Raw genomic sequence first — 53,643 nt, forward strand, 5'->3', positions numbered from 1 at the left:
TCTCACCCTCAAGATATCAGAGCTTATAGAGCCTTTGCCGAAATAGTTGCAAAGCGAATAAAATATAGAAATAAATATCCTCTCAGTGCTGCACGGTTTTCTAGTATATGTAAGCATAAGCAGAGTGTTTCGAAGTGCTTGAAAAGTAAATCAAAGTATTTGCCAAGCAGCTGCAGCTCACACCCCCCTTCCGGAAGCACCTCCGGGCTAAGTACTTTCAAATTGAGTTAATAGGCAGGTGCAATAGCCATATCTGTGAGCGGAATATTTCAGCTCTTTGGTCAGCTCATTTTATTCCTTTTAATATTAAGGTTTTCTGATTTGCTGTTGTTGTAGTTGTAGTTAGTGGGACTTTGTTAAGCTCAGCTCAGGCCAGCTGACCACATGCAACTTTGTTGATATCATTGTTGGCCAGTGTCCCTTTGCTTTTATTATACTTTTTGGCTGTATACTGTATACTATTTCAATTCTATTAAGTTCTCGCCCCTTTTCGCCTTTGTGTGTGGGCGCTGTTGCCTGTTTCCGTCTGGTATCTAAGCGTGGACACTTGACTGGTCCCTTGCTGCTTGGCCCATAATGGAATTATTTGTATTAAATTGTGGCAACCAATAAATGAAATTGGAGCAGATCATCATTATCACGACATGAGTTTGCACCAGCACCAGCAGCAGCAACCACAACAGCAGCCACAACAGCAGCAGCAGCAGCAACTCTAACACAATTGAAAACTTGCGAAATGATGATGCTTTTATTCGGCTAGAAAGCTCTTCAAATTAAATTAAAAGTTAAGGTTTCTTCCTTTTCATTTCTCTTTGATTTGCGCCTTTAATGTAGCTATTTTCGAGTTCCTTGAAATTCGTCCTCTCCCTCGCAGCTCGCATCTCTCGAATGTCTTTGATGTTGCTGCTGTTGTTGTTCGGTTAAGCGCGCTTATCTGGACCGCAAACATTTTTTATTCTATTCTAAGGCATTTTGCTGGGAATTGAAAACAAGCTCGAGTCTGGCGGCTATTTCTAATTTAATGCTATTGCCTGGTGATGAATATGTATTTAAGTGCAGGTGCTCTGCAATTTGTCAGCAGCTCTCTATACGCGCCATCGCGGCAATCTCGAAGCAGCTCTGTTGACACTTGACACCTGACGCACGGCACGAAATCATTTTTAAGCAGCCACCGCAGCAGCTGAAAGCAAAAATATCATTGAGGACTTTGTCGTCGCTTTGCACACACTGCAGACCCCTCGACAGAGATTGATGGACGGGCGTCGTGCAATCGGAAAGTGCATTATAAACAAGATATATTCCTCGAGCTGTGCCATTCAGTCGAAACAGTGTACAAAATCCTGAATACATACCCGAAATCAGCTTGCTACACTTTATGGAGTCTTCACTTAGCTCTTTGTTTGTCCTTTTACTATTTAAAGTATGCTCGGTTTATTCATTGTATTTTATTTATGAGTGCGGAGTCGAGCAAATCAGACAAGCAAGCGTATTCTTTTTCTTTTTCTTTTTGAATTATTTTATTCAATTCAATTTTATTTTTTCCCACAAAAGCAATTAAGTTTAGGCCAAAAACAACTTTTGCAGAAAGCATTTTATTCTTTAAAATAAGTCTTATGTACGACTACAAAACAAGCTTAGCATACTTTTGTGGGCTGTTCACTTGGCTGTCTCTTCTCTCGCCTCTTTTGCGTCCAGAGATTTTCAAATATATATATACATTTTTTGTTGTTTTTTAAATTTTCACTTTATTTATTTGCAATTTCTTCCAGGTAAAACATCTTAGCCTTCGCCAATGCAAACTCATTACCGTAAACAGTCATTTTATTTCAAATAATCATCAAAGTACTGTGATTCATATAGACGTTACAGACCACTTCAGTCTATGCCTGTCTATGCTTTGCAAATTCCTCATTTTGCCCTCAGGTTTATTCTCCACTAAAAAAAACCTCCGTCTGGCCGATGGAAAATATATGTGTTTGTAGGTAACTTGCACAGATATTTAATGTCTTTCCCACCCGCTTCTTGCTGGAAGTGTTGCCTTTTGTGTGGTTAATTCATTGCGTAATTGGACATCGGAATCCTCGAGATTTAAGCCTCTTTAAAAACCCTCTTAAATCATCTTGAATCAAATTGAGAGGCTGTCTGATTCGGTTGGACATGTTTATTAAACGGATAACAAGCGCAAAGACTAACCTAATTTTAAGAACCAATCATGCGTGTATGAACTCCCCGATGCATAATACAATACATAATATTTGGGAGAAAAAATAAAAAGCAAGACAGTCAACCTTGCCCAGAAATCAACGCAAAAAAAAAACAAACGGTCGTTTGATGTATAAACGACCACAATAAAGCATGTTAGTAGATTAAATCCAATCACCCATTAAATTTCGAGTACACCAATCGAGAGGTGGACCGGGTGGCCACAGAAACCGCAAAAGTAAACTCTTTGAGTAGGGTCGGAAAGTATAGAGGGCAGGGCCGTATTGCTGTATTGATATGCCCTAATCAAATAAATTGTCATACACACTTGTCAGGCCGTCGACAGGAGATGGAGTGGATTTGAATAAATAGAAAAATCATATTAATATGCCTGAATTGCACTCTGATCGCCTCCCAGCCGAGGCCACAGACAACAAACATCATTACTTATTAAATGGGCCCAAACGCTCTTGTTGTGCATACAGTTAACAAGCCAACGCAAGAAAGAGGTAAACAAAGACCTACATTCAGTTGCTTCCATGCTGAGTATTGGGCTGAGAGGGCTTTAAACTTACTTCGCAATGGCTGGCCATTTGGAATATTGATTTTTTGCATAGTTCTTTATTCTCCATTCAGTTCTTGCTCTCTGCTCACTCCACCACGATTTCAGATTGTGAGTTTGCTTTGGCCTGTTTGACAGCGTCATTTAAAATACTTGGGTTTTTATTGAGGCATACTCTACCCTAACACAGCCCACAAGCCCAGTGAACACTAAAGTCGACTGCCTCGATTTCCCTTGTATTCAATGTGCAATGGGCTTCAGTGGATATGGCATAGGCCAGCCTTTGCTTCATCCTCAAATGTCTATATACTCTTTGACTAGGAGACATTCAAGCTGATGTAATACTTCAGTATATGCTGGGGTTTTCCAAATAAGCCGTCTGGGAGGATGCAGCTACGCGTCGTAATCATATTGATAAGCGTAAAATTAATTAGTTTTCAGCACTTCAGTTGATTGAGAAGAGAAATTAAATGTGAAGGTGTGCTACACACACGCGCCGAGTGCTAAACCTAAATCAGCAAAACGCATAAGTATGCAGATTGTAAAACACAAAATGACTTCAACCGGTCACAGATACGGAAATTGAACAGCACAAAGGCACAGCAAAGGAAGCAATTTTCCCTTTGACTGCATTTTCACAAAATGGCTAGAGATATAAACAAGTCAGCTAAGGTGGGGAAATAGACAGAGACAGAGAGAGCCAGAGAGAGCGAGAAAGCGAAGCGTAGGACTTCTACAGACAGCATTATGGCCGTCATTTGAAACAAGAAAGAGTGCTCAAGTCACGAATGCCCGATTTAAATATACCCTGTATTCTAAATAGGCCAAGAAATAGGAGTTTCGTTACATTAGTTGTCCTCGAAGAAGTTAGGGATGATTTGAAGAAAGATAATGCCTTATGAGCACTAGAACTCTCCAAATGCTAGACTGACATTGGATAGGCTTGGATCGCCTTGTCTGGCTTAGGCCAAGACTGCCTTGGATCGTCCCTGCCTTCCAGCCTCCTTAAAACGAAAGCCTTATGACGACTTCAGTTACACACCCACATTTACAAATGGCCATTCCGAAATGTACGATGAAAACTGATGCCAATCAAATATTGCTTACCCAGGTGGCCCTGAAGAGATCTGCTTAGGTATGTTCGAATGACGGGCGTTACCTAGTTTCCTAGAGTTTAAGCTAATGCATAGAAATGATTTGACGATGCTGGGGCATAGGAAGAAAAGTGAAAAAGTCTGTCGCGAAATATTTAAAATGCAATTCTAAAGAGATTTGTTTTATGGCCATTGCTCCTCGACTAAAAGGAAAATGACTGCTGCTGCTGCAGAAGAAGAAGAAGATAAAAGAGAAATGAGCATCCATCGTCCCACTCGCAATTGTTTCGTTGGCACCAGCATTTGTAGATCTCTTTATATCCGTTTCCGGCATACGGTCGAGTGCACCCGACAGAAACTACGGTGCGGAAAACTTAACTCGCATTTGATGTTTGCCAAGCAGCTGTTAATGCTGCATGATTTATATCGAGTCTGCCAACTGCAGAGCCCAGCGGTCAGCTGCCAGGCTAGGCGGCTCATTATATGGCACTTCATTTACGTAACCGACTGTATATATATGCGGATTTATGTAGATGGCTGTGTGAGCGTACTCCTAACCTTATGGGTGTGGCTCCATCAACCGTTTATGACGCTTCGGATGGTCATTTATATATATATAAAGTGTGTCAAACACCAAAAGTCATGGCTGTCGTTAGTAGCCATCTCTTTCTACTCCTTGAAGTGGTGCATTTATTTCCGATCCTGTTATTTTTAAATTTATTTCTGGAGGCATTTGCATCGCGGTATATTTCATATGCGACTTGATAGATGCGTTCGATGTCCTTATGGCCCTATTCCTGCTTCGTTTAGGCTATCATCTTGTGGCTTTCACTGCGAAATGATTTGTGTGGCCGCACTCGGTAATTTTTTGCGCAAAGTCTGACACACTGGAGCCCATAAATCAATACTCAAATACTTGTTTAACTCGTAAAATAGCCGCACACACGCGCTAGCTCACACACACTTGCACATTCAAATGTACAAAGCAAATGTGCACCGAGCAAAGTTTTCAGACGCAACTGTTGACCAAACCTATACAAATTTATTGCTAACCAAAAATATAGACAAATACCCACTGAGGTCGTTTTTACCAACAATTAAAGTTACTCTATTTATGGAGTCATTAGTATGAATAATCTTCTAGGTCACATTTAATATAAGGGCCCATACATTGCATTGAGTCGCTCTATGTGACACTTGATATTTCCAAGCTAAGTTATTCAAGGTCGTGGAATAAGAAGCGACACAACTAGAAAGTGCAATTTTATATTGAAAGTATTTACGACATTAAACCTTAATGAACTTAAGTATCCTACGATATAAATCACTTAAAATCGGATAATCTCAGCAAAGCGCGGCAAGTGAGACCCGAAAAGGAACAGCTGATAGAGCGAAACACTTTACGAAATTGTTTTTCGAGTAAAATAATTGGAACATAAATTCGCTTGACCTCATTCTAGTTTTATGCAGGCAGAGACGCCCCATGGAGCAGCCCTTCATTACCTGAAAAGATTTGCGGCAGTTGCACTAAATCTGTTAAAGCAGAATAAAAACTGTGTCAACAGCAAGCAGAGCACCCCGAGTGAAACATCTCTCAATTTGTAAGTGGAGTAGCAGGGATCAAGAACACTGAGGAGGAAGACATTGCCCCATTGCACGAAACAGTAAAATAAAATACTAAAACACTTGGGGCATTTATAGCCATAGCTATGGCTGTTGCTATTCCACTTTTATGCCAGTTGACTGGCAGCTTTTATGTCATGTTTTCGTTGTTCCATTTCAATGCAAACATTAAACTATGTTTAACACCCTGGGCCAGTCTCCAGCGATGTTCCATGCGGCCACGATGCATATGGGAGAGCGACGACAACAGCCACAGTTAAATTTGAACTAACCATTCATTCGTCTTCCCGCGCCCACATGGCCACGCCCACAGCCACATATAGCAAACAATTAGAAAATATCACACACAAAGGCGACAGGACCCGCAGCCACAGCTATTATTGCTGTCGTCTGCCAGGACGCGCTCTTCGCCGCGGGACTTAAAAATGCTCAAAAGCATTTATCACACACTGTGCTGTGGCATGCTCACTTTTTGTGCTCGTTCTCAAAGCGAAGAGACTGTTTTGGTTTTGTGCACTGTCTCTGCTCACTCTGCTTTGCTCTGAGAGAAAAACTAATATCCTAATTAATTAATTAATTTGATTGCCAAATTAGAATGGGAAATCTATATATTTGCCTGTAGGTGAGTTATATGAGCCATGAGCAGGTATTACGCAGCCTGTAATGCCAAATTTGTATTGTAAAGATATATTCCACAATGCTTAAAGTGAAAATAAAATAATATATTTTCAGAATTTGCGTTTGGCTGGTCAGCTTAAATAAATAAATATAACTGAATTATAAAATGTATTTATATAAAATCACATCAAATATGGGCGAGCGATAAAAGCCAAACCGAACATTGAGTGATTCTATTAAGTGGAGCTCTAGCAGAATAAACATTATAATGTAGAATATATATAGCCCATACATTTATCTATATAGTATATATAGAGCTCGATTCATAATTCAAGTTATTGACGACTTAAAAAATGTATTGTCCATATTGTATTGGTACTTGAAAGGCTACATAAATATTGGAAAGAGCTTTGAATTCGGAGCAGACAATAGAACTCAATTATGCATAAAAATAATGTTCAATAATTAAAACTTGCCACATTCATTTAAATGCACTTAAATTATAAATAAAATAAGATTTCCAAAAATTTCTCGTGAAACAAAATACCCTGCAAAGTAGGAAAAATACTATATCGTTTACGGATTTACAGACCAGTTTTGTTTTGCTTTTTGACAGTATTATTGAGGGTAAGACAATGTGTTAAAGTTCCTTGGCAGGATGAACACTAAAGAAAGAAATAATCCAGCCAGAAACAGAAATATATATAACAGTCTTGAGTTATTGAGCACTTATTGAGCTGATTCTTCAATAGACAAAACACTTCAGTTAGGCATTTTTTCGATTGGCAACCTGATTTTTGTCTCAGTGCATGCGAAATTGTTGCTGCAAGCGGGAATACAAATTATGTGTACTGGCAAAATATCACGTACATATAACTCTGTGCTCACACGCACACATAGACACAGACACACACGCACTCTGTGCTCACACGCACACATAGACACAGACACACACGCACACCCCTCGCTACAGTGAATGCAACAATTTTCCTGTCGCCCATGGCACTCATAGTTTCGAAACATACTTTAAATGACATTCGTTTACTATGATCAGGTGTAGAAAAAAGTTTTCACAACATTCGATTGAAAGAGCTTTAAGTTGAATTTTGTAAATGTGTAATTTATATATTTAATGAATTTAGAATCGAATCAGTTCATACTCTGAGCAACCTCAATAGTCAATAAATGTGAATGGGGTATAGCTCAAAAAAACATTCTTAAGATTTCTGCCAGGCAGAGGGAAGAGGAGGAGAGGAATGATGCCTGCGACGCAACGTTTAGTTATTATGTTTAGCTGTAAGCCGAACTGAATGAAATATCACATCCTGGAAAGAAATAAAAATCAGCGTCAGTAAAAATACACATAAGAAATAAGCAGGAAGCAGCCAGAGATGAAACAGGAAGTAAAACACACACACCTACACTCACACCCAAACACACACACAGAAACCGAGACGAAATGCTCGCAGCGTCAAAAGACAATGACGATGCAGGTTCCCAAAGCTGGCGACAAGGTGTGGGTGGGGGGATGTGCTGCCAGCATCTGTACACAGGAGCTGAGCAAATAAAAAACCAACAAAAAATATATATATGTATGTATAAATATATGTATATACGTACGTATTATATACATAACGATGCTGGCTGGCCGGCATCAAACGTGACGAAAAATGTAAAAATAAAATATAATGGCTATGCAGTAGTCCCTGCGCCACGCCGTGTCCTGGACTTGAGCGATAATTTTTTATTTGTATGCCTATCCGTAAGCTAAAAGTTAGCGGGGCCAAAATGCCCAAAAACAAAGCGAGCCAGTGCTGACAGTTATTCTTTTTCACGATAGATTTAGCTTTTTCCCTTTTCTCTCATATTTATTTTATATTATTTTATAATATTATTATTATTTTTATTATTGCTATTATTATTATTAGTTTAGTTTTCGTTTTTCTTATAATGATTCTTATTTCCTCCTTTTTTCAGAAAATCTGGTTTGATCTGATATATATTGGGGCTTTATGTTGTCTCCATGTCGGTCTCGATGGGTGAGAGGCAGCACTAGTAGGTCAACTCCAAATGGTAATGGCTAAGGGATAAGGCGTGAGGGATACGGCATGCGGGGTTAGAAGTGAGAACAACACATACACTTGGCCAAAAAAAAAAAAAAAAAAAAAAAAAAAAAAAAAGGAAAAAGGAAAAAAAAAAACACTTTGTAGCCACGGTCGCCGCCGTCAAGCTGCGCGTTATCCTTTGTGTAATTTTTGGTTTAATGAGGCAGCATTGGCAGCAAGAACTTGCCTCTTTCTGCTGCTCCGGCACCTCCTGTTCCTTTGGCCTGCTCCGCCTCCTACGCTGCCTTCTGAGCGGGCTATACACCTCCTTTGTAATAGCTAGCTTGTTTTTAACGATGCCGCACAGTAGGCAGCCATATTTTTTTCACTCATACATTTTTATGGCCGGAGCATTAAGTTAAAATTTGTGTTAAATATTTTATTGTTTTTATGGTCACATGAACACCTTAATTTTTATGTCTGTGTGCAGCGACATAGGTCCTGCAAATTATGAATATTATTTAATGCTGCGACTGTCTAGTCTTAGACTTGGCTTACAAAACTGTTGGAGAATTCCTCACATTCACGCTGTGTATGTGTGGGGGTGTGTGCGTATGTGTGCCGACCTTTTTAGGATCGAACACCAGGGGCTGATGGGATACACAATTGCTCCCCCACCTGTCCGCTTGCCAATGCGCCGTTCGATGACAGCTTTAACTTTTATTTGTCTGCAAAAATCGGAGATGAGTCGGAGGGATTGGAATAGAGTGGGTGTTTGGTTTCCTATTAACTACTCATTGCCATTGCCAGTTGTAAGCTTCGTTGCCGTGTCCAATTAAAAGGACAAGTAGAAGCGTTGTGGACGGTCCCACCCGACTGCACCATACTCGTGAACGGTCTAGAGAGTAAATGAACAGACAAAATCAATTATTGTATCTATGTCTATCTGTGGACCATGTTAGTAGAGATCTAACTGTGAAATTTATCCTTTCTGCAGGCTGGGGCTTACGCAAATCCAATACACTCTACTGCAGTTGGCGAGCGAGCATAACAAGGTAATTACTAACTATGCCAACAGCTCTCGAGTATTGGAGCATGGAAGACGAAATCACTTTAATTTTCATTTAAGTGATTCCACAGACAAATCAGCTTCATGCAAGTGGAATTTATGAGTGTTACTTGGCATTGATGCATGCTGCCGTATCTCGAGTCGATTTGATTAGTCTCTGAATAGCTCATAAATAGCTAACGAAGAGCCAATGAAGTACGGGGCAATTAATCTGTGGATATTGACCAGGACCAGGCACAGGCACAGGCACAGGTACACAAGGCAGGCGGGCACTTGGGGCAAAAGTAAATTATTTTTAGCATGCATAGGTTTATGGCACGTAACGTCGCCGAAATTTGCAGATTTATTGCAGCTAAAATCAACGCTAATATAATGCATAAATCAGGCTGCTCAGGCCAACCTACGGTATATATTCGCCTGAATCTAGCATAAATAAGTTCGTCTCGGGTCTACCTCTGGTGAGCGGGCCAAGTCTCAGGCTACATGTGAGCCAAATGAAATTCAGCGAAAACGAATCATTTTGGCCAACGGCTGATGGCGGATGCCTGATGGCAGATGGTTGGGGTTGGGGTTCGGGTTGGATGGCTGGCTAGGTTACCCTAAATTGCTCGACGGCTATATTAGGTGCACGTTCTTTTAGTAGAGCGTGGCAAACAGACAGCCAGAGAGAGAAAGCGAGAGAGAGAGAGAGTGGAAGAGAGACCGTTAGAGAGCGCAGACGTCAAGTCTCTCGCCTTCCAGCGGTCCTGCGAAGTTCTCTCACTGAACTGCAAGGGAAATAACTGACAGCGAAATAAAACTGGGTTTTTCGCAGCTCTAGCAGCTGGCCAGCGAGTTAGCGCCTCGCAGGCCAGGCTAATTGAAATATTACATCGTAGGTCAGTTTGAGGCAGCCACCGTGAGAACTCGATGACAAGTTACAATCTCGCTGAGGCCAATGCTTGCAAATGGCACAACCTTCAGAACACTTCTAATGCCGTGTGAAGACGCAGGATGCCATTCGGACAGCAGGTAGCAGACGCGCCAGCCGGCCAAGTGCCTTCTCAGAGGCAAACGAAGCTGGGCTCAGCAAACCTGTCCGGCACTAATTAAAAAACCATTTACCAAACGCGAGCATTGCCAATGGAGGAGATGTGCTGAACGGTGTAATAGTGAGACATTGTAGAGGTGGCTGGCAAACAAGTTGAGTGTTTACAGTACTTCGTCTTGGTCGTTGCGGTTGTTGTTCTTGTTGTTGTTGGTTTGATCGAGTTTGGTGTTTTCACACATTTCCAGATCAGTGGCCAACTGTCGACTTTTGTGCGGGCCTACGCAGCGCCTCGAAGTTGAAAACAAAACTTCAATTGGTGGCGGTGAGTGGGAAACGAGTTGGCTGGTGCAGAACGAAACATAAAACTGGTTTTTGGGTCAAAGCAAAGGGCTAGCAGTCCGCTACTGAGGCCAAGCAACGGCGAACTGGCAAACTTGAGATAATTATTCAATGGAGCCGAGATCTCGAGACCTGAGTCGCACTCGCAGTCGACAGCTGTCGCAGCAGAAGGGCTATGCTAAAGGGTTATCGAGTGGCTGACACACATACGCACGCATACATGCGCACGTGCACACACACCCAACGACTCGACCCGACTGGACAGGTTAGCCAACGAGCGTAGCAAAGGTGAGCTCGCGCGCTCGCCTGCCGAACTAAGCGTCGGCATCGCAGTGCGGGTATAAGAGTCAGCCAGCCAGAGCCAGAGCCAGAGCCAATGCGAGTGCGAGTGCGAGTGCGAGTCGTCTGCTAGGCATTTTCGCGCAGGTTCCCGCTCTCTCTCTCTCTCACTCACTCTCGCGCACTGGCTCGCTCTCTCGGTTCGTGCTCTCAGCAGAGGTTGCTCTCCGGAAGTTGTGGTGGCTGCAATCATCGGGCAGCGCTACTGCTTTATTCCTGACGCTGAGCTCGGCGCAGATTTAGTACTCAATTGTTGTGCTGCTACGGCGTACGTGAACGCGGACTGTGAAACACAACGTTCAGTTCTCAGTGAAGTTGTAAGTGCTGTTTGTGTCTGGTTTCTGTGCCTGTGACTGTGTTAGTGCCAGTGTCAGTGTGTGTATGTGTGTGTGTGGGGTGTATGCCAGTGTATGTGCCTGTGCCTGTGCCTGCTGCCTCGCTTGTGTGCGCACATCTGTGTATGTATATGTGAGTGTGTAAAGATGAAAATTAGATGGAAAATTAACAACAAAAAATAATAATATTAAACAAAATAAATTGTACAAGCGAGCAAATAGGCCAAACACCCCAAATCATTCTAAGGGGTGGTGCGACAATTATGTGCGGACTGTGCTGAAGAAATAATATTGTGTATGGAGCCACATCAATATTGAAAACACGAAATACTCGTAAGCGTGGAGGAAAAGCAGGGAGTGATTCTCAGTTTTGTAACAGCCACGAAGTTCATGATTTTCACGCTCACTGCCAGAGGACCACACCCGCGCGGATGCACAGGTTACAAAAAGAAAAACCAGCGGCTGTCGTGCTAGAGAAAATCACCAGAGTCAGAGTCGGAGCAAGAGACAGAGTCAGAGTCAGAGTCAGAGCGGAGGTGCAAGAAAAATTCCAGTTTTCGATTGCAACCCAAAGGATCACGCGGAGAGCAGAAGAGCGAGAGAAAGAGTAGGTCGGCGTCGTCAATAGCTCGCTCGAACGCTGGCTGGAACGCAGCTGTGTGCTAAGTTCTGGCTGCGATGGGCGCGATGAGGCGGGGGAAATGGCAAATGCAGGGTAGTTGTCGTGCAGGATGTTTGCTAAAGTTGCGCAAGTGAATATTTCCCGCTATTTTAAGCGGACGCTATGCGCTAACAAGACCATTTCAAGTCAATGTCAGCTGTTTAGGAATTCATCGTAGAGAATTTGTTTTATGCTTTGCCATGGATAGTTGTTTATTATTACTCTTACTAGGCGAGCAAAGCGCATAATAGCTCATTTGGAAGAAGCAAAGCGCTAGACCGAGCTTAAGGTTTTACAACTAACACTAAACTCAGCTACCAAAAATATTGCCCAAATACTTGGTTGGTTTTATGGTCTGTTACGAAAATGCTGTTGGGAGCAGAGTTCTTGTGCCTGGAAAGCTGGTGCTCAGCCAAGCTGTGCAGTCGGCAGAGCGAATTTCCAATAGAGCGAGAGAGAGAGAGAGAGAGAGAGACAGAGAGAGAGAGAGAGAGAGAGGCGCGTCGCAGAGCCAAACTGAAGCCGAAACAGAAATATGGAGCTGGCTGTTCGACGTGCCAGGCATTGCCTTTAAATTGGCAACTGAGTGCTGGCATCTTACAGCTGTGCCTCGCTTCTGGCTACGGGCTTCTGGCTAGTGGCTCTGCAACTTTTTGGGAAAAAAGGTTAGGCGAAAAACTAAAGTAAAACAAAGCAGCAGGCGAACGGCGAACGGCAGGCAGGTGGACAAATTGTAAAAGTTGCGGAAGCAGTTCGTGAAGGCTCCAACAATACATTACACTGTGTGATAATTATATAATGCGTTTCAGGACTAATTCTCGGACAGCGTGTCCTGATGCCAAATGAGTCACGTGCTTGGCAAACCAAATTCTATACTGTATATGTATGTTAGTGTATGTGAGTGTGTGTCTGTGTGTATGTGAATCTAGTGCTAGCAAAAAGGGCGTGAAAAAAGTCGAAAAGTGGCCATCCAATCGGGATTTTACAGCAAACAACTTCCTTTGACCATATGCGATTACAACATCAAAATCGAACATAATTTTTTTATTTTTACGCTGTATTGATTTAAGTTGTTGTGCATAAAAGTCGACGTCCCGCTAGTGTATTGGTGGGATGTGAATGTTTATGCTTGGCCCTCGCGTTTATTTTACGTCTTATGTATTCTTTTTTGTTCTCAACCCTTGAAATGTTGCCCGTAGCCCAGCTCCACGTAAAAGTCAACGGAAACGTTTCCGTCGGCAGCAGCAGCAGCCACAGCAGCGCAGCCATTGCTGAGGTCCTTCATCAAAATGCGCACACATACAAAAGTAAATGTATATGAAAAGAAAGTGTCATAAATCAAGCGATTATCCTGTAAACAAAGTGTAAAACGCGCTCCCCAGCAAACAACAAAAACAACAAAAACGAAAACAACAACAACAGCAATAACAACAACAACCTTTAATAAAAACAGAACCAGAAACCCAACAAGGAGTTTTTCTTAATAAAACCCGATTTGTATTACGTTAAAAGCCAACGTGGATAACAACAACAACAACAACAACAACAACAACAAAACAACGACAACCACAGCCACAACAACAACAACAAAAACTGCTTTTTATTACTTGAGCATTTAATTTTGCTGAGTTGCTGTTGGACATTTCATCTGAAGCCCAACAAGGTTTTGGGTACAGCCACTTTGTTTGGCATTTTTGAAGAGTCCCAGCGAAAAACAAGGCACTAGATTGGATTGGGCTTAAACACATTATATAATGCTTGCGACAGTGAGGTGAGTAAATAGCCGTCTCTTCCTATAATAGTTCATAGTAAACATAAATAGAAGTGGTTTCCCTTGGGAATATCCGACTATGCTCTGAGTTCGTCTGTTATTTGGTGGATAAGCTCAAGTAACTCTAGTTTGATATCGATTATAGTCGATATAGAAAGTGGTGTCGATTATTTAACAAAACTTCAATAAAACTTCGATTGCCTTAGGAGCTTAGTCGAATGTTGATTCTATTCAAGCATACATCTAATTTATAGGGTCAGCCTGGGATAGAAATATACCCACTCGCTAAGAAGCTTCCTCTTACAGTGCCTGAAGTGTTTGTGCACACACGAATCTAATTGAATCACACCTCCTCTCTATGGAAATTGAAGGCTGTTATCGGCGCACAGAATAGGCGAAAATGTAATTACAATTTATGCATTTTTCAATTACAATTGCAAAGTGTATGTAAATGTCACAATTCAATTACAAAGCTGGCCACGGCAGAAAAAGACAGACAATGCACAACAGGGCATAAAAACAGAGCCACAAAACAATCGGAAAATGTGTGTAAAACTATTTCTGGCCTGGGTTGAGTAGTTCAAGTTTGATTGCTTCTATAGTTTAGGTCTGGGCCGGGCTGGGCTTTTGCTTGCGACTTTCCATTCTTTCCCACTCTCTTCTTCTCGCTCTGTCTCTGTCTCTGGCTCTCTGACTGTCGATGGCAAGAAGCCGACGGGTAATGTAATTGAAGATTGTAAAGCCCACAAGCATGTATATCTATCTGAGCTGTATCAGTTCTGAGCTTGTAGCTGCTGGCAGCTGCAATTGATAGGCAAGGAGGAAATTGCAATTTCCATAAACAGAATTGCGTTTTGCTTGACTTAACCCCAATGCCAAACATTTGTTTAGACTTTCGCTCTGTCTTAATTTAACATTGATTACACACACAAACACAAACACAAATACAAACACAAATAAACACAGGCATTTGTTATTATTGGCCATTCTTTGAAGCTGTCTTCTCCGAGTGTCTCCGAGTGCCTGGACGTCTCGCAAACCGAGGCTAATGGCAATGGTTACAAATTGTGAATAATGATAAATGGCTGCGTTTATCTTCATTTCAACACTGTCTGCGCGTTGACCAAGACACAGCAGATTACTTTTGATCCGATGTGGCCAGAATTGTTTCATACATTTTTACGAATTGCTTAATTGATCAATCGCCTTAATCTTCACATCTCTCGCTATAAATGAAAAGCAATTGTAAGAGCCGATACAAGGGACTCGCAGACGTATGACGTTGCTAAACAATAATTTCTCAGGCGGGAAGCCAAACTCGCACAGACGGAAAAATGTGTAAACAAAATAGATTCCAAACAAAAAGTGGCTATAGAGCGACAGCGAAATGAAAATATCATCAAAAAACAAAAAAACGAGAGCCTCTGAAAATAACTCGCGGGCTGAGAGACATAAGAGGAGAACCAGTGAGTGACCAGCTAGCCAGAGGCAGAGGCAGAGGCAGGGGCAGGGACAGAAGTAGAGGCAGCGACTGGTCAGTCGTTCCGCAGTTCATTGGAATTTCTGTTTGAATATGATACCAAATGGGAGCGAAATGGAGGAAGTTGGCAGTGGGGCATGGAGATGGAGCAGAACTGAGCAGCACAGAGCGAGAACTGAGCAACTGGAGAGCACTTGGAGCATAATAGACTAAGAGTTAGGCGTGCTGCTATGCGATTATGTGAATAGAAGACCAAATCCGAAATGCTGTATACAATACGAAAAACGTATAACGAAAAATGAAAAATCGAAAAGTTGAGAAACTGAGAAACTGAAAAAGTCGTTGCTTCAGGTAATAATGAGGCACATTTATGTATTGCCTAAATTTTCTCTCGATGTTCGATGAAGCTCACTCAGTTTGAATGCTGGAGATGTTTGTTTGCACACACATTCCCACACATTCTCACACACTAGTGCAGCTTAAAAGCAGTTATATGGCTCTGGATGGCGCCCAAAAACTGGCGCGCATAATGATGCGAATGCTGAGCACAAAACATAAGCCCCGAGAAGCTCTACAGCATAGCGATACTCACCACGGCAGCGATCGGGTAGGCTCGACTTGAAGAAGTCATACTGGAAGGGGATCGGCCGTACTCGTATAAGAGCGCCGCCTGGTATAAGAGATAACTTGTTTTCCCAGCTTCAGCTCGAGTGCGACAGATACACAGAATTTCCTGTACTACTAACATGGCAACTGCCTCAACTCTATGACGTCAGGGAAGACTGAAAATGCAGAATGCGATTTTCGCATCAAGCCCCAAGCTCCAAGTTTCGAGCTGCAGCAAGTCGCATCAGTCTGCGGCAGCCATAGATCTGCGCACTTTCCACACAGAGGTGAGGTGAGGGCATACAATGTGGGTGTTATTGAATTTCCCGGGTTCATATTCACACACACCCACACACACAGACACACCTTCCTCTAACTGTTGGACATTGTTTTTTTTTTCAGTCCATTGGCAGTGAAGCATAAAAATTGACCTAGTTCGACTGTTTTTACAGCATGACAAAAGTCCGCTGTGGCAGTAACTGGGTCCTAGCAGGACTAGGGCAAAAATAAAAGTCCTTATGCTATTTTTGGATAAAAATGCTATGCAATGCGGGAACTTGAAAAGATATCAAAAAAATTCTGAATTACATTTAACTATTTGCTTTAACCTTATAGAGTGAAATGCCAAAGTAGAGATAAACCAAGTAAGTGGGCTCCACTGGGAAATGTTGTGCTGAAGAGTATATGCATAGATATATGTATGTACTTCAAGGGTCGCCACTTACATTTTAATAAAACTTTATACCGTGGTTTTCCATATCTCCGGGCAGATAAAAATTAGAAATTGTTTGCATTATGTTGGCCTTCTCCAGAGTGTCTGCACTGCTCACCTTCGTGGCACTGCAAAGAAAGAACTGTATATATACACATACATACATACATATATATATACATAAAGAGAGAAATACTTGCAGGTCGGCACTTCAATTTCATAACTTTGTATACTTTTTTGCAGCTATGTAGCTATGTGGGCTCCTTTTGTTTTGCTACTGCAAAGGTTTGGAGCCGAAATGGGATAAAAAGCTTTTGCAGTCCTTTTTGTGTGTGTGGAAACCACAAACTGGAAGTAGAATGCAGTAGAATACTTTGTGCCACAACAATTAAAAATAAAACAATTAGACGGGGAAGAGAAAAACAAGAGTGAGCAAGGAAATTAAAGAAAACAAATGTTCACATTAAAGAAGGCAGCACTTCGTGGCCATTAAATATATACCCTTTTAGCCACAATGGCATTCCAATTTCGCAAAACTCACCATAATTTGCACTCGATATTCCCTGCATTAGACCCTTCGAGCTGCCCCCCCTTTGGGCGTCTCGTGGCGAGTGCCGAAAGCTATTTTAGGTCCAGCCCTTCGAACCGGACTGCGGAGGCTTGCGCTCGGCCAGCTCTGCTTGGGAGCTGCTGCTGTAAAGTGTGCTCGGGGTTCATTATTTCGTAGTACCTATTAAAGTAATTTGCCACATTTGTCGCCGGTCATTAGGCGCTATTAAAGCGCAATCAGAACGATTTCTCCAGCCTGTGGGCCAATACTTGAGAATCAATTTGGACACCGAAAAAGTTGTCACAACTTCTTCCAGCACGAACCCTTTTTATTAGTTCTGGCTATCGGCAGGACGCGGCAGCATAAGGCTCCGCTTTAAAGGGACACAATGCCGAAGTAACTTGCCGATATATATATTTACGTGTCTGTGGATGGAGCTGTACAGAATTGAGATGAAAATCAATATTTTACGAGTCTATTTTTAGACTTTCGTAATATTTCCAGGGAAATTATAGATTTACACTTTAGTACACTGAAGTTCACAATTTTTATTAGTATTTTAAATTTTATGTTCTGTAAACTAATTCGATGCGAAACAAAATTGTTTTTGTATAGAATTTAATCTGCATTCCAGCCCCGGGCTTCCACTTTAAGGCATGGAAATTCATTTTTGCATAATGGGAAAAGTTTTACACTTCAGTCATGATTTGCTTTTCTTCTGCTCGCAGCATTTCATTTAATGCAGCGGCCAAAAGACGTGCCTGTCAAAAGGGACGCCGACGGGGCCAATGGGCAGGACGACGACATCGCTTCGAGTCGAGTCGAGTCGAGTGCCAAAACTTTTTGCCTGTGTCTCGTTCCGGAATTCTCTGCACTTCAGTGGAGAGCTTAACTATCAGCGTTCTCTTAACTACCAAAACAGCGCAGCTGATTGTCGTACATGTTTGCTGAGGAAGGTGTGCGGATGGTCGTTAAGCCTCTGAGTGTGCGTATTTATATTATTACTGCTCGAAGCGGAAAATGGGTAATTAGGGTATACGGAGTTTTAGACACTCGTTGCGAAGAGGCTGTAGAAGGGGCTACGTAATAATAGATGATTTTTCTGTCCATCTGTTGACAGAATATGGATGCTACTTTAGCGTATATTCCCTTCTCTATTTAGACTGGAATTTAGATGACTTTATAAAGACCAATATGGAGATGATTAAGATGATGATGTCAAAGCAATATAAGCTGAATAAGATAATAATGAATAAATGAACGCTGCTGATAAGTTTATATGATATATAGGAATATATATATTTATATATATATATATATATATATATATATATATATATATATATATATATTATTGAGTTCCTGCTGGGCGGGCTTTGTGGGTCAGCCTTTTAGTATCCTCGGCATTAAAATCATAAAGTTTTGAGAAATTGACTTTATGCTTGTAAGGAGAACTCGCAATGGCAAAGGTTGACTTCGTTGACGTCGACGTCGGCAGCGATGTCCCTTTGCCATTGCTTTTATATAATTCTTGCTCGTCCGCTTGCTTGTCGCTCATCTTTGCAGCGCAAATAATAACAAAAGTTTCATTATTAATTTTTCTTAATCGAAATGCCGCAATTAAGAGTGAAACATAAAACTTTTCTCTTCGCCTTCGAGGGCGATTGTTCGTCCTTTTGCTTTGCGTCTTCTGTTTCGTATCCTTTATCCTGCCTGCTCCTCGTCCGATTTCTGAAATAATTTTGCACTTTTTTATAATCTGGGGAAAATGGCTAAGTATAAAATAATTATTAACGAAACTTTGTCCAGCTCGCGAAATCCTATAAAAACTAATTGCTGCAAAGAAAAAACTGTAAATCTTATAAGTGAAAATCATGTGAAATAAGAAATTGAGAAATGCTTTGTGCACTGTCATTGATGATGCGTTCGGTCATCGGCGGCAGGCAGAGTTACATAATGACAGTAAAGAAACGATATACTAACGAAATTAAACAATTCATTATGGAATCTCTGGTCGCACATCGCAGCGATACCGACAAACGGACAAAGAGGCAATTCTCCTCAATGGAAACCTGCTTCGTAATAGCCTTTGAATGGTTGCGATAAAAGTGAAAACTAAATGAGAACACAAATTTATTGTAAATAATATAAATGAGCAGCAACTAAGCTATTGGACTTGATGAGGATACACATATTCCCATTGTGCGAGTGTCTAAAACTTTTGCCTTCAGACAGACAGACAGACGGACAGACCGACAGACAGGCAGACTGACAGAGCTCCTTCACAAAGCCCATACAATTTCCTGCGCCGCCCAACTAGGACTATTTATGCACACGCCAATAGGCAGGCGAGGCTAGCCAGGGCAATGAGTTCCACTGGCTCTGACTGTGACTCTGACTCTGTCTCCATTTCGACCAAATTAAATTTCAAAGCCAGTCATTAGACCATTACGGCCTGCTCCTGCTCCATTGTGCCTACGCTCGCTCCGCACAGGAACCCGCAAAACATCCTGTTGATGTCAGCAAATTTTATTTATTTGTGGTTCGTGTTGTATTACAACATTTTAGAGCAATTAAAATTGTACAATGGCCTATGTTCGTCCCATTCTCGTGCTCGCTGCTGTTATCGTTCGCTCTCCCGATTCCTGCGAGGCCAGCAACATGGCTGCTGTGTCTGCCCGACCTAGCCGGGTCGTCAGCTTATTTGGCCGCATTTCTTTTTAGATCATTTAGTGTAAGTGCCTTTATAATGATATATTGACTTTGCTTTTCCATAGAACTTGTGCACGCGCTCACAATGTGAAATGAGTATATAGGTACTGACCCTCTGACCCTCTTATATCATTTGAATATGCGAGCTTCATCTCCCTATCTCACCCATACCTCTCCTCCTTCGCCTCATATAGATCTATTAATTATATATTCCGTATGAACGAGCATTGGGTAGTCGGCTGCGCCCGTTTGCAACGTTCTTGCTGTTACATGGTACGGCTCGCCTAATGGCCGAGGGTAGCCCTAATTGCCGCTGTGGTAACGATACGTTTTCTAAAATTAAACGACGGTATATATTTTAATGGCCGTTACCTTCGCCCACGGCAACTTTTGACTCAGCTTGGGTAACATAATCTGCCTTTATCCGGCAAGTAACTGCAGCCGCAGTGAATCAGATCTAATTAATTTAATGGCAGAGTATATACGTCTCGGAGTTCCAGTCGCGTATTTATTGAAATAAAGCTGCGCCAGATTCTAGATTTGAAAAAGGACGCACTGCGGCAACAGTGGCAGTTGACAAGATAATTTAATGTTTGCCGTGGCAAGATGACAATGTGCCGCAGTGTGGATGCCTCCCTAGTCTTTTTTCACACGCGACCCAAATAATATACATGGTGACTGTTCTTATTGTTATCCCTCTTGTTAGCTGCTGCTGTTGTCCTTATGCGCTAACAAGCTAACACGCTTGAGTCTCCGCGCTCCTTGCCCCACCTAGAGGCAGCAGCCGGCAGAAGTGCACGACCTATTTCATTAAAGTTTTAACTCGGCCAATGCGGCGTATGTGCAATGCTTAAAGCGAAAACAACCAAGAGACTCGACTGACTTGGGGTCGCTGCAATAGTAAATACCCTACGAAAAGTGTCCATCCACATAAATATACTTTTGCTCTGCTCGGACTTTATATTTGGTAATAAATGCAGTTTAGAAAATCATTTAAGATTTTAAATTCCAGTCTAGGCGGATCATCCTGATCAAGGATGCATACATATATATTAAATGGAGTCCTCTTGATACTCTACTTAGGCATTCCCAGCATTCACAGGGTATAAATACAGCGCCTGGGACTGGGACCTGTGCTAGTGGTGGTGGTGGTGGTGGTGGTGGTGTCGGAGCTGGGGCCGATGCCTTTGCGGTTTTCCTCGGGCATTTTTTGCTGTATTTTTGGGGCATGTTTAAGTACGTACATATATGGCCTCGCATCACTTAGTTCGGAGTCGCCTGCAGCAGCTGCAACACAATAAGCTAAAATTTGTTCAAATTTTGTTTTGTACTTAAGTGCACACTATCGCGCCCTTAGACACACATACAAGCACACCCACGAAATGCCCCAAGGAGTCGCAGCAGAACAGCCATTCGCAGCTATTAGACAGAGAGGGCGAGGCTGTAATTCTTTGTGGGTTGGACCCCTTGTCGTGTTGATTTGAAGATGTTGTCCGTGCTGCAAGGGTTTGTGTTTAAGTAAATTGTGTAGAGCACGTTTAATTAGATTTCAAAGTAGAGAAAGAGCGGACTGAGTGCGCTCCTATATAAATACAGAAAAGGTTCACTTTAAGTGGCTCGACCCATCGAGGATTTTTAATTAAATTTTTTTAGATGGGACGAGATTTGTGGCGAGCAGCCATCAGTCAAAGATCATGTGTGCAGCCGCGTAATTCGCTGGCCGCCCAATTGACCGCTGCCCACTTTTGCTTCAGTGTGCAGTCAACCAAAAGCTTTTACTCATCGCCGCATCCGCATCCGCACTCTGCTCTTTGGAAGCAGTCAGCAGGCAGCAGCAGCAGCAGCAGCGGAAACGGATCCCATAAAGTGCTCGCCGCACAGACAAAAATAAAATGGTGGTGCGTTAACGCCAGCTCATTGAAATGCTTTTCATTCCGAGCGCCAACTCATTGGAATGCCTTCCATAGGTCCCAGAGAGATGATTTCTGACGGGCTGACGAGCTGATGGGCCCACCTCTGTCATCTGGACGTTTCAATGACAACGATGTGGCCGAACATTTAGTTATGAAATCTCATGCTGCAGCCACACTCGCATTAGCACAGTCGCCAGCGCCATGCGAACCAATCAACTGATTTCTGACATTCACATCCACAGCTACATCCACAACCACATCCTTGGGCCGCTCTCCGGCAGGCAGCGGACTTCATTTAATGATTGCCCCCACACATATGGACTGGTTTGCATTCGGCTACGTGTGCGTGTGAGCAGCAAATGCAATTCGGTTGCTGATTTGTCATTGTTAGCCGCCTCCACAACAAAGATGGCCGCCACAGTGGCCATCAAATGCCCCGTCCTTCGTCCTTCGCCCTTCGTCCATCGCTCGGCATCCGGCGTCCATTATGCGACGTTCGGGCTCAACTTGAGCTGATTTACAAATGAAATCATACGCCATGGCGGGTTTTTCGGTAATGAAAATTCAGTCATAAGGGAAATCATTTTTCCGGCTTTTGTTCTATTTTAGTTGTGCCTTGCCATGATGTTCCTGCTTGTGCCTCTGTGTCTGTGTGTGTGTGTGTGTGTGTCAGGCCGAAACTGTTTAGATCTAACTAAATGTGATTTTTGGTGCTAGCTGAGTGGTTTGTGGGCCGTTGGCTCATGCGGATGGGGTAGATGATGATGGCTCTGGGTTGGAGCCAGGTAATGGCCACTCGTTCTCGTGCCCGTTCTCGCAGCGCACACACGTTTCATAAATAAATTTCGTTTTAATAAACTTGTCATAATGCCAAAGCGCAAAAAGTTTTCATAATGCTTGACGTTATTAAAATTTTACATGTCATGCCAAAAGGATTTAAGTCGACGCATGAGCCCTACGCGGCCCTGCCGAAGCATTCCGGCACAGTCTCTCGCACACTTTACACTCCTTCCCAGGCCTTACGCCCCACGCCCCCCGCCCCACTCTCTACGCTCCTCCAGCAACAGCATAATCACTTTCTGACAAAATGTGCTTCGCATTACTGGTAAAGCCGTAAGCAACTTGCATGCAAATTTCAGCAAGAGTATTTAATGTTCGGCATTCCAATACTGAGGCTGTTGTTTATTGTTTGCTGTCTGCTTTTCACTCTCGTCAGGGGTATTAAGCTATGCATTAAAAGATCACTAATGACGTTTATATACCGCGCCGCCAGAGACGCGCATAAAGGTAACCGCAAAGCCGCTGCCCCAGCCCTTCACAAATTGAAAATTAAGCGAACGAGTTGTCATCTCCTCAGTAACACGCCCCCATCCACACAAACACGCAGGCGTCAGCTCGAGCTTCTATACTCGTCCACGAGGCGAATCGAGTATATCCGTTCGCTATCAGGCCGGGCTCGGCTCGTTTGTCTTGACATATGTATACTCCACTTCCTCTATAGATAGACCCACAGATGTGACATTAAGTCTCCGTTTATTATGAGTCACTAAATTTAATTAGGGGCGGGCGAGTACTATGCAGTCAGTGGCGCCCGTCTGCATACCAATGCGAGAGATGTTGAAGAGTGCAAACTGAGTTACTTAATTGCAGTGGCAACATTTAGTAAAGCTAAAGCAAAGATTTGCCTGGCCATCCCTCCATCCGCTGTGCAGCGTTGACAAAGCAAACGAAGGAAAATCGTTAGAAAAACGCTTTTCTTGCGTTTTCAAATGTGAAAAGTGAATGTGTGCGCGAGTGCGCAATATTGCCCCATCTGTGAGCATCTTCATCTATATGCGTATGTAGAATTTTTATGCTGATGCCGATGTTTATGCTTTTACTCAGGTTGCCTAGGTATTCGCATTCGCACAAATTCCTCGCTTAAATATTGCTGACTGTTGTGCCTGTAGGAGCTGCCGTTGCGAAGGGGCAAAGTTTTTCACATACGTATAAGGGAATTTCGCTTAAAGCATTTCAAATAATTTAATTAAAAATACGTTTCTGGCCGAACGAGTATTCCGCATCCGCGTCATTCCGTTGCATACCTGTGGGGAAACACGAATGTTGCTAATTGTGGATTCAATCCCTTTTAATTAACTACTCAGCAAACAGTGGGCCCATATATAACACTTAGTCCCAGATCCTCAGATAGTTGCCAACTCGACAACAATGGCCTCTCACGACAATCAACACAAGTTTTACATTTAAAGCGCAAACTTTTAATGCCGAACAGCGCAAGGAAAAGTTTCAGCTATTTGTATAGGCGCAACGCAATTTAATGGGGGCACCCTTTGTCGCTATCCTCCGCTCTCCGCTCTCCGTTCTCCGTTCTCCGTCTTCTGTCTCAATTCACCTGCCTAGCAAACTTATCTGTGTGTCTGCCTTGTAGCTACAACCTATTAGCTGCTTAACTTTATGTGCGAGTCCGTGTGCGAACGCTCCCGAGTTCGGGTATTTGTGTACATATAAAGGCCGCCCGCCCCCGACAGGGACGGTGTTCATATGAGAGCCTTTGTTTATTAATTTGTCATCTGTGCTTTGCACTTGTATAAGATTTCAATCTGGTGCTAAGTTTGTGAGCTCCGCTGCATTCCGACTGAAGATGGGCGCAAGGCAGCTGCATGCAGATTCAGATGCGGCCTCCAGGGCTGATTGACAGCTTGTCGAGTTGACATTGATGACTGTACTAGACAGCGCTCTCAAGTGCCGCCAGGTGTGCTGGCGGGGCTGCTACTCCTGAGGCAACCTAAACTCATTCCTCTCTCGCTCTCTTTCTTTCTATCTGTTACAGATGACGCCAGTGCAAGTGAGAACGATACGTTAGGCGGCGTTGACTATGGGACCAGAGGCATGGGCGTGTGTGCGGACCCTGGGTCTTATCGATGGTGTCAGGCATTAAGCCGGTCGCGTTCGTCGTGCGCCACAAATACAAACCAATCAACGAGAAAGCAGACTCAACAACAATCAGACACAATCAGCGAAAGTACCAGAGCCGAGTCAACAATTGTAGCATCGATATTTCGTGGAGCTACGACGACGACGACGACAATTCCAACCGCTTCGACTTTAAACCAAACGCCGTTGAAAACGGCTGCGTTCACAGTGAAAACAACGAGAAGAAGAAGACACCAGGACGAGGACGACGACGTCGAAGAGGACGTCGACGGCTGTGCTCGCACTCCGACCAAGACTTGCCGATCAATACAGATTCTGAAATTAGCACTCATCTGTCTGTTTGCTCTATTGGCACAAAATGCACAAGCTCACAATATACCAGGTAAGTCGATTTGCCGGGACTGACATGGTGCCCGATACCAAGAATCCTTTGATGACTCTGAAATATATAGATAAGCAACAGTCTATATCTTTAACTTGGATAGTCGAGAAGGTCAAAAGTACATACAATAAATGTATGTATATATGTATATATTTAAAGTACTCGACGGCATCAGTCCCGCTTCATTCTACGGGTAATTCATTATCAGCGAGGCTGACGGCTGAGAGAAATATTCATTGATTTCCGTGTAGTAAATTTCTCCCGCCGAATGGTTACTGAAATCAGCCCATATGTGGGAATATTGGGCGGGGCCAACTCTCCTCGTCGCTTCGCCCAGATTCATTTTTATTTGGTATTCACGAAAATGTAATGGTGCACAATAAGCGGCTTACGTGAGGGCAAAGCTGATTACATTTGGCAATTAGTTGACAGTTAGTTGAGGTTGTTTTGCCTTAATGGCAGCCAAAGCTGGCAGCAACGAATCGAATTTATAAGCAAGTAAATATGTACATACATATGTATATAATATATACGTATTTAATATATGCATAACAAATATGAGGTATACAGAGATAGGGAAAGAGGGGCGGAGGAAGAGAGTGAGATGAGGAGATGAGGCTCGATAAACGTGACATGCACTTGGGAATTTCATTTCCAATGTAGCACTAGGAGAGTTTCGACCGGCTTGCTTTAATGTACCGTAACGATTCTTGAAATGAATTAAATTAATTTAGCCGAAAATTGAAAATCCGCTTGGGATTTCTATGGCAGCCAATGGGATGGCCACTTCGTGCGCGGTCGAAAGGTCAATTGCCAAGTACGCCTCAAGGCGCGGCAGTTAGCGGAGGGCGGACGGGACGGGTGCCGCGACGCGGGGTAGTCCAAAATGAGTTCCGGGAAAATGTAATGGCATGCGCTGTTAGTTGCAGGCGGCAGTCATCGGGCAGGAGCAGAGCAGAGCCAGAGCAGCGTCTCAACTTTAAACCATGAAAACAAAGTGCGCTGCTGAATAACTTAAGGCAAGTCGGGAGAGGACATCAAGTGCCTGGCTGCTTCGGCTTCGGCTTGGAGGACATTTTAAATTGTATAATGAGACCACTTTTGCATGTTAACGCAATCAAAAGGCGCGACTACAAAAAACACCAACGCCAACGGAAAGGGGGTCTAGAGGCCTACTTCCTGCCACTCCCGAGTGGTTCGGGTGAGCTGTCTGCAGCATTATCAAAGGGCAATAGACGCTCAAGAGCGTTCACTGCATAGTATACACACTCATTCGCTGTTGTTTCTGTTCATTTTCATGTTGCTTTTTATGCAACGTCTGAAGGGGGAGCAGTCCCTACTCTCCCACTCCCTACACCCCCTACACTCTCTGCTGCTACTACTTTACTTTCAACGCTCTAAGTGTGGCCTAAGCTGGCCAAGTTAACAGAAATTTATGCAAATGCCAAAGTCAACAAGCGTTCACTGCATAATATGAAGGATACAAAGAAACATCGAGCCAGTGAGTGACTGATAAAGTGAACGAACGACAAACTAAGCGACTGGCTGGCAAGCAGTCGGTCTGCAGCTACTCTCAGGCATTGCCTTTCTTTTTTCAATGCGCATGTCACTTCCAGTGTCCACGCACACACAGTCGTACAACCCGACATGCGTATGTATTAGTGCAGTGCAGTACGGTACATTGCAAGTCGGGCTCGGACTTGTTTCTTTTGCCATTTGGCAAACTACCTCAATAATAATATACTTAAGTGCTTTACTTCTCGTTTCATTCAAAGATTAATTTTGTAAATTCAAATATCCAACGTGGCAAAGGCATCCGAAAACTTGCTGCCCCACATCTGGCAACAACAATAGCCTTGTCAAAAGCTGCTTGTTAACAAGTTTGTCTGTGGCACGGACAACGCTGCTCTGTCTTTAATTGTTCTCTCCCCGCCCTACGGCACCTCTCTCTCCCTCACTCTGTGTGTGTGTGTGTGTGTGTGTGTAAGAGGATGCGCCATGGCATTGCAACGTTTCGTTGTTCTGCTGCTTCCGACTATTCATTAGCATTTCCGCTGTAGACCAAGAGCCAGGAAAGTCCTTGCCTAGCAAGCAAGCAGACGAGCAGGCAAGCAAGCCATTTCGGCAATTAAAGCATCGCACGTGCGCGTGCTTTAAGCATACGGCAGTACTACGAGAATGAGAACTGGCTTTTGTATGTGTTGCTGCGTCGTTGGCTTGACAGCTCCGCTTTAAATACGACACATTAGCAGATCACCAGGGGCAAGAACTATGCGAGAGTCCTGTCACTCCAGGGGACAACACTCAGCCCAGCTCAGCTTGAAGTGTTGACGACTGCAGTCGACAGACGACAGTCGACAGTTGATAGACGACAGCCAAGAGACAACAGTCGACAGTCGACAGTCGACAGTTAGTCCAGCTTCGAGCGAGACTGACAAACGCTAATCAAATGTCACGTATCGCACAATGGATGGATGGAATTGGAATACAAACAAGTGGGAACTAACTTTTCACACACAAATGACAGCAGCGATGAGAGCTTCCCTTCGCACGAGAGGTGAACTCAACTCCATTCACTCGACAATGAGTTTTGGGTTCGCTGAAATAGAAATAAATTATAAAACCAATTATTTCATATGATGTGATGTGAGGATGCCTTACATATTCGTTAATCAAACTTCCGCCTCGGTTTCCAATCAGAGTTATGCTGCACAGGTAATCGATATGCTACCTGTACTGGTTAGAAGTTTGCGATGAAAAATCTGCAAACCTGGAAACACGAACAAAGCCAGTTCGAACAGGTCGGGCTTCAGGCCCTACAACGGCGGAAATATCAGTCAATGGCCTCCCCACTTGACATGTGACCGATGTGGCTATCAACGATTCCATTTAGAAGCAATCCGCTTCGCTTCTACCACGTTGTCTGTGAAAAAATACGTCAATGGCATGCCATTGCATACTCGACAGCCCTCTACAGTAGTGGCTACTCCACATAGCGGACACGGCGGATCCTGCATACTGGACCGGGCAAATGTCAAGCCAACTTAGTAAATCGTGCAGAATGTCACGTAAACACGGAGGCACGTAGACGGCGGGGGGCACGGGGGCTTCATAGCGGCCAGGGATTGGCCGTATTATGGGCGGACTCTTCAACAAGGAATAGATTGACTACACGCAGATTGCACACCAGGTCAGCGAAACTTTCACCCATCAATCAATTGATGTCAAACGCTTTCTGCGCATCTCCAGTCCGGTTGTTGAGCAAATATGCCATAAACGTTGCTGAAAACGTGGCTAGTTTAGCTGCTTAAGAAATGTATTTAAGAATATTTATGTTATTTTCTATTAGAGAAGAATATGTTACTATACTATCTGGCTTTACAATCTCAACATTTTTGATCTTTTGTTTGCCCATTTGCAGAAGATGCTGTGCACATCACGGCCATACTGGGCGAAGGGGTTGTCTTCAACTGCCACGTCGAGTTCCCCAATGATCATCCAGTGCCATATGTCCTGCAGTGGGACAAGAAGGTGAGCGAAACGGTACGATATCACACATCAAATTTCTTCTCTAAACTCTCTTTTTTACATTGTTGTTTGATAACGCAAAAAGCTAAAGAAAGTAAGAAACAGATAGACAAAAGTCGAAGAAAGCGCGACAAATGCTAACGACACAGTAAACCGAAATACTTACATATATCAAGCTATATTCAACGTTTTCGAACTCTTTACCCAACTAACTATCCACTTACATACATAATTACCAACTAATTTATGAGCATCCCTAACTAACTAATCAATATTCGGTTAGTTTTTGCATTTATGTTCCATTCTGTTCTGTTCCACTTGATTTCCAACATTATTGCTATACTAACTAATTAAGTGCCAAGTAGGCGAAAAGCCAGCTTTAGCTCCACAGTGCGTATGCGTAATAATCGAAATTTGTTGTAAACTAGGCGTTACTTGTGCTTAACGGCCATTTGGATAATGAATACCTGTATTCGGCTTATGCTAATGCAATATAACACGATTGTTCATGCTGATGTTGTATTATTGCCCGCGCAATATAAATGTGTAAATGAATTAACTTGAGATGGAATTGGAATTGGATATGTCCATAATATTTGATATGTATGTGTTTTATGTGTTGCTCGATTGGCAGTTGCAGTATAAATAAATATATGCGTATTAGTTATCTATTATTTCCTTTCTCTTCTTCTTCTTTTATTTTTATTTCGACATTTCGACATGTCGCCAAGGTGCCAAAAAGTAAACTTCACTCAAGCTTCGCCAAGTCGGTAACAATTTCTCAGCGGCTCGCTTAGATATTGACACCAAAGACACACACACATACACACACAAACACATACACAAATTCCAAACGCTGATAAGAGTAAAAACAAGTGCTTTTTCAAGAAATCTAAAGTAAAAAGAAATCAGACCAAAGAGAGCGAAAGAGAAGAAAAATTCACATATGTTCATTTGTTAAGCAAATCTCGTTCGCAATATCGCAAATCGAAATATCTGTAAACAAATCTGTAGCTATTCTTCTCACTGCTAACATACCAAAACCAAAATTAGCCGCAATTCATAGTAAAAAAAAAAAAAACACTTTGTAGCCACATACCAAAGATTTGAGTGCAACTAATTCGAATCCCTGCACTAATGAAGACTCACTTGGCCACATCTTTGAGCTGCGCACAGAGTTTGCGGAAATATGCTAATGCTTCCGATAGGTGCCTTACGATACGTTTGAAATTAACCTCTTAGCTAAATTACAAAGTTGGCGCATAAATAATGCGGATTCATTACGTATTTCCTCAACTCTGTTCGACCAAAAGTTCCTCTTCAGTAAATATTCAGTATGCCACTAGAAACGCCAACTCACAAATCTCCCTCACCACTAACCAACCACCCAGCCAACCACTCCACCACTTCTGCAACGAGCACTGCAAATTCCTTGATAGCTAGCAGTAAGCAACAATTTATTTCCATTACAAAAATAGAACAAAGCGAAAAGCTGCATTTTGCTTATGCAGATATCTATTTTTAAAAAGCACTAAACTAATTCTTTCTTTTCTTCTTTTTTTTTGTATTTTTTCTTAACTTTTTTACATTCCACTTTCATTTCATTTTAGTTTGCATAATGTGCCACGGCACAACTATAATTTAAATATGTATGTGTATATGTATATGTTTTGTTATGCAGCCAGCATGCATTGCATAACTGTTCTCTTTAACTAACCTCTCAGGTGGCCGCATTGGCCGCACTGGCCGCGTCTAGCCTAGTCGAGCTATAGTTAGCTGCGGCTCATTAGGCGAGAGCAAGCAGCGAAGCTGCAGAGCTGAAGGCAGCGACCTCAGACAGCTTACTTTCATAATTTAAAGCACGCCTAAGCCGCTGCAAGCCGATAAACTAACTTTATTGTTGCTGCCGCTTGATAGCAAAGTTAAACCGAGCAAGAACTAAGAAAAACCGCAAGGATAATAAAGTAGAAATGTAGACGCTGCGGCTACCCCTGCTGAGCTTGACGCAGACTTTGACGTCAACGCTGTCGTCGTTTGAGCGCTCGGCGAAATAATGCAACTAAACTTGCTTACGTATAATTTCATACATGTCTGTGTGTCTGTGGGGGTGTGTGAGGGTGTGCATGGGTGTGTGTGTGTTGGATAGATAACGTCGCTGCTTTTTGTGCCAAGCTAAAAGTTTTACAAGCATTTTTAATGCCACAAACAAAGTTATAAGTACTACAAAAAGAAACTTTATGTTTTGCAGCGATAAAAAATACAAAAAATAAACCGGCATTCGCTTAAAAACAGCCAGGCATGAATTCAGAATATGGCCACAAAATGTGGCACGGCAACCGAGCGGCAGTAATGGCAGCATATTAAAGGGATTAACATGGCTTTAGCTTTTAATTTATACGAGACTCTGATCCGGTGCGGAGCTTATACGTCTGTCTGCAATTAAATACACAATGGCGCATATGAAAGCAGGCCATCGGACGAACCCGACTGCCCAATGCTCGCGCATAGTCCACCAACCAGTTTGTTCTCTGCCCTGATATGTATCGCATATCGCCTCAAATATTGAAAGGCATCGGCGTGGCTCACGACTCTCGCTCTTAAAGCGAGCAGCAAAATTGTGTTGCCTACTTTTATGCGTCTCTTACTTTAAGAGTCCAGAGCAGCCAGCCAGCTAGTCAGTCAGCCAGGCAGGCAGTCTACAGGCAGGCAGCCACAGACTGCAGACTGCTAGAAACATGAAGAGAGGCATCAGCGTTGCCTTAGTTGCAATCTAAATTAATTGCTACTGAATAAATTAAGCGGAAAAATGTTTACCGAGTCAACTTATAACGCTTCTGCGAGTGCGAATATTAATTTTGGCGCCCGCTTCACTGCCTACGTCGAGGCTGGGCTCGCTCTAATAAATATATGAAAGCTACCGAACGCCCACCACAGACAGCCCTCATCTGGCTCTATCTGGGTCCCAGGACGTAGGCTCCCGTGCACAGCGTCCTGTCCCGGGCGATTGCCGCTGCCAAAGCAAATTATTTCATATGTCAGCTGGGAAAATTATTAAAACGTATATAATTAAGTTGTTAGAAGCGGGGCGGGCCCTCGACTCGCTTGTCGGCTCCTAAATCTGCATAGTATAATTACAAAAATAAATCGATTAGCTTTGATGCCGCCACAATCGGACATACGAGCAACATGCCTGCCAATTACTTGAGCGAAAGCAATTATGGGCACCTCGCCTGCGAGTCTGTGTGTCGCTCTGCCTCTCTCTCTCTCTCTCTCTCTCCATCTGCCACTCTCTCTTACTCTTTTGACACTTTAAGCGAATGACATGGAGCACACAGTGTTAAAGGGTTCAAGTGCTTTCGCCCTTCGGTGCCAAGCAAAAGTCATGTGAGAGAATTGCATGACCTGTCTAAATCCACATTCACATCCACATCCGTATTCGCATCCGTGTCCGCGTCCACATCCGCATTTGCGCTGCGCGTGATTCAATAGATTCTGCATGCCAGGCTGGCAACTGCCAACACAGTTGGGGCTGTGCCGCGGAGCAAAAAGAAATAACAACAGCTAAAGACTGTTCCACTCAGGATTTACTGACTGCGAGATACCCTGCACGGGGCTTCGTCAGATCAGCTCGGCTCTTCTCAGTTTTGCTGAGTGTCACACACATGACGACAATCACGAAGCTCGAATTTGCAATGTGTGCAGGGTATAATAAACAACAAACAGGAATATATGGCATTTCGGTTTAGCCAGAGAACAGAGAGTGCAGAGGGGCAGAGGAGCAGAGAAGCAGAGGGTGGATGGGCGGCGAGGGACGGGACAGGTTGACTGCACGTTGACCCCAATTGTTGTAGCTTGCATGAAAAATATTTTACATGCACATTTTTTATCAGCCCAAGCCTGAATTCAACTGTATCTCTGTTTGTGGGCCTGGTTGTTTTGTTTTCGCTGTTTGCACATGATTTATTGCAGCTGGGATATGCCAGGAGCTCCCTGGCTCTCTGGTGTTGATGGCCCGCAAGTTGGGAAGTTGTGAAGTGGGGCGCCAATGGGCCAATGGGCCAATGGAGGGATGCGTCTGTAGCTCGACCAATCTTTGATGATATTTTTTGCACTTTTATTTGCTTAGTTTTGTACCGTGTTGTTTCTGCTCTTAAAAACTGAACTACACCGGGGGGCGTGTCACATTCAATTTATTTTCGAACGTTTCTGCATTTGCCAATTCAACGGTTGGCCATTCAGCGAATAATCCAACATAAACTGCTCGCATTTTATTTTCCATTTTTTCACATTTCCATTTTTAGATTTGATACCATAAAGTAACAAAATCATATTTGCTGTACATATTCCTGCATGCACTAAGTAATCATTGAGCCTCTATAGCTGCATGCTAGCTGCATTTACGTATTGTGCCTGTGATAGAGCTTAGACATTGTAAATAATCGTTTTGTTTGGCAATGGATTCATTTCATGTGTTAGCTGAGCCTGTCATGTCATATACGATGCATATGTACATAGTCTTAGATTGACTTCGATGTCAGGCGTATGTAAAATGTTCAAATGTATAAACAATAAGACGAACATTCAACTATGCTCAGATCAATATCAGTACCAAGTTCAACAATCAACGCCATCCCATTTTATTCAATGATCTTAACCTTTACATTTTATGCATTTGAACCACATCGACACAGGGCTCCGATCTGCCCATTTACATCTGGTATGAGAGTTACCCGGAACACATCGAGGAGGGCTACAAGGGGCGCGTGTCCCGCGTGTCGCAGGACTCGCCGTTCGGCTCCGCATCGCTCAACCTAACCAACATTCGAGAGTCGGATCAGGGCTGGTACGAGTGCAAGGTCGTGTTCCTGAACCGAGACCCCAAGCAGCATAAGAACGGTACATGGTTCCACTTAGATGTACATGCACCGCCACGCTTTAGTGTTACACCAGAGGATATTATATATGTTAATTTAGGTGAGTCCCAGCCCGAGCCCAACAACCAACAACAAATGTCAACTCATAAATAACGCACTCGTTGGCACGATACTTCTCTCGAAGTTCTGCCCAACTGGAGCCTGAAATCCATTTGTTGGCCACGTTATGTGCCTCTATCAAGCGTCGGGCGAATGACGTTTCCTAGATTAAGCAACACTGGGTTTCCCAAGGCTCTTTTCTGCCTCGTCTGCTTCTTGGGCAGCCCGTTTCGACTGTATCAAATGGTCGGCAATTTGTTGCAGCGCCCGAATGAATCTGTCACCTTGAAATGAACTATGGGTGTATTTATGAGCAAAGGTCCTGTGCCCTCAGCAAACTGTCCGTCCTCCGTCTGTCGTCTGTCATGCGCCATAATGGTGTGAAATCGTAAAAACTGAGGTACAGCAGGCAAAACTTGCTATGCTGGAAAAGTGCGTGTTTGAGTTAGTTATGTGGCCTCATTTGTCATCTCTCAAATATCCCAAATACTTAACAGAATCGATAAGCCTTTGTGTGCGTGTGTGTGTGTGTGTGTGTATGTATGTGTATATGTGTGCGCAATCGCCAGTCAAATCGAATTTCCGTCGCTTAATCAAAGTTAAAATGTTTACGCTCAGACGACATCCAAGTGGCACCCAAGACACATCGCGCAGCACACAAAACAATTCAAAAGCCAAACAAAGGACAGAGACTGCGACGGAAATGCGTCAAGAGAAAATGGCGCATAAATCAGACAGCCCTGACGCGGTTTGTCAGCCTGAGCACAGTAACAATAGCCAACAAGTAAGAGTGCTATAGTCGGGTAGAGCCGACTATGAGTTACCCTAAGCCCAGCGGCCTGCATAGACTGGACTGGGGGGGAGCCCAAAAGACGGAGGGCGGGGATGTCAATCCTAATCGATCCATTGTCATATGCATGATGAGGTAAGCATCCCCAAGCCTGTTACACACTTTTGCACGGAAACAATATACCCTATCTATCCGCATAGAACGGGTGTTCAGGGTACAGGAAAACAGACCGACTCGGCCCATTGTCTGCAGCAAAGTACGAGCAGCTAGTTGACAAGCATCGAGCCGAGCCGAGTCGAGCTGTATATAAAGGCATATATAGATGCGGGAGAGGGGCTAACCGGAAGTCGGGCATTGCAAATGGCATGCTGGCATGCAATTTTCTGTGCACGCTTGCAGGCCCAGCTCGACGAGTATATAAGCTGAACAATTGCCAGGCTCAGCCAGAGGCATAGGCAGAGACACTTGCCCTACTAATTTGTCGTCTCTCTGTCGTCTCTTCCGTGCGCATTTGTTTCTTGCAGGTGATTCAATTATACTAAATTGCCAGGCCGATGGCACTCCGACCCCAGAGATCCTTTGGTATAAGGATGCGAATCCCGTTGATCCATCGCCAACGGTCGGCATCTTCAACGATGGCACCGAGCTGCGGATCTCCACCATACGCCACGAGGACATCGGAGAATACACTTGCATTGCACGCAATGGTGAGGGACAAGTCTCCCATACGGCCCGCGTTATAATTGCGGGCGGCGCTGTAATAATGGTAAAAACCTATAAACAAACTGAACTATTTACGAAAATAATCAATCAGACATTTTAGTTGACAGACTAAAGCAAATTGAACGATTCACCTGAAACCAAATTCAAATATAGAAGTAGAAATAATGGGCCAATAGTACATACAGATCGGGCAAATACCATTGACTATAGTCATATTGATTATGCAAACTATCCTAATGAATCTTAACTATTTCTATAAAATTACAAATGTACCCAAACCCCCAACCGACCCACACTTTTCCACTTTTCCACACAAAGGATAAAGCGGCACATGCTAAAAATTTGCATGCAAACTCCAAATTGAATGACGTCAATGAGCAATTTACCATAAGAGTAAGTTCCGAACACGCCTCATACTCTTTTCATGCATTCTCGTGCATAATCTTCTTTTAGAATCAGTTAAGCACTTAAACATTTGCCAACCAACTGCTTAGTGCACGACCAGGGCCCGAGTCTAGAGCCCAATGCGAAACACAACCTAAGCATTTTCCAAAGCAAACTAATCATCCAAAATATTCTTTTCGACTTGAGTGTAAGAACAACAACACATCAACTGAGCGGCATCAGCAATACCCATCAGAGCAGATCAAACCAATCTCACCCCAGGCACGCAATTTTCGCACGTTAAAGCCAGCCACGTCCAGACCAGCAGCCAGAAAACGCCACCAGCTCGGTTAACGGAAAAGCTTCTTTCACCCACTCCCAGTAGCGGGGCCTCACATTCGCAAAACAATCAAGCCGTGCGAGGGCCCTTCACACGAGCCAGCAGCAAAAGCAGCAAAAACAGAAAAAAGGCAACAACAAAAAAAAAACGTTTCAGGCGTCTTTAGCCGACTGCCGCATTCTCTTTCCGGATCCAAAGGCTGCTGAAATGGAAGCAGCTAAGCATTGATGCTCACAATTAACTATTTCAAGTACTAAATGTCTGGCTTCATCAGTGCCAACATGATGTCCGTTCATTCAGACTGAATGGCACAAGCCCAATATGCTCTTTTCGCCTACTGCACGGGCAGACAGAGACAGGTGCACGGGTGCAACTGAGCTGCTATTGTGCTGGCCGTGCTGGCCGTGCTGCCCGCATATACGCCTCGACTCGTTTTACAAGCAAAGAAAGCCAAAATAAGCACATACCCAAAGAGTCCGCCCCTAGCACACACTTGACATGGTCATTCGTCCAGTTCAGTCTCTCCTCTGTCCTGTCTCTCCCACTCTATCTTACTCTCTCTCTCTCTCTCTTCCTATTTACCATGTGCATACAAATAGCTCACATGTTCTCACACATACACACAAACACACACACATTCGTATATGTATACTTATGTATTTTCCATGTCCGTCGTCTAAAAAATGCTGCATACTTTTGAGGGCGCCCGCTAATGCATTTGGATTTTGGTATTTACAGTTAGCCACAGAAAAGACAAGCAGCACGCCATATGGGCCAAAATATTGACGTCTTTAATAGTTTGAACTTTGGCCTTCCACTAGCCACGGGTCCTGTGTATGTCGATCGATATTCGGAGCAATGCAGGCAATGAGCAATGCTCATGGCATTTTTCATAAGCTCGTTTGGGGCTGGCAACTATTTAAAGCGTGACACGCACTTGAGGGATCAATAAAACGAGCATAACAAATTGTGCTCAAATTAGCGAGCAATTCGGTTCGAGCGTAAACTTTGTGGGTTTGTTGCGGACCGCCTCAGCCACAAGCGCAAGCAATTCAATCGAAAACATTCGCAATCAAATCAACCCACATCAAAATAACAGTATATATCCTTTGAATACACCAAGGAGTTGGGCCGAACTGCAGTAATGCAATTACCAGATACTAAAATAGCACGGGCTCAAATGTTGTCGGTGACATTTGACTGACAAGTTGTCAATGCCAGCAGTCAGGAGCGTTTCGAGGCCATCCGTGTCATGACAGAAACAGAAATGTAATTCCTTTGGGGGAAAGAGAAGAAGAGCGAAGCAATGACGTGGAGCTCTTTAAATGTTGCTTTTAAGCAACGAGCACAAACCGAGCGTGTAGGTTAGGAAAACAATCCAGGAGAAGTTGGGAGTTGGTCAATGCCCCATTTAGGAATGTCCTCACTCACCGTTGATAGACATTCAGACAGCTCCTTGTCTATTGTGGATCTAAAAATATGTTATTTATCTTGCATTTGCATTTGCTCTTGTTTCTGTTAGGTGCCGCCCACCAATCAAACGAAACTCGAGGGCGAAAAAGTGATATTCTCCTGCGAGGCTAAGGCCATGCCTGGCAACGTGACGGTGCGTTGGTTCCGGGAGGGATCTCCCGTTCGGGAGGTGGCCTCGCTGGAGACGCGCGTCACGATTCGGAAGGACGGCTCGCTGATCATCAATCCCGTCAGCGCGGACGATTCGGGGCAATACTTGTGCGAGGTGACCAACGGCATTGGAGACCCACAGAGTGCTTCAGCCTACCTCAGTGTCGAATGTGAGTTTCCCCAACTAGTGTAGAGAGCAAGCAACTAATGTTCCGAAAACCTTCTTCTCTTGATGCGCAGATCCTGCCAAAGTGACATTCACGCCAACCGTGCAGTATCTGCCTTTTCGTCTAGCCGGCGTCGTGCAGTGCTACATCAAATCGAATCCGCAGTTGCTGTACGTCACATGGACGAAGGACAAGCGCCTGCTGGAGCCGTATCAAATGAAGGACATTGTGGTAATGGCCAACGGCTCGCTGCTCTTCACGCGCGTTAACGAGGAGCATCAGGGACGCTACTCTTGCACACCCTACAACGTCCAGGGCACACAGGGCGACTCGGGCACGATGGAAGTGCTGGTGCGCAAGCCTCCAACATTTACCGTAGAGCCGGAGACGCTCTACCAGCGCAAGGTGGGCGACAGCGTCGAAATGCACTGCGATGCAGTCGAAGCGGAGGGCACCGAACGGCCTACCATCAAATGGCAGAGGCAGGAGGGCGAGCAGTTGTCTGACTCGCAGCGCAACCGGGTGAAAATTTCCGGCGGCAACATAACCATTGAAAATTTGCGCCGCGAAGATTTCGGGTATTACCAGTGCGTGGTCTCCAACGAGGTGGCCACGCTGATGGCCGTCACGCAGCTGGTCATCGAGGGCACGCAGCCCCATGCGCCCTACAACATTACGGGTAAGGCCACCGAGTCCTCTATAACGCTGCAGTGGATGCCCGGGTACAGCGGCGGGTCCGAGTACAAGCAGGACTACACCATTTGGTACCGCGAGGCAGGCGTCAATGACTGGCAGACGATATCCGTGACCCCATCTGGCAGTACACAGGTGACCATTAATGGCTTAGCCTCCGGCACCAGTTATGAATTTCAGGTGGTCGGTCGCAACGTCCTTGGCGATGGGATGATGAGCAAGGTCATGACGGTGCGAACCTTGGGTGAGTACCGTGCCAACTCCTTAGCTACCTGATAAGCCCTGTTTGGTTGCTTTGGTTACTCCCCCAGTTCTTTTTTGGTTGACTTTTGGTTTCAAATGTTGCTCTGCATTCTGCACATTAATCTCACTTAAAAACTTCTGCACTTTATTGAGACGTGCTGTCTCTCAGTTAATCTGGATTGGCTCTAACATAACGCTCTTGTTTTTCTCTCGTTTTCTTCTCTTTTCTCACGATCTCCATCGAACCAAAACCAAAACGCTACTCGTATTAACTTTCTCATACTAATCATGCGCAAAAATCAAATCAAATGCCAAATCGCGCATTGAATTTTGAATTTTTCTCGCTGCTCTCCACAAGGCAAAAATTCAAATTCAATAGAAGACGCTCCGGCAGCGCCACGTAATGTCAAGGCTGCAACACAACCGCCCGATCACTTATTTCAGCCAATGCCAGACGAAGCTGGTAAGATAACAAACAAAATTAGTGAAGTACATTAGATATAAAAAAAAAATATATAAAAAATCAAAGCAAAACACGTGTAACTCCAACATGAGGTATTCCCGATTGAGAATGGAAATGCAAACAAAGCGTAATGAAAACGTATCCAAATCCACGCTAACAGTTTCGCGTATAGAAGAGAGAGGGCGAAGGAAGAAGACGGCGACATAAACTGGCTCATGCTATAGGGTAGCTCGCTCTGCGGGCTGGGCCCACAAAAACATTGTGAAAAATTTACTCAATCTTCGGGGCTTACAGCGAGGAAGATGGCAGCGATAAAAATGGTTTTTGTATTGCAGCCATTTATTATATTCTGAGGCTAACGTGCCTCTCCGCTGCATGTGCCACAAATAGAAACACCCTCAAAAAAGGCACTTTCAATCTGTGCGGCTCACAGCGAGTACTTAGCCAGTTGCAAACGAAAAAACAACAATTAAATATTCAGAGCAATTATACACAGCGAGCAGAAAAGTTAGGCAAATGGACGTACATTCTACGAGCCGTAAACTCCGACCCCCTGCACCGCCCCAACAGCACTTTTCGGCTTTGCCCCCGTTATCGGCGGCGGCAGAGGCACGCCCAAAATTCACGTCGAATCGCCCCTGGGGCATAAGTCGGCACATGTGCGTCCCTTCCATCCTTTACAGAGGCCATGCTGGAATGTGAATATTATATTTTCATGTTGCACTCTCAGTCAGGTGTAGCCGTAGCCCGTGTAGCTGTAACTGTATAGTATGGGTAGGCGTGGCCGTGGATGACTGTGGCTCTGTAAGGTAGCTGCTGCTCTAACAACGTAATTAAAACAGTTGGTCGCTCATTTAATTATTTAAATTAATTGAACTGTTTTTACAATTGTGCGACGCGTAGACAATGAGAAACACACACACACATACATACGCACGCCTTCACACACAGACATACACACACAGAGAGAGAGAGGCAAATGCTGCGTGTTGTCATTTTGTTGTTTCGTGTGTCACAGGTCGTGCGGTCGATATGACAACGCCCACTCCAACAACAACAACAACAACAACACGAACAAACTACCTGCTGGGTGGCGTAATTTAAACAAGCATATTACCAAATGTCGAGCCACATTTAACACACGGGCAGACTTGCAGACGGCCAGACAAGAATTATATGGCCCTCCCCCATTCCGACCCCCTCTCTGTCGCACTCTCAGTCCCCCTCTCTCACACTCACTCCACACCGCTAAATGTGGCTGTGTAGGTGCGGCAATTTGAATACCATCGTCGCTGCGTGTTTTTCCAACCGCTTTGCGATAATAGTTAATTTTTTACTTTACTCTGTCCCGCGCGTTTCGCGCCACACTTGTCTCTCCCCACCTTCATCTCCCTCTCTCTCGCTCTCGCTGTCGCTCTGTCTGTGTCTTGCTACCTACGTTTTTATTCTCCTTTTCTGTCTCGCTCCTGTATTTTACATAAAACACTAGTTAGCTCCTAACCACCCCCCGAACACACATACACAATCATACGCACTCACACTTACACAGAGAAGCACGCACACACACACACACACATATACACATACACATACACATAGCTATCTATAGAGACCTGCATACATATGTAAGTGTTTTCCCCATTTAGCGAATTTATTATACTCGTATTAGAGTCCCTTTTCTGTTGCTGTGTTTGTGTCCCTGCGTGTATGTATGTAGCTATATATATATATATATATATATATATATATATATATATATATATATGTATATGTGTATATGTATGTATGTATATACATATCTCGGTGCGTTAGCGCACGCGTATGTTAAACAATAATACCACCAACAACAACAGCAACAACAACAACAACAATAACATAACCAACAGCAACAATAACAATAACAATAGCAATGGCAACAGTAACAACAACAGCAACAACAGCAACAACAGCGACAATAACAGCAACAGCAACAACAACAATAACTAACAGCAAACGTGTTGTGTGTTGTGTTATGCAACCCTGGATTTCGTGTACGTGTGTACCTTTGGCGCTTGTAGCGAAACACCTACAAAACCATCCATCCACACCCACCATACATACACACACAGACATACACTCACACACACACCCACACACTCGCACATTCTCACACACTCACATACATGCATACAGAAATACACTCACACACACACTCTCTACCGCCTCATTTAAAAAACAGCAACCCGGGCTAAACACCGAGCTGCAGGGCCGCCATCAACTACAACAATAACAACAACAACAACAACAACAACAATAGCAACGATACCAACGAAAATGTAAACGAAAACGAAAATAACTGCAACAACTGTCATTAACATCGCCGCAGAAATAACAAACAGCAATAATATTTCTTTCTTTTCTTCTTTCTTTTTACCTTTTTTGTGCTTTTACTTCTGCTCTTTTAGTGTTTTCCTTTAATTCGTATTCGTTTCTCTCTCTCTCTTTTTCGCTCCTTTTTTAATCGTGCATATAACGTCAGCGGTGTTAACCGACGTCTGTCACTATATACATATGTGTGTGTGTGCGTGTGTGTGGGTGTGCGTGCATGTGTGAAGCGTGTCGCGGGCTGCCTTGTTGAATTCCTCGCTTAAAAATTAATAACTACGCAGACGGGTGGCAGCGCCAGCGCCAACGACAGCGACTGCGGCACTTGAACGAAGAGTTGAACATTTTCTTGCTGGTATTCGACAAAAACACAGTTAAAAACAAAACATGAAGAGGAGGAAGCAGAAGAGAATGGGCATCCACCGACCACACGGAACTCGCTCACGAACAGCAGCAATGAAATTGTGTGTTCCGATTTGCCATGCGTCAAGGAACTGATCGTCCCATATCGATAGGTATCACTGTAGGCAATATCTAAACTTGGTGACTCAGCTCAGACTTATACGAATAGACTGACGGTCGGATAAGAGGAGCACCAATATACTCTACTCGGTTCGTGGACAAGTATGGAAACAAAGCAGCAGCAGGAAATGCATGTCAAGGCTGATAACGTTTTATACATACACTTACACACACTAACCCTACATACACACACACATGCACATACGTATTCCCTTGCGAATTTATGAATATTCAATGCATTTCACTGTCATAATTGCAGAGCACCAGCTTTTTGATGTTGTTTGGCCCTGTGTTCAGTTACCAACATTATTCGCACATTTTTTATGCCCGCAAAAGTAATTTTCCGTTTTACACACAGCATACACGCGCATACCCTAACCTTGTGCTGGGGTGGCATTTAATAAGTATTTCAGTATTTCCACCTGGTCTGCCGCCCAACCAAACTAATCGATTATTTTATATGAGTTGGTATTTCAGTGGTTTTCAAGGAGCTGGGCTCTCTCTCCCCCCTCTGTACTGACGATTCCCGGGTACGGGTACGGCCAGCCAATCCTGTTTGTAGCTACTTGATTACACACACATATGCCTGTAGTAAATATACTCTGATTTTAATATCTGTTTTTGGTTTTTGGTTCTCGCACTGTACCTCCTAAATGTGCACACACTATATTTTATATTTTGCACTCTTATATTCTTTATCTCGGTTTCTGTAGGTGTTTCATTTAGTTGTTAAGTCTGTTGATTTTCTTTTTGTTATTGTTTTGTTGCTTTATTTGTGTTTGTTTCTGTTTTACTTGCAGACCCTTTAGCCTATTTCGATATATACTTTCATACCGATTCGCGAGGCAAGATAGTTTATTCACCGCCCAAGTTGAGATCGGAAGGTACTCGTATTATTATCAATTTATTCAAATATATTTCTCGTATGTTTTTTCAGTTACTCGTACAGACTTCATTTGTAGGTGCATACCATATAAGCGGATCTTGGCGTCATTCGAAGTTCCAGTGCTGCCAATTTAGCCTTTTTTGTATTATATTATTTAGTATTTATATTATTTAGTATTTAGTATGCCAAAATTACAATTGAAATCAGAGCTTTAGATTTAGTTTCGATTCCATTTGTCCAAATCTTACTAGGCAGCATTGGTTTGGCTCTCAGCTGCCTTTTAGCTGGCTTTCAGCTGCCTGCTTCCTGTTCAGCAGCCTGCTCCGTACTCCTTCTGGTGGATTGTAACTTTCAGCTCTCAACGTCCGTTGCAAGCTCTTAGGCAGCCGTGGGGTCAAAGTGCGCACTCGTTGTGCTCTGGCATTGTTTACAATGACATTTTACGGCTGTTGCAAGTCGTGCCTCAATGCGTGCCTGTTTGTGTGTGTGTGTGCGTACCTTTTAATGCGCTTAAGTAATGCCTTTTACGAGTATTTCCTTGCAGACTGCAGATTTACAGCCGCCAACTCAGCCCACTTTGTGGGCCGCTTGTGCCGGATAAGCCTCTGATGCTGGCTGCTGACTGTGCCAGTGCCAGTGCCAAAGCCAACTTGCTGCAGCCATAAATAACATTTACTCGCCCCTCTGCATTTCTGACTATCTCTCTCTATCTCTCTGTGTATGTGTGTGTGTGTGTGTGTGTATGCGTGTACCCGTGTACCCTGTCTACCCTTGACATTTTTACGGCCGACCCACACTCGGCCAGTCTCATTTAGGCCTATGGCGCGGCAGCCTTCCCCGTTACATTTTGCTCTTCTTTTTTTATTATGTTTGTCACCTGTCTCGTTTATATTTTGTCAAATCTGGGGGTATATTTATCATCATGACAGGGAAAGTGGCGAGGACATGGGTGGCAAAACTCTTTTGCTCATTTGTGCAGCCGGCGCAGGCCGTTCTATGCGCATAATCAACTTTTGATATATGCGCTTTTAAATCTCTCGTGTGCTCTCTTTAAAAGCATCTCTAATTAACATATATGCATAAATAATAACCGCAGCAGCAGCAGCATCATCACATTTTTTCTAGCTAACGTAAATGGCTAGCACTTATTGCCCGACTTTAGTGTCTTGCTGGAGTCCCCCAATTAAAATAGCTGTTACACTTTAAATACAATTGACACATAAATATTAAAATATGAAAATAGTAATGCGGCAAGTGCAGGACAAACCAGTTTAGTGGTAAACTCAATGTTTTGAATATAAAACGCTGTAGTATGTGAACATCTCACTTTCGTACCAGATGAATGCAAGTCTATCATCATGTGAATAAAAACCCTTTGTAAGTGGGTGTCACTAAAAAAATGTAAATGAACTAAAAGGGAAAACTAAGACAAATGACTAAACAACGTATAGTCCAATACAAGTGTTAGTTAATAAAAAATAAAAAAAAAACTACATTTATACAATCAAATTTTACCTTTACACTAATACGATATCCTTTCATTTGACAGGCCCGAAACCTGGACCGCCTCGCAACGTGTCCGTGACGGAGATTTCGAACGGTTTCCTCATCACGTGGCAGTCGCCGTTGGAGCGCGCGCACATTGTCAAGTTCTATACCATTAAATATCGCACGGACGCGGAGTGGAAGACGTTGAATCGGGGCCAAATACGGCCGGAGGAGACGCAGTATCTGGTGAAGAACCTGGTTGGCGGTCGCACCTACTATTTCCGCGTGCTGGCCAACTCGGAAAAGTCGTACGAGTCGAGCGATGAGGTGAAATTCCCAGTGCCGGCGCGTGTCAAACATAAAGCTATAACAGCCGGCGTCGTTGGGGGCATCCTGTTTTTTATTGTTGCGATCATTTTATCGGTTTGTGCCGTAAAAATTTGCAATAAACGTAAACGACGAAAACAGGAAAAAGGTAACACAGGCCAAATGCTGTATACACACAAGCACACTTGAAATGGTTTTTAATGATAATTGATTATCATTGCGAGTGATGACAGATGACAAGTGACAATAGTAATGATCATCAATAATGATGATGATGATGATGCTCTTGTTGTTGTTGTTGTTGTTGTTAATGATAGCAATTATATTCGCTCAGCTAACTAACTAACTAATGCTACTTACTATATAAACACATTAACTACTAACTGCTTACAACTACTTGCAACTAACTAACGAATAACGAGTACCGAGTATCGAGTATCTAGTATCGATACCTTTTCCCACTGGATAGACATTGGCAATTGGCCCCACGATTACTCGCTCTTAATTGACTTTTAATAACTTGCCTAAATGCTCGCTTGATTGGGCATTAAATGCAAATTGAATAAGTATTTCGTTTAATTAAGATCAATTCGTGCTTGAAGCAATTGCAAGTTTGATTCAGTTTCCTAATTTCTCGGCTTACCATATTGGCAAAATTTCGACAACAACAATGCATTGCAAATTAAATTGAATTAGTCTGTTTACCTCACCGAAAGCGAAGCAAGTGTAAAGTAAATATTAAAGGCATTTGATACTTAATTAACAACAACTATGCCTGTGCGAATAGCTTTTTCGTTTTGATTTTCTTTTCCGTTGTAGTTGTGCAAGTAAAATAGAGCGAAGTCTCTCTGTAAATACCAGTAAAATGCTTAAGTATCGTTTCAGTTACTCTGATTTCATTTGCTTAGCCTTAAATGTTCCTTTTTGGTACCTTTGAGCCCGTCCGTCCTGTTGTATCGAACCCATCCGACTTTTATCGAGATTCCCTTTCCGTATGGACATTTTTACTTTCTCAACTTTTTCTTTACTGAAAGCAAATGATTTTATCCGTGTTGACCCAAACCAACCCCCGCCACCAAGCATATTGCTATAAGCCTCCAGATTGAGTTCGTATATATATTCTTTCGTAACGCATGCTCGTATAACTAGCTGTTGGAAAACTTAGTGGTAAAGTCAACCCCAAAATAAGCCTGCAACATAGAGGGGAAAGCCGCAGTAGAGGACGAACAGACTTTTCGATCGAAGGGGGACTCAGCTTTAAGTCTGCTTTCAATCTGGGAGTTTTCATTTACTAATTGAATAACATTTATACTTATTTTTGGTTCGATTTATCGTTTAGTTAAGTTCGTTTGTTTGGTAAAACCCTCACACACTTACACAACACAAACAACCAAAGTCTAAAGTCAAAGAGATTAACAAAATTGCGCATTTGAAACAGATTAATGCAGCATACCACTAAAAGTAATAATTATTTAGTTGCCTTATTGTTTCACGAAAGACCTCTAAGACGAATTACAGATTGCAAGTTACAAATGAATAGAGAAAACGTTAAAAATGTTGAAAACCAAGGTCAGGCACAGACACCTTTATCAAAAAGTTATTTATGTGCATGTTCTTGGCCAAATCGTCGTTGTTTCTGCCCAGGGCTGAGTTCATGTCGGATAAAGGTGTTTGCAGTGTTTAGAGAGTATTGATCGATATCTATATATATGGAACTACTATATATATAGCGCAATACTGGGCAGACGTTTTTTGTAAACAATTCACGCACAAAGATGGTAAAATAAGGCCCACAATCGATGGCGACGAGCCAAAATGAATGCAAGGACTAGCTCTGAGCATCGAATGATCGCGCCATCAATAGATGAAGCACTCTTTGAATGCATCGACCGCATTTGAATGCACAAGCCCGGAGATTTTGAGCCAGAGTGGCCAATTTGGCCCCTCTGTGTGTTCACTTGAGTTGGTCATTATCTCGTTTGTCCATTCAATTTGCCTGGCACATGCAGCGACCCCTCTCACTCTCTACTGAGAACCAATTCGCTACCCAACTAAGCCCCCTGCAACGTCAAAGCAAAGCAAAGCAAAGCAAAGCGAAGCAACTGGGTAAGTTTTTCAAAATCATAATAAATCGATGTCGTGTGTGCAACAACAGATTCCGAGCTGTAATAAACAATCAAACTAAAGGTTATTTTCAGAGAACTAACAAGTGTTACCTCCCACCTCTTACCTCTTAAGAAACACTAGTTTATCACACTGACATCCATTTCATACAAAATTGTGTACCTACTCTGCCAGGGCCTATCGTATCTCACGTTCTCAGTGAATATTAAGCTCATCCATAATCAAGCGTTTACGTATTCTATTCTATTTAACAACCAACCAAACAACCAATCACACTTTCTTAAGTATCCGAAAAGCACCCACAACAGGCGGCACCGCAAAACTCATTTCACGGTCTTCATAATTATGTACTTAATATCAATAGTAAAGAACAAAAAACTCACTCAACACATTACACTCGTTTATCTGAACTACTTTGAATCATGTTGTTTTCGGCTGTCCCAGTTGCCGGTCGAACTTTCGGCCGACAATGTGGGCAGCCTTCCCTTTTAGCCTTTTCCTTTCACGTTTTCCCTTATCGTTTCTCCTTTTGTCATCCGTTTTTTGTTGAAGTGTACCATAATGTCAACTCGTTTTTCGTTCGTCTATGATTTGCAAACAGGCTTACATACATTTGGTTTTCAGTAACTTCTTTTCGTTGGCACTACTATCAAACTGACCCATTCAAAAGCCATTTCATGTGTCATTGTTTTTTTTTTCCAACATTTCGTAGCCCGATCCTAAATAAAATACTGCGAAAAGCACATGCTATGCATAGTTATGCATACGTATGAATACTCGTATAGGCGCATATATGTACTGTCCGGGAAGTGGGGCATACAATACATACATTATAGTATCGTATGTCGTATGGGCTATATGCGCACTCAAACCGTAGTCATAGGCAACGACGACGAATCCGACTTGCCCCACCTCGCAGGCTTCCACCTAATCCCCGCCAAATTAGTTTGTCCAGCTACCTAATTGGATGTCTCTTTGACCGTGCATATGTAATTGCTAGCCACAAATTAGCTACTAAACTGAACCTACAATAAAACTAACAATTGCATAGCATAGTTTGTGCGTAGCTTGCTTAGTCTAGCCTCTATCGGTGTGTGGGTGTATTGCCTGTACTCTAAGTAATCATCTATTAATCTGCTAAATTTTTAAACTACATTCATACGGCAACAGCGACAGCGCCAGTGACAGTGGAATATCTGACAACCACACCACACTCTTTGTTGTTGTTGTTGTCACTGATGCTGCTGGCTGGCATGCAAATTGGCATAACGACCGTGTACCCACGTGTGTATGTGTGTGTGTGTGTGCGTGTGTGTAATCGGAGTACCGACCCATTCCAGTCTATGTACAACTCGTGGTACATTTGGGTACACGTTTAGGTACACACCTGGGTGAGCCGAGTACCAACCCAGTCAATGTACGTATAGGTACATTTTGGTACACTTTCAGAGCAGAACCGACGGAATGCCAGTCGGGGCACGTTATGCCAGTTTGCGCTAGTTTTCAGCTGGCCCAAAGTGCAAGGGTACTCGTATTTAATATACCTACATACATACATATGTACATCGTGTGTACGTATATGCATTCATATGTGGACAGCGTATTGTGTAAATGGTAGTGGATGCGTCTGTATATGTGGCTGGCTCGCACTGGCGCACATATACACACGCGCTCGTAAATATAGTGTGTGCTTGGTAGCTGCTGTACGTATTTTATTTACCGGATAGGATGGCTCACGCTGCACGCCAAATTAATTGTAGAAATTATACGTTTACAGAGTTCAACATGGTAGCTTGCAGGATAACAGATGCTCGTAACATTGCAGCCAATAATCATCATTTGCACAATCGCAGTACGGGCTCCATATCCTCTGGTCAAGTGCCTTTAAAAAAGTGAGTACTCCGCCCCCAGTCTAGACCGTATCCGAATATACATACATATATATGAAGCTCTCCTATGAGTCCACGATATGATAGATAACTAAATACATCTAACTTTTCCAACTGTCTCATGCGCCCACTTAACCAACTAAAACCAAACACTGATTGGCCTCTGCCATGCACCTACTACATCTACTACATCTACTTGAACTACTTCTACTCCTTCCACTGCTCTTGCGCTACCAATAGCAATACTGAACACTATCGTGATTATGAAAGCGTTTTTATAGTTCCAGGTCCATCCTGTCATAATCAAAATCGTAAGCAATGTTTTCTATACTAAACCAATATTTTCTCAAGTTCAGTTTCACTTTCTGTTCCGTTCTGTTCAGTAGGCTAGACTTTTGATTTCTATTCATTGTTTCTTTGCGTATTTATTGAATGTGAGTGTGCGAATGTTGTGCGGATATTAACTGAACTGGTTCTTCAATTGGGCAGGTACAAACAAACCCGAATATCAAGTCTAACTGCAATACTCATTGCCATATTGCACTGGATCTGGCCACCCGACCGCTGCACCAACTGCCACTCCATCTACAGCTCACCCAACATTCACGAAGATGTTGTGCAGGACGAAGGGAAGAGGCGGTCCGCACACCTCGGCTACGACAACAGCATTGAGAACTGCGTCGACGTGGTCGACGGCGCGCTCTTCGAGCGTCGCAACAGCAATGGATCCCAGAAGTCCTCCAGCGATGACGGCGGCTTCCTCTCGCGCCGCAACTTCATCACAGCCCGCGCCTCCTGGCGTCGTCCACTGGTCGCCTCATCCAGCCAGGTCAGCTTGCAGTCGGCAGCCGACTCCGCACGGGGTTTCCTTAACGGTTTGGGCGGCCTGCTGAAGATTGGCGGGGCTGTCAAGCAGCCGCCCGGGGAAGAGGCTGTCACTGGCGCGAGATACCAGAACGTGCACAACATCTACAGGAACATGCAACAGAACTCGGCGAGCAATGGCCCTCTGCACATCAACACGATCAGCGGCAGCCTGGGCCAGCAGCTGATGTCACCCCAGCTCTACACACCGTCTCGTGTATCGCGCATCTTCTCCAGCTCGCCGGCCAGCACTCCCGGCCACAACCAGCAGCTGCACCAGCACCAGCACCAGCATCAGCATCAGCTCTTATCCTATAGCGCCGGCTATCCATCGCAGCACACGCACTTTAGCGATCTCAGCACCGTCTATCCCAACTCCGCGGAGCGTTCACTGCCAACATCCCACATCAGCGGCACAGGCAACCTGAGTCGCTATCGCTACCAGTCCCAGGAGCTGCCGTCTCTGCGCACCATCCAGGAGGAAACACGTCGCCAGCAGCCGTACCACCAGGCGCAGCAGCCACTGGAGGACCACTTCGTGCCACTGCAGCTGCCCTCGCCGCCGTCTTGGCGCAACTACTACCAGACACAGCTGCCATATCAGAGCTACCGGCCGCGCACCCGCTGGTATCCGCGGCACTACTCTCGGCTCTTCAGCCGGCAGCAGCATGAACTGCTGTCGCCTCTGCCGGACTTGAACCTCTCTCTGCGTGGCTCCGCCAACGCCGCTGGCGTGGGTCTGGAAGCGTCGCCCGAGTCTCGGTCCAGCTCCAGTGGGTTCGGCTCAAAGAACACCTCGAACCACCCAGGCAGCACGAGCGAGTGGCGCCTTTTGCCGCCCTATCGCCCGCCGCCGTCGCCGCCAAAGCACTCGGCCTACTTTGGCCTGAACATCGCTGCCACGGGCAGCCAGCAGGCGCAAGCCCAAACCCTGGTGCCGGGGCAGCTGCAGCAGCAGCCGTACCACTACTCCTACCTGCAGCCGAGTCCGCCCTCAGCCGGGCTGCCGACGCCGCCATACACCATGTCGCACTGGCTAGAAATGATCTCACGACTGAATGCAGCCACGGATAACAATCTGCCCAGGTCCTGCCCCGTGGACGTGGGCAGTGTTGATGGCCACTACGAATTCGACCCCGCCACGCCGACGCCCAGCGCCTCAACGCCAACGGGCGGCGTTGGCATGCTTCGCGATGATCTCAATCTACACATAGACACACATCACTATCCGCACCACAGTCATCATCATCAACATCACCATGCGACGTCCTTCCACCACCATCCGCACCACACACTCGGCCCGTTGAGTGGCAGCTTGTTGCATGCCTCGACTGCGGCTGCCGCCGCCACCGGTGGCTCGGCTACCTATGGAGCATCCATGGCTCGCAAGCTGCGCAGTCTGCCCCGCTACGACAATGTAGAGGCGCGGCTCCAGGCCATGCGAGAGGAGTTCTACGCCTACCGCAAGCGCCAGTCCATGCAGCGCACTAGTGGTCCAGAAATCGAGAGCGTGTGCTGACAACAGAGAACGGACGGCAGACGGCAGACAGCCGACAACTGACAACCGAGCGCAAATGTGACCGCAAAGTAAACAACAACTACACACACAGAGACAGAGTCTTGCACAGGTACACCCGTAGCATATATCCGCACCAGCTTAGGCACAGAATGAATGAGATAGCAGCAGCAGCAGCAGCCATAACAACATGCAATCGAAGTCGACCGCAGATTAGATGATATCTATCCAGCAATAACAAAGCTCACATCGTATGTTACCCATGTTAGAACCCAATCGTCATACTATGAACTACAAGTATTTAAAGCCACATATAGACGGCCCCTAAAAAGAAAACCAGCAATTAGTAGTTTTTTATGATATATAGAGCAATCGAGGAACGGAAAACAAAATCGAAAGATACAAGGATAGGACACCCAGAAAGGAGATAATTTTTGTACATATTAAATACATTCAATAATGATATACACATTATAAGAAGGCACGCGAACAAAATATGATAGCAACGTTTAAGTATAATATTTATGGTAAAAACCTATAGCAATTATGAAACACATATTTAACTTAAAACTCAATTTACATATATGAATTGATTGAATTGAACACAATATGCAAATGAAAATATTATTTATAAACAAACCGAAAGCATAAGAAATTATGTATTAGATATTTATATACGGTAAAGCATAGGCGATACAGATTGATCTGTTACAACATCAATTACCAATTAAACAAATCCACAAACGTAAGCTTACATTATGTTACATTAACACTAACGTAAATTAAAGCGGAATATATGATAGCGATTAAGTCTTTAGTTGTTAGACTAAACGATCAAACGAAATGTTAAAATAAAAGCGATAAATACTCTGAAAAATTACATATAGACAAATTGTTTTATAATTAATATATTGAATGAAAAAAAAAAAAAAAAAAAGATGAAAACCAACTTAACAGTTCACAAATTATTAAAAAAAAAAAAAAACTGAATTATAACTGCTGTATATATATGTATATATATACATATGAATATGTATATGTTTACTGTTGAGCTACACACAAATAATTAACTCGAAAGATATATTTATTGAAAACCTAAATACTTTTGCCAGTGCAAGTTAAGGAAAGTACTTAAATCCACTGCAACATGTTTCACACAACAGCAACAGCCACAGTTGAGGCAGCTGGCCTAACAGTATGTTACTTAACATTTATTAAACTTCTGATACTAATTGAAACTAAAAAGGAAACAGAGAGCGGCTTTGAGTTGTTCGTGATTGGAAATTGGATTCGTATTGCATTGTGTTCAACAGATAGATATACAGGATATACAGGAGTTCTATGCCGATTCCGATTCCGTTTCAGATTTAGATTCAGATTCAAATTCAGATTCAGATTGAGATTGTGCATAACTAAATATGACAGCTATAATTTATCAGCTTATTATCAGCCTTCTTCTGTCCTCTTGTCTCTTGTCCGCCTGTCCATTGTGTTCAGTACGTGAGAGCTATGTTTCGTTTACGCTAATGGGATGTTTGATGAATGAGTTTCAGTTAATATTACGTAAATACTTGTTAATGATAAACTTGTCTGAACAAAACAAACAAATTGTACGGAATGGTTTGACACAACTTGACGCCAAAACACTGCCAGAGCGAAAATAAAGAGAAGGAATGAATGAAGATGTGAGAATAGATGACGGTGACGTGTCTATAATGTATGTAAATTACAAAAAAAACAAAAAACAAAAAACAAAAAAAAAACACACACACATTTAATAATATATATATGCTATATAATATAAATACAATTTAATCAAATCGTTGAGAGGAAAAAAAAAATTAAAAAGAAACTTAAAATATTTAAAGTAAATTGACTCAAATGATCTCAAGAATAATTATTTGTTTTACGCCTTTCCATTTTGCAAACCTCAATTCAAATAATTCCCCAATAGATCCCGTCGTGTCAGCGTTGATTTCTACTCAAGTTATTGCGAGAGGCTCCTGTCGAAATGGTTTCTTATTTTATCAAACAGAAATCGGAAATCGTAACTGAATTGAATATATATATATATATATACTTGCTAATATTATTGCACAACGAGGTTCGATTATTGTAAATGCTAACCGAGAATATTAAGATAAGTTGACTTTTGTATCAAGTAGGACGGAAAGCATACAGCATAGACTCTCGCTCATACACACATGAAGGAATGAAAGAAGCAGGAAAATTAATTAATAACACAATATAAAATATATATTGTTAACTAGAACGCAATTAATGACTTAATTGAGCATTAACAAAAGACAAAAGAATCCAGTAAAGCAAAAACAAAAGGTAAATTAACAACAAAAGTATGCCGTATTGATATGTATTAAATTTTAATTGAAAACTGAGCAGGGCATTGAGAGATGCGCAGATGCGAAACGTAGTGAAAATACATATACACGATAAGTGACGGACTTTAACAACAAATTATATATACATATATATAAACAATTATTTATATGATATAAATTACTACAACTACTGAATTAAACGGCATGTACATTAAGTAAAACGAAAACAAAATTAACAAATAATTAACTCGTAAGTAAATCAAACGCTTTAGTCTGCCACTTTGATTTTTGGACAAGGTGCGTCAGTCAACTTCAACTTTCTCGACTCGAAACAAAACAAAAAACAAAAAACAACAAACAAAAACCAAAAACAAAAAGAAATCGAAATGAAAAACTTTAAGCACACATAACTATCGGAGG

The 53,643-nt window shown here is 43.3% G+C and overlaps 1 protein-coding gene across 1 annotated transcript; it reads left to right on the forward strand.

Annotated features, from left to right (window-relative positions):
• Positions 1 to 11,166: 11,166 nt before the first annotated feature.
• LOC6586927 (protein turtle) lies at positions 11,167 to 51,766 on the forward strand. Its single transcript, XM_044009055.1, is given in 15 exon segments — positions 11,167 to 11,238; positions 13,122 to 13,688; positions 24,492 to 24,977; positions 28,399 to 28,520; positions 33,197 to 33,479; positions 34,793 to 35,034; positions 37,238 to 37,508; positions 37,579 to 38,442; positions 38,821 to 38,904; positions 44,226 to 44,639; positions 48,393 to 48,507; positions 48,745 to 48,793; positions 48,795 to 48,815; positions 48,994 to 49,041; positions 49,043 to 51,766. Coding segments are annotated over 13 exon segments (4,785 nt in total). The 5' UTR covers positions 11,167 to 11,238; positions 13,122 to 13,688; positions 24,492 to 24,550; the 3' UTR covers positions 50,888 to 51,766.
• The last annotated feature ends 1,877 nt before the right edge of the window (positions 51,767 to 53,643 follow it).

Source organism: Drosophila mojavensis, unplaced genomic scaffold (genome assembly GCF_018153725.1).
Source record: "Drosophila mojavensis isolate 15081-1352.22 unplaced genomic scaffold, ASM1815372v1 contig_36, whole genome shotgun sequence".
Lineage (NCBI taxonomy): Eukaryota > Metazoa > Arthropoda > Insecta > Diptera > Drosophilidae > Drosophila > Drosophila mojavensis.